The sequence below is a fragment of the Pogona vitticeps genome, chromosome 1 (assembly GCF_051106095.1).
Source record: "Pogona vitticeps strain Pit_001003342236 chromosome 1, PviZW2.1, whole genome shotgun sequence".
Lineage (NCBI taxonomy): Eukaryota > Metazoa > Chordata > Lepidosauria > Squamata > Agamidae > Pogona > Pogona vitticeps.
In genome coordinates this window covers 88,975,761-89,047,849 of record NC_135783.1, presented here as the reverse complement: position 1 = coordinate 89,047,849, position 72,089 = coordinate 88,975,761, and the positions used below count along the sequence as shown (strand labels likewise).

Genomic DNA, 72,089 nt, shown 5'->3' with positions numbered 1-72,089 from the left:
ACATCAGTACTGGGAAGTTGTGGGAAAGCAGGGGATATGCTTTATTCTTTTAAGAGTTAAGGAAGTGATGGATATGGGCCTTCATCCTGTTGTAACCAGATTTCCCCTTCAGTGTTTGTTTTATTATTTTGATTGCCTGCTACAGGTCAACGGGAAACAAGGAAAGAGTGCTGCTGATCAGCGTAAAGGCAGTATGCAAGAAGACAAAACATAAAACATTGATGATAAGGACAAGACCCACAATGATAGATCCCACTCATCTCCTTCTTTTGTAGAAAATAGAGGGGCACTTGTGAGAGGTTTTACATCAACTGTCACAGTAAGAAGCCAAGGCTAGCCTACAGTACTCGATACTGTGACTTCAGTGGTCTGTTTCAGGCAGTAAAATGTATTGTCCAGTTGGTGTCCCCTCCTCCCTCTTGATCCATTTGGGAAACTCATTCCCTTCTGGAGACAGCAACATGGAGCTACAGTAATATGATGACATGCACTAATATTACTTCCTTGCACTCTATGTAAGAAATTTGATACCTTGTGTATCATGGAATGAGATGTCATCTCTGCACTGGGAACAATTATTTGAAAGACTGGGTTTAGGTCCCTGGGTCTTGATGCTGTGAAATGCAGTTCATATTAGTGAAAGCTAATCTAGTCAATTTTTTAGTGAAAATGATGTCTCCCAATAGCTGTTCAGGTTTGCTTCTACTTCAGAGAGAGTAGCAAAGTTAAGAGATAACGTAGCTAAGGAATGAGCAAAGTTAAGAGATAGCTAAGGAAAGCAGGATCTTTGTTGATATCTCCAAATTATATCATGTTTGGTGAATCACAGTTCAGTTGACAAATATGGCTTCCAAGAAAGATGGACAAGAGAATGCTAGCTTATTTTTCCACACCAAAGCACCATTTTAAAAGGGCTTGAAGAACTGCTGGTGCTGGCAATTTCTAATTCTTCAAATCCTTCAAATATTCTGAATATCTATTCCTTCAAATATCAAAATTTCAGTCCATAAATGCACAATAAAATAAATTCCATTTGGCCTACCATTTTAAGGTAGCCAGTGTGATGTAGTGGGCAGAGTGATGGACCAGAGAGACCTGGGTTCCTATTCTTCCATACCCATGGAAAACTCCCTAAATGGAATAGCAGTGGTTAAATATATCATTTACCTTGAAACCCCTGTTAGGATCACTGTAAATCAGATGAGACTTGATGACACATAATCCATACATGATTTAAAGCTGGAATATGAAATGTTTAGCAATGCATAAGATGCAAAAGCTGAAGGCTACACATTCCACTTGTGTTGTTTATGTGCTCAAGACTAGAGGTACTATGAAAACTTATTGACTCCACATTTCTGTGTATGAAAATGGGCTAAATCAAATACTAAGCACACTGAAGTTCACTAACAATGAATATATTTCAGTTCAGAGTAAAATTTGATTTAGCCTATTTTTTGTTATCTATTTTGTTCATATTGTTCACCTATCCATTTTGAAGGAAATCAACCCCGAGTGCTCACTGGAAGGACAGATCCTGAAGCTGAGGCTCCAATACTTTGGCCATCTCATGAGAAGAGAAGACTCCCTGGAAAAGACCCTGATGTTGGGAAAGTGTGAAGGCAAGAGGAGAAGGGGACGACAGAGGACGAGATGGTTGGACAGTGTCATTGAAGCTACTAACATGAATTTGACCAATCTCCGGGAGGCAGTGGAGGACAGGAGGGCCTGGCGTGCTTTGGTCCATGGGGTCACGAAGAGTCGGACACGACTTGACGACTAAACAACAACAACATTTTGTTTATTATTTGTACTTTGACAATTCAGTTATATTTCTGATCCCATACATTTGTTAGATTATGTATATTGACTACAAATGTGTATATCTCCCAAGCCGAACTATGTATATCCAAATATTTGTAATAGAAATTGAGACTCAGCACTTTCAAACATGGTCGGAACCAATTTGTTCTCAGGTTCATATGGATATTTGTTTGTTTCCAGATCATCGGGGGGTGGGAGTGGAAAGGGGCTTCAAGTGGGGATAACAAATGGCTCTGATCTAGATGGGGAGCACTACACGGTGCCATCAATTTTAGGAATGTGGTGGGACTTCAGTATGCTCACAGTCCTACAGTTTTTCAGATGAATGACTGTCTGAATGGTTGCCTTAGGGATGACTGAGTATGTCTTGCTCCATCATGTCAAAAGCCAAAAAAGGTAGAAACACCACTAATTCCCAACATTTGTGGTTTTGCTCCAAAGACTGTCCACATTTCTAATTGTTTATATATTCCAGAACTCTCCTATGAAATCTTTCGACTAAATTGACAGAGAAAGGCCAAATAATATATTGAATGGTGCTTGCTTTTATTTACTACTGACCTTTGTTAAATAACCAGTCATGCAATATGCATTATTTGCCCTTTCTCTGTCAAATTCTCCATCAAGGCCAACTTACTATTTCTCAAATAATTTCTCCAAATAATCAAAATAGGTAGGCTACATTATTCAAACGGAAGGTCTTGATGTCTTCTCTACTTTTTGCTTAACAGTGAAAACAAACAGGTGCCTGGTGTTGACAGTACTTTTCTGGGAACACCTTAGATCAAATAAAGTTCATTCATTCATGTTACATTGATATATGAGATAATGGATGCAGTGGCTAATGTAAAAGGCATGTATTTCAAGAGGGAAATGGAACCCATTGACGTGGCCATTATAAACATCTTATTACCTTACTTGGCTTTCTTTTAGGATCTGATTTAGTTTGAGAGGACACAGAAGGAATGGCTACATGTGCAATGGAAAGTGCTGTGAAGCAAGGAAGGGCTTTTCCAAGTGAAACTTTCCCTTGATAATTTAAATGCTTATTCTCTATCTCTCCCTGACTGCTGTTTTAAAACTGTTTGTTAGAAGGATTTTTGTTCTGTTTTTCTTGCCCCCATGGCTTTATTTTGTTTTCTTGCAGTCATACATTATTGAATGGGGGTGAGCATATGAATAATTTATCCATTAACTTAAAAAAAATACAACCTGGTGAAGGCAGATGAAAACTTCCTGCCTTCTATGATATGCTGTAATCTGAAAGGTTTTTTTGCAGGAGAGTTGCTGCTGTTTTGAGAGGGCACAATGATTTTACATCACAGTCACACTGCAGTGAAAATTTTGTGAGACTAGGCCTTGGCTAGCTAGTAGAGATGTAGCTCAACCTTCTCCTCTTCTAAATTTAATAGTCCCTATATTGTTCAAATTCTTTCAATTTCCCTCAAATCTGACACAGATATTTTATCTGATGAAGACCTTTGAAACATAACTTGAATGTTTGTGCTGTTTTATAATGTCAAGTTGTTTCCAATGCATGGTATACTTAATACGATTTTGATGCGTATGAGATGTTTATGGCATGCTTTACATGTTCCATTCCTGAGGGAGTTTCCATGAGCAAGTAGGAGTTGAATCCAGGCCTCCTGAATCCTGCCCTACATTCTATGAACCACATAGCAGTGACTCACACTTTGATTTTTAGCTCAAAATTCACTTCCAGATTCACTTTCTAGTCAAAAGGCAACCTAGCTGTGGAGAAAATAAACTTGAGTGAAAAGGGGACTAGCTGAACTCATAGTTTAAAATAAATAAATAAATAAAATACAGTCATGTGGTCCTTACACAATACAAATATTGGAGCAGGTGATAACTTTATTAGACCACTAAAAATCAAATATTTATTTATTTATTTATTTATTTATTTATTTATTTATTTATTTATTCATTCATTCATTCATTCATTCATTCATTCATTCATTTATTTATTTATTTATTTATTGAATTGGTATTCCGCACCATCTGGCAACTAGGCCACTCTGGGTGGCTAACAACAGTATAAATAACAATATTAAAACATGATAAAAAATAAATTAATTAATACAAGCCAAATAGGGTAAATTAAAACAAACGGCAATAAAGATGGTAAAAGGGGTGATGGAGAGGATGACAAAAAGGATGGTAAAAGGAAGGCCGAGATCTTAATGCTCAGGGAAAGCCTGATGGAAAAGCCAAGTCTTCAATGCTCGTTTAAACCCATCCAGCGAGGGTGCCAGGCGGATCTCAATAGGCAGGTTGTTCCATAGGTGGGGGGCGATTGCCGAGAAGGCCCAGTCTCTTGTTCTTTCCCTCTGGGCCTCCTTCGGGGTCAAGACCTTCAACTGCCCTGCCTGTGAGGAATGGGTGTTATGGACAGATCTGGCTAGGAGCAGGCATTCTTATAGGTACCGAGGTCCTAAACCATTTAGGGCCTTGAATGTTATCACCATAACCTTGAAGTTGATGCGAAAATGAACTCTGGTAGCCAATGAAGGGCAGCCAGAGTGGGGGAGATGTGCTGGAATTTCTTCAACCCAGTTATTAACCTGGCTGCCAAATTTTGGACCAGTTGAGGTCTCCACATCAAGGGTAGCCCCACGTAGAGAGCACTGCAGTAGTCTATTCTTAATCTGCAAACAAGCTTTTGTGGACCAAGTTGACTTCCTAAAGTCATGCACCGATTTATTATGAATAATGCAAAAAAAGTACACATGAGAGTCCTAAAAATGCATGGCAGATGGTTGTTCAGACTTGTTTCTTACAGATCAGTTAGGAAAAACACAGGCTGTGTTGGAAGTATGGTTTTCAAAGCATTGGTTAGATATCACACCCCAAGTCCTCAAACAAAGAAACACCAGGTAATATGCAGATGCCCTCCCACATATAGTCATCTTTTGAAACTGTGAGTTTCTGTTACCCAGTGAAATAGAAACAACTCTGGCACAACCATACAAATAAAATGAATGAGTCATATTTCATGTGACAAAATTCAAAAACTGAAAACTCTGGAGTTCCATGCTTTACTGCTATTCAGGACCAAAATAATTTAATCTAAGACCTAGACAAAAAATAGCTTTTATGATCATCCATTTTAAAGTTTCAGTTATGACTTTTTATACTAATATTTTCGGGGCAGGGTCTGTGAAAAAATTATAAAAAAGAATGTATTTGCGAAGGCTTTCACAGCCGGGATCTAATGGTTGTTGTGGGTTTTTCGGGCTCTTTGGCTGTGTTCTGAAGGTTGTTCTTCCTAACGATTCGCCAGTCTCTGTGGCTGGCATCTTCAGAGGACTGGCAAAACGTTAGGAAGAACAATCTTCAGAACACGGCCAAAGAGCCCGAAAAACCCACAACAACCATATAAAAAAGAAGCTAGACCAAGAAGACAAAATTAATTTTACAGAAGCCACAAGTCACAGCTACATTGCCCTAAAAATAACTATTATCTGAAGACAAGCTGGTGTGCCTTTCCTGGAGTAGCACTGTGGGGGTTACCCTCATAAATTCTGTATATTCCTACTATTAATATCTAGTCTTGTTCATGGGGTGATGATTGAGCCACAGAACTGAACAGACATGGATATGTAGTTTGGGCTTCTTAAAAGATTGTACTGAATTGCATTTTTCATAGTTGTTGTTATAGTTTAGTCATTTAGTTGCGTCAGACTCTTCGTGACCCCAGAGCGTGCCAAGCCCTCCTGTCTTCCACTGCCTCCTGGAGTTTGGTCAAATTCATGTTGCTAGCTTCGATGACACTGTCCAACCATCTCATCCTCTGTCATCCCCTTCTCCTCTTGGCTTCACACTTTCCCAACATCAGGTTCTTTTCCAGGGAGTCTTCTTTTCTCATGAGATGGCCAAAGTATTGGAGCCTCAGCTTCAGGATCTGTCCTTCCAGTGAGCACTCAGGGTTGATTTCCTTCAGAATGAATACGTTTGTTCTCCTTGCAGTCCAGGGGACTCTCAGGAGCCTCCTCCAGCACCACAATTCAAAAGCATCAATTCGTCAGCTGTCAGCTTTCTTCATGGTCCAGCTTTCACTTCCATACATCATCATAGGTATAAAATAGATATTTTAATACAGTGTATTGCCTTAGGCATTGAAGAATCCATGTGTCTGAGAGAGAGAGAGAGAGAGAGAGAGAGAGAATAGCAGGTGTTCATACCAAAGGAAAATTGAAGTGTTACATTTTGAGACAATGATGTTTGTGTAAAATTTGCCACGGTTCAATAACATGCCCAAGTGCACAACTAAGATGCACTACAACAGCTCATCAGGTATGCAAACCTTACATGAACCAGAAAGATTCCAGCCAATGTCTTCAGCCCAAGTCATTTTTTGTACTCTCCCACATTCCTCATTTTAAAAAAAAAATATTTATTACAGTCAGGCAACCAGCTCATAAAACATATTATATGGCTAAAATATACAAAATACAAATAAAAGGGTGTACAACAGATACTTAGTTGTGTACTGGTTATAATATATGGGGAGAATCAGTGGGAGTTGCTATGCTTACACAGCAAAGAAACCTTAAGTTGGTAAAAATAAGGTGACTAACCCTCCCAGGGTGACTTTACCCACCTAAATAACAGAGGAAAGGAAGACAAAGTGCAAGACAGTAAAGTTCAAAGTGGATCATAAACACACGGGCAAGAAAGCCAAGGGCCTGAAGTTCAATCCTCTGTTTAAATTATTAGATTCTACCACGACCAGCCCAAAGAAGAAACATGATGTCCATAATCTACATCTAAATGATAAGCGATCAAAAACGGATTATAGAGTCAACAGCACAGCACCAGATGGAAGGAATGATGCAAGACAACAAGATGGAAACATCAAGCAAGCCAAGTATACACCCCAGGATGACATACACCTAATATCTGCTGACCCTGTCCCTTCTGGCTGTTGCACTCAGAGCCCGCACACCAAACGCTTCAAAGAACAACCTGTTAGCCAATGGCCTCCAAATTCCAATTCCATAATAGGCATTCCTATCCCTGTCATTATTGGGAAAAGAGGCAGGTATACAAGAAATATAAGGAGAAAGCTTAGAGGAAACAATGAGATGAGGAGGAGATTCACTGCCTGCCAGATGAGCATAGATCAGCAAAACTTCAAAGCAGTTCCAAATTTTAACGAGGCTTGGAAGCGCCAATTTAGCGGTGGCATTTATGTTCAAAACAAAATGATCTGACACAGGATTGATAGCTCTCCACAGGTACCTCCTTTAACCGCCGTGGATATAAGTGCTGTAGATGAAGCGGGATTATACAACCAGGTAGCGCATAATGCAGCACCTGGTCAAGAACCCCAACGTGTGGTATAGCTAAGGAGACTCCACAGCGCTTAACCCACGAACTTGGTATAATTCCTCATTCCTCATATTAGATTATCTGGTCTTCACTGACAGGGACTAACTAAACACGTTTACTCCTCAGTCTTTGCTGCACAGAGACATTTGTTTTATCAAGAACGTTTTAAAATTCATCTGAAGATTGGCTCCTGAGGAGCCTTTTGCTGGCTTCTTGTACTGGAAGCCTGGACATGATGATCATTCATTCCATACATTCCCACAGGCAGGCAACCAAAAGGGCCTCTCTGCAATAGAAAATGTACATTGTGAGCCTCAATGCTTCTGGCTGTTTTTTTTCTCCGGACTCAGGGGAAGGCTGGAAATACACCTCAATAGCCCCGAAACCACATGGTGAGTCTCCACAGTTATGTAGACTCTTTGCAATAGCAGCACCTGCAGCACCTTGGCAAATCTAATTGGATATTAATTTTTATTTATTTATTAAACATTCTAAAAAACTACAGAGCATTCATTTCCTTTTTTTAAAAAAATCAATAATTGTATTTCTTTTACTTTTTGTCAGGTAGTATCCATGCTTTCCTCTCCTCATCATTACTCATGGAAAACATGGAGGAGTCCTCCTTTGTCCAGATCATCATAAAATATGTTAACTTCTGTGACTTCACCCATTGCTACCTAAAATTTCAAGCAATCAGGGGGAGTGGGAGGGGTGGGAGACACTATAATATGGCACATTAGAGTTTTGATTTTGAATTCATTGGCTGAACTCCTGTTGCACAACTTTATGCTATGGCATTCAGTTTCCAATCCACTCTTCCCAAAAAGTCCTCAGATTCCCGTGGGATCATTTTCATCATGGGGGCTGCAGGATGGGAAGAGGTTTTTAATTTCAGGAAAAAAAGTTGCAGCCATCAGTAAGATCATCCTGGATGTAATTTTCAGAAATTAAAAACTCCACCCCCTCCTATGGGCCTAGTTCCACCGGACGAAAGAGTTCCCAAAGGAACCTCCTGTTGGTTGTTGTGGGTTTTTCGTGCTCTTTGGCCATGTTCTGAAGGTTCCTCTTCCTAACGTTTCGCCAGTCTCTGTGGCCGGCATCTTCAGAGGACAGCACCACCTGTTCTTGCATTTGGGAAATGAGGGAACAGAGAACTTAATTCTCAAATAAAACCCAGCCATAGCTGATGACATCATCAACCTTATGCAGTGTAAGTTGTGCATCAAGATTTCAACCATTCTTACATTTTGTTCCTACTCTGCTGCTTTAAACACTGTTGCTCAAAGGAGGGGCAAAAAGAAGTCTATTTCTAGAAGATACTGTGGAATTGAGAGAAAGAAAATCAAGCACACAGCAGAAAAAGGAAGTTAATACCCATACAATGAGACCACCAAAAGTACTTTGCTCAAGAGTGATCATGACTGGCTCAAGGCAATTTGCAGCCTGTAGTAAAACTGTGTCCCCCTACCTTTGTTCTACGTAACTAGGCAAATTATTGAAACTTACCTTCTCACAGGACAACATCTTCCATAATACCTAAAGGTAGGAGGGTACTTTAAGGAATGTGGAAGAGGAAAAAGGGAATGACCAGGGAGTTCAGAAGGAATACCCTGTCCCACAGGCATCTGTTGCTAGATATGATTACTTCAGGGTTGGACTATCATGTAAAATATCAATCCCCAGCAGTTTCCACACCTGAAATCATTTTAGTTGTTCACACAGAAATGTTTGCTTGCTTGCTTGCTTGCTTGTTTATATACCACCCATCTAGAATGTGTCTACTCTGGGCAGTTTACATATAACAGAAAAATAAGTTAAAATCCAAATTAATTAAAAAGAAGAAAGAGAGTTAAAAAAAGAAGAGGAAGATAGGCTAGGTAATGGCTGTGGGGAAGGCCTGCCTGTATAGCCATGTCTTCAAGCTAGTCTTGAAGGCCCTCAGGAAGGGAGCCAGGCAGATCTCTACAGGCAAGTTGTTCCACAGGCAAGGATCTCATTTCAAATGTCCACACCGTACCTTCTAGCTGCTAACATTTTTACTCAAACAGCCTCCTACCCTATTAACATTGTCCTTTTCCCACTACCCACCTTATTCTGTCTTCCTGCCCACAAAAAAATTAAGTTTCTAAGTGAAGGGTGGGAAGAGAATACAGTATTTTGCTTTGTGTCCATGCTGGGGATATTCTATTTGCATGCTGTTGCAAGCCTAGCTGAGTGATGCAATGGCAGCATCTTCTCCCTCATTGCTTATGCTGCACCTGGGTTTCAGTGTGGGGGCTTGACAGCCTTTCCTCCCCTAAAATTCTCACTCACACAAAGATGCCCAAGCAAGTAAACAAACACCAAACAACACACCAGGATTTTTTTTTCAACTGCACCCCCAAAAACTATACTCACTTCACAGCAGTTCCATCTTGCTTGCTTTGAAAGACCCAGAGTAACAAAGGTTCCTTTAATTCATCCAATGTCCATCTTCTCCCCCTAAAGACACACACAAAGGAAAGTCCCCTACCTCTGTTGTTCCTGCTGTCATCCAACTCTCAGCTCCCACTCCCCAACCAAACTTCCCTCTCCCTCTTCCAACTGGACCTCTTTCCTTTAAAAAAAATTTTGACAAGTGATACAGCACTGAATTGGTATGACAACTAGAAATGCTTGAAACCACAATATTCCATCCTTTGTTTCTCTCTTCCCCCCCCCCTCTACCTCCTCCCGCTTTTGCTTCTTGTATGAATGGATTTGTTTGACCCTCCTCCTGCTGCCTCTCCCTCTTTCCCCATCTTTTAACCCTCTTTTGCCAGCATCTCTCTTGTCTTGGTGATCTGATGCAGTGCTGCATTTATCAGCAGAATCATTTTTTTAAAATCCTGATATGGGCAGTTACACATGGCAGAAACTGAAGCAAAGCAATATGAGTGGAATTGTGGTAAAAGAGTAGCAGGCCCTGTCAGCCAATCAAAATGCATCAAATTCCCATGGGAAAAGACCGGAGGTCCATGTCCTTAGCTTTACGTCATGTCATGTTTGGAAAATACTGCAATTTTAACTATGGTATTAAGCATAGTATTCTCACAACATAGTGTGATCATTTGTAGGAATGTCCTCTCAGGGGAGATCACCAAAACATGGAAATGGCATGAAGGGCACGGCTGGTATTTAGTGGCTTTTTCTTTGTAAAGAAAAGAGCACGTTTTCCTTCTTTTGGGGATAAGATTAATCTGCAAATTCTGGGCGTTTGCTCAAGGCAGCTTTTAACTGAGCATGAATTTGCTCAATTAATGCTTTGCCCTCAACGCCCCTCTTGCCCTTACTTTTCAGTGCAGAGGCAGGGTGGGATGGGGAGAATGTTCCACTTGAAATCATGTTTTCTTTTAGGGAAGCTCTTCAGAACAAGAGAAACAGAGGGAGCCAGTGAAGCGACAACAGCATCTGTAGTGTCCTGGCTCTTTCTGAAGGTTACTAATCTGATCTTTTCAAAGAAAACATTCTCTCCTTTGTTTTCTTTCTAAAGATCTTATCCTGTTTAAAATTCATTCTGCTAAATCACAGCTATTTGTTACCACCACTTACCTTCTCAAGGGCATATTTTGCAAAGCAGTTTTAGAACAAATATTATTTTGTTCACCAGCAGCTAAAAGTCCTGTTTATCATCAATGTGCTAAAGTCAGTAAATGTCAGTTGAGCACCCGAAAACGGGTAAAATTAAATCAGCACTGCAGTAATATGGAATGTATGTTAAATATAAATTGTATATTGTCGACAATACATAGCCAATGTGGTATAATAACTAGAGCGATGGAGTAGAATTCAGCCAACCTAGTTCAAATCCCTGCTTGGCCATGGAAATTCACTAGGAAGATGGTGTCCACAACATTGGTGAAATTATTCCTTATATATGTCACCTATCTTGGAAAGCTGATTAGGATTGTGCTAAGTCAGATTCAATTTGATGACACACGACAACAATGTGCATGGACTACACCTAATGGGAGTCAAACTGCAATCTTTGCACATTTTTACTCAGGAGCAAGTAGAATAAGAGAACATATGACTGGGTTGCATTCAGATCTTATGAACTGAGATGATTGCTGAAATCCTGTTCATGGATCTAATTTGCATAAGGCTAATGGCATCATTAGCTATAGCAATTTTTCAGAAATAAGAATTTCAAATTCCTCACCAATGGTCTCATGGCTCCAAAGGGATCCCTTTCATCATGAAGAAGCTGTTGGGGATTGCATCTTTAACCTTAAAAATTACCACCAACATAATGGCTTTACCTGTATCAGGAATTTTCAGAAATTAAACACTTCCTCACCTTTCCATGGTCTTAATAACTTCCCCATAATGAAAGGGATCTAACAAATTATGGGACAGGATATGAACCAAGGTAGGTGATCATTTAATCCAGTTCCCACTTATCTGGAAATAAAGCTCACATAACTCAATCATTTATGCTTCTGAAGATTTATTTATTTATTTATTTATTTATTTATTTATTTATTTATTTATTTATTTATTAGATTTCTACCCCGCCTCCCTAGACAGCGTCTACTCGGGACAGCTTACGAATATCATAAATATCATAAAGTATCATAAAAACATCATGAACATTAAAAAATTGAATAAATGATATAGTGTATTCAAGATGGGAAATGATAGAAAACAAGAAGATAGAATTCAAGAATTGACAGAAGGGAAGGCCTGCCTAAAGAGACAAGTCTTTACATGGCTCTTAAAAACACCCAGCGAGGGTGCCAGGCAGATCTCTGTTGGAAAGTTGTTCCATAGTCGAGGGGCCACTGCCAAGAAGGCCCAGTTTCTTGTTCTTTCTTTCCGGACCTCTTTCGGAGTTAGGCCCCTCAACCATCCCTCCTGGTTGTGCTGAGTAATTCGTGTAGATCTAGGTGGGAGAAGGAGATCTGCTAAATATCGAGGTCCGAAACTGTTTAAGGTTTTATATGTCTTCATTAACACTTTGAAGTCAATGAGGAAATGAATGGGCAGCCAATGCAAGGCAGCCAGAGTGGGAGAGATATGCTGGTATTTTCTCACCCCAGTAAGGAGTCTGGCCGTTGCATTCTGCACCATTTGGAGCTTCTGCATCAATCTCAAAGGTAGCCCCATGTAGAGCGCATTACAGTGGTCTAATCTCGAGATTACGAGCGTGTGGATGAGAGTGGTGAGGGCCCCTCCATCAAGGTAGGGTCGCAGCTGGGCGATCCGCCACAGATGGAAATAGGCAGAGCAGGCCATGGATGCCACCTGGGTTTCCATGGTAAGTGTCGGGTCCAGATGTATCCCCAAGCTGCGGACCCCACTCTGTGCAGTGAGAGTCATTCCCCCCCAAAAGAAAGTTTCCCAAACTGTCAATGGAGGGCCCACCCACCCTCAAGACCTCTGTCTTGTCCAGGTTCAGCCTCAACCCATTCAGTTGCATCCATTGCAGTACGGTCTCCAAACATCGCTGAAGAGACAGAACAGCATCCACTGAAGTAAGTGAAAAGGAGATGTAGAGGTGTGTGTCATCAGCATACTGGTGGCACGAAGCCCCTCACTCCCGATGACCCCACCCAACGGCCTCATATAGATAATAAACAGCATTGGGGAGATGATTGACCCCTGCGGAACCCTACAATTGAGACTCCACGGGGCTGAAACATTCTCTCCAAGCTGTACTCTCTGGGGACGGTCCTCCAAGAAGGATAGGAGCCAGGCAAGTGCCAGGCCACCAATTTTTTTTTATTTTTTATTTTTTGGACTTATATACCGCCCCATAGCGCTACAAGCACTCTCCGGGCGGTTTACAATTTAATTATACAGGCTACACATTGCCCCCCCAGCAAGCTGGGTACTCATTTTACCAACCTCGGAAGGACAGAAGGCTGAGTCAACCTTGAGCTGTCTACCTGGGATTTGAACCCCAGGTCGTGAGCACAGTTTTAGCTGCAGTACAGCATTTTAACCACTGTGCCACGAGGCTCGGAGAGCCTCCCCAGGAGGATACTGTGGTTGACGATATCTAAGGCGGCTGATATATCGAGGAGGACCAACAAGGACGTGTTGCCCCTGTCAGCCTCCTTCAACAGGTCATCCAACAGTGTGACCAGTGCCGTTTCTGTGCCATGGTGCGGCCTGAAGCCTGAGTGAAACGGATCCAGGGCATTGGTTTCATCCAAAAGAGCTTGAAGCTCTCCACCGCTTTGCTGAGGAAGGAAACATTGGCGACGGGCCTATAATTGCCAATATCATCCGCCGCCAAATTTGTTTTCTTCCTAATGGGCCTCCTTGGGGGCAAGAGGAACCTTGTCCTCCTGGAGAGACCCATTAATTATCACTGTGGCCCATTTCATTGTTGTGGGCCTGGCTGCTTTGATTAGCCAGGCTGGGCAACGGTCAAGAGTGGAAGTGGTGGCCCAATAGCAATCAAGCACTTTGTCCACCAAATCTGGTGTCACAGGCTGAAAGAATTCAAGTGTCTATTCAAGTGCATTGCACTATTGTTTATTTTATATTCCTTCTCCTAAAGAAAAAGACTGAGAAAATCTTTGTGTATGCATTTTTACATTGTTGTACACCATCTTCACAATCTCTGGTAAACTATGAACAGTTTGTGCATAGTTATTAATCAATGAAACACAACTATATAACCAAAGTAACACCACAACATATAATAAAAGCAGCCAATATAAACCAAAATGAAATCACTATTGAGAGGAAATGAACAAAAAATAAAATGAAAATTCACCAAAGAGTGAAAATAAAAGGTCTGGGGAAAATTAAGGAAAAAGTCTTCACTTCAGGCATTCAAGAGAAAATTAGGCAACCATCCATCAGATATACTTTGAATTCCTGCCTTGTCCAGGAGGTTGGACTTGATGGCCTTAGAGGCTCCTTCCAACTCAATTATTCTATGATTCATTGAAGGTGAAAAGACACCCCAGATGCCCTGTGAAGATCTATATGGAGAGAATTCCATAACTGTGGCACCACTACCCTTCATTTGGCAGGAACACATTGGCAGCCTTTTGGCATATATTATTTTTATCAGATCAAAACTTCCTCTGCTAATTTAAAAACATGAATAAGGGTGAGATGGAAACTTCTCATTAAGATCAAACCAATATTCAGGGACAGGGAGAATATTAAAAAAAATCAGTGTGCAGCAAGAGAGATCTCATCTTAATCAACTCAAATTTAAGGCTGTGTTTTGTTCTCTAGCTGCCTTTTTGATGCATAAAATTCTACCCACAATACCAAGTGGCAACCTCGCTTCCCATAGCACTCCTCTGCTGTTATAGGGAAACAGAAATAATGCTACTTCATGACCCATGTTTTAGAGGTACATTCCCCCCTCATAAGTGCCATTCGGAACAACGTAAGGTTTTATAGGTTGAAACTGAGCTAGGAAACTGCTTTCCAAAGAAAGTATTTCAAAAGTGATTTTTTAAAAATATGATAGTACCTAGTGTCTATCAATAATTGGGTAGCAACAGGACCAGCTTGTGTTTCCAAATCATTGTCAAGATCAGCCCAATACTGATCACAACATATTGAGTATGTCCTGTGCTGTCCAGGCAGAACCTACTTAAAGTGACTCTAATACGGCTTTCAAGATAAGTGAGATAGTAAGGTGTGGTTTTACCAGTTCCACTCCTCCATGAGTTTCTGTGACCAAATGGGAATTTGAACCCTGTTCTCCAGAGTCCTAGTCTGTCACTCTGTCCACTACATCACACTGGGAATCTACACATCATATTAGTGAATCCTAAACTGATCATGCTTGTCCTGCTGCTCTTGACCTCAGGAATAGTAAGACTGGCCCTTATTTTAAGTAATATTGACTTCTGAAGACCAAAAAGAGAGACATTTCAGGAGACAAATCAAACCACAAATTAAATCATTCCATTTGCAAAGTTATTTTGCTGCCTTTTAACATATGGAGCTATTCACGGTTAGTCATTCATTCTGCATTTTCTGACTTTGGTTCCTGATAGGCTTTAATATATCACCTACACCCAATCTGCATTTTTCCCTTAGTAAACTGGGGGATATGTGTCCCAACCTAGCCAAAAACAATGCATCCCTTCACTATCCTTTGATATGCAATTCTTCAGCTCAAGGGAGCACAGTTTGAAGGCCTTCCCTTTTGTTAGCGCCCTGCTGAGAGTTCTTAAAAAGCAAAATAGTGAATGGGGTACAATAAGAGCCTAAAAACCCAGGAGAATTAGAGACCTTCTTAAATTTCGCTTGTGCGCCATTTTTATTGGCTCCCCCTGTGCTGAACATGCCATTCGTAATTAGCTGCAGGGCAAGGAGAAAGAGACAGAGAGGAAAGAGAGGTGTCTGAAAGTCACCATTGTGTCTTTGAAATGCACGCTGTTTCATGTGGTAAAACCCACTGCTCTCTGTTTCCACAATAATGGTATTGTTATCTGAAGTTAGGGTGGACTCCTTCAGAGGCCTGCATTAGAACTTCTTTGCTTATAACAACATGCTTGCAGCAGAGATACTTGCCAAAGCTACCATTGGGTGTTCATTTTTAAAGCTGTGAGGAGGTCTTTCTGTTCAGAAGCCAGGCCTTTGGTGCGGATAGAACTTTTAATTGCTTTATGATACGAACCAGCAGCTGTCTTCCCACAATGCAGCTGCTTAATTGGAGGCCTTGGAGCTCTCTGGAAGGAAAGAACCAATGAGGGCACCATCATCTGCTTTTATCTGATTTTGTGATGAATATCCCCTGTTGTCTTGTCATTAGCAAAGTAATTCCCTTATCAGCTGAGGCATTACTGTGTTTCAGGTTACTCCACTTTACACAGCAACAAAAAAAAAAAAGGGAAGGCGCTGTCTTTTGCAGCTTTTGTGGGAGGGAGTGCTCCTGCATTTTTTCTAAAGAGGTCTCTAGATAGTGTCCACAAAAGCTACAATTACAACAAAAGAAGATACATAATCCCTTTCAAATAATTAGAGACCTTGGGTAGCTTTCCATATCAAAGCATCTTCTCTGCTAACTATCGGTGTGGCTGCAGAGTCTCCAAAATATATGGTGATAGGAAATAATTGCTTGGCTGCAGAAAAGATTTTAAAAAAAGAGGCAATGTACGAAAGGAAAGGACCATTCAAACAAAACAATTGGAAATAAAAACTGGAAAGAAGTGTTGTGACCTTTTGGGCATTTTGTATTGTATTCATCGGAGATTACAGCATATCTTTTATCTCTTTGCCATTTTGGAGCTGGGCCCATAAGTGGACCTTTCCATTTGACCACTAAGCCAAAGTCACCTCACCATCAGTAGTGTCCTACAGGGGGTGGGGTGGATCTGGATGGCATGATTCTGTCGCTTCGGCAGCCCAGTTCATGCCAGGGTCTTTTTTCCATGCCACTGTTATCTTCTTCTCCAAAAACATGACGAATATGCCATCCTTTGGACCACAGATATACTATTCAACTTCTTATCTAAGTGTTGTCAGTGGGCACCAAGGTCACTTTCCACTGACCATTAATATTCACTTCAACAAAAGCAGCAGAAACTTTCCTAGCTTCTTTGGAGACTGCACAGTGTTGGATTTCCCCGTAGTGTTGTTGCCCATTTCATCCCACTATGACTGTTGCAAGTTTGGGGAGTAGGGGCAGAAGAATGCCCAGAATTATGTTCACATTTAATGCATTTGTTTTACCTTATGTTATTTACACTGGCTGACATCCTGTTGCTCTGTAGAGTTTCTGTAACTTCTAATGGCTAATTGATGAGATGTCAGGGCATATCCCAGCAGTGCCATCGGTTGCATGATCACACATGTGACTGGGCTGCATCCTGGTACCTTGTCGATTAGCTGCAAATAACTATGGTGAGATAACACCACCTTATGCACACATCAATAGAATTCTGGTCATTACATTAATACTAGTTCCTATTAAGGCTTTGATCATTCTTGATGTAAGGAACACAGAAGCCTAATCTTTCTCTCGTACTAAAATCTGGGGTCCTCCAAGGACTCTAGATGGTGGGAAATTCAGAACAGATAAGAATAATGATGGCACATCGAAGGGGCTTCTTCCAACAAGTCAGAGTAACAGTTGCCAACATACATAAATAAGGACAAAACTGGAAAGGTGCTGTTGCCTCACATCCTGTTTGAGCAATACCAACAGTCACCTAGTTAGCTACTGTGAGAAACAGAATATTAGGCTAGATAATTAATTTATTATTTATTTATTTAAAATATTTTACCCTGCTTTTCTCCTTGAAAAGGACCCAAGGTGGTATACAACACTGAAAGGCAATATTTAAAGTTGAAAACCATGAGGATAAGCCTCTGATCTGATCTAGTCAGGCTTGCCTTGTGTTCTGATTTTCACTTACAGTGTCTCCATTTAAAAGAAGAAGAGAATTCAGTTGCTGGCTGCTTCTGTTTTCTCTGTCAATTCTCCATCACTTCAACTTCAGCCACATATCCAGATCCTATACTACACAAGCTGCGTGCAAGCCATTTGCTGTTTTCCATGGTAAATCCACATTTTACCTTCCTAGCTCAGCCAGCCTCCCTTGGCATGGGGCCAGTGAAGGTACTTACATTCAGGGAAAGACTGAATGGAAAAGCAGAACAGGCACAGTACCAAACCAAGACATTTTGCTGCCTGAAGCAGAACACACATTGCTCTCCTCCCAGTACAGACAATTAAGTTTTTAATACACCAGACACACTACGCACCTCCTACACACCCTTTCCACAAATGATGGGGAAGACATTTGGAGTTACTACGCACAGCCTATCCAGTGTCTCTGGTGTTATGAAGGGTAACAAGAAGGACCAAACTAGTTAAGGCCAATGTCTCAAAGAAGCAGAAGGGCTGAGTTTGCCCGGTTTTGAGGGAGGAGACTGTAGCTGGCTCACTTTCCCCTAGCCTGCGTTCTCATTCAGCATCTTTCCCTAGGATTCAATACTTTCACTGGCTGGCTCCCAAGGAAGGCTGCCTGCGGGAGGAGAGTGTAATATAGAGATGTGCCACAGACAGGGTGGGTTCAGGGAGGCTCTCTGACTCCTGTTTCTTTCTGGTGTTGAGTTCAGGTGTGGCAAAATAAAAAAGGCTCCACTGTGGCTGCTTTTCCCCAGAGGGTTCAGTTCACCTCCCTGATGATTCTGGCACTGCAAGGGCTCTCCCCTCCCCTATATTCTTCCCAACAGAACTACAAAGAGGAAAGGATTTAAACCAAGCAACCAGAAGTTTCTCCTGTTAGCAACAGAGGCGCGTTGGCATAGAAGGCTGAAAAACTAGGCCTTTTTTTCCCCTGTTTCTGTGGCAACAGGACAAATAGAACCCTTCCTGGTTCTGTAAATAAATGCTGGGTTTCTGTCTTCCAACTGGCATGGGCTCAGTTACAAAAGCCAACACTTAAAAAAAAAGTCTTGCACCATTTAGACACAATTAGAAGTGAACTGGGCTATGGACAGGCAGTATGTCTTGACAGAGCCAGGAGCCAGGAAACAATCCAGGACCAGTGAATAAAGTAGAATCCAATCAGGAGTCAGACTTGAAGAGAAAAGCAGATCAAAGTAAGATGAAACATATAGGAAGATAGGCGAAATCAAGCATGAATCAACTGGAACAGGAGAATCAAATCACTGGATGGATGGAGTCTATAATTCTTTATGGAAAAGCTGCCATCTACAATTCTATGTTTCACCATGCAGGACAGCTGTCCACAGATCCCAGCAGCTCCTAAAAGAGCTGTTCATCAGGAGCCTTGAGACACAGTAATTAAACTGCAGTACTGCAGCCAAAACTCTGCTCACAGCCCAGGTTTAATTCCAGGTAGCTATCTCAAGGTTGACTTGGCCTTCTATCCTTCTGAGGTCGATAAATTGAGTACCCAGCTCTTGGAGGAAGGCAATGTGTAGCCTGCATAATTACATTATTAATTGCCCAGAGACTGCTTTAAAGCTTAAGTAATCAGCAGTAAGAGCTTTAAGCTACAACGCGCTGATATTTGGAGTCCCATCGAAATGGATGGGTCCCAAAGCATTTGGTCTGGCCAGCCCCTGGAAAGCAACCCCAGACCCTCTCTGAAACTGAATTCAGTCCTCAGGATGAAAGGAATGAACCTTTGCTGCAGTAGTTGTCATGTATGGAGGAGGCTATACACCAAAAGAGGAAAGGCTTAAAATGTCACCATTTGCATGTCCTATGCACTTGGTGAGTGAAAATGGCACTGCAGCCATCAAACATGCATGCACACTTCAATCAATAAAATTAATTCAACATTCCTAACAACCAAAGTGTTTGCTCTATGGTCCCTATAGTACTCAAGCTAAGTTTCAAGTGTCTAGGTTTCGTAGCCTTGGTGGTGGTGATGGCTAGTGACAAGGGCTGGGTGATCAGCCCCTAAGATGCTGGGGTGAAGTACACCCAGTCCACAACCACTCACACTTGCAACTATGTCCCTGACAGACAGAGAGGTATACGTCCTTGTTTGTTGTTATATTTCTCTATTTTTGCTCCAAGGAAATGAAATGGAAAAAAACTGGGAATGGCCTGATTTCAAAACTCTACCTCTTTTATATGCTGCCAGTGCAATTGGAGACGGTGACTTATGGTGACTTTTTCCCAGCCTCACCACCCTCACTTTGCCACCCACATATGTATTCTCATTCCAGGAAACAAGACGCCCTGAGATTTCCAAAGCGTGCTGGAAATCTGCACTCTTGAAGGAAGAGATAAAGCTTTAGTGGAAAGGAGTGTCTGGACATGCTCTTCTGTTCAAACTGTAGAGTCTTGCTCATGAGTTCCTGTGGTTCCATGGAATAATGTTTACACATATAGTTACAAAGTAGGCCTGTCTGTCTGTGTGGCATATTGAATGCTGAAGAGAGAAAAGCTCATCTTCTACTGGTCGTCGTTTAGTTGTTTAGTCGTGTCCGACTCTTTGTGACCCCCATGGACCAGAGCAGGCCAGGCCCTCCTGTCTTCCACTGCCTCCTGGAGGACTGTCAATTTCATGTTGGTTGCTTCGCAGACACTGTCCAGCCATCTCATCCTCTGTCGTCCCCTTCTCCTCTTGCCGTCACACTTTCCTAACATCAAGGTCTTTTCCAAGGTGTCTTCTCTTCTCATGAGATGGCCAAAGTACTGGAGCCTCAGCTTCAGGATCTGTCCTTCCAGTGAGCACTCAGGGTTGATTTCCTTTAGAATTGATAGGTTTGTTCTCCTTGCAGTTGAGAGGACTCTCAATAGCCTCCTCCAGCACCACAATTCAAAAGCATCAATTCTATTGGTAGACAGAAACAAATTTTTGACCGTATACTTAAATTCATGTGGCAGTATCTGCTTGCTCTTGTGATTGGCTGGTTGGCTGGCTGACATGTCCAGATGACTTCTTCAGTGTGTTGTGCTGCACTGCATGGGCCATGAATGTTTCTCATCCAAGATTAGACACAATTTGGAGGTTTCAGAACAAAGATGAAAAGCTTCCAAACATGGCTGATGTGTGTTCCCCATTTATGTGCAAACCTCTTCTGCTGTTAATTCTCCCCAGTATTGGTGATAAGACATGATTTAGAGCAAGGGTCTCAAACATGCGGCCCGGGGGCCATTTGCGGCCCACCGGATGATAGTTTGTGGCCCCCACCTTGCCTGCCCCCCTAAAGTGCCCATGCATCCTCTGCTGTCAAGAGTCAAAAAAAAGCCTCACCTCGCTCACCGGCTCCCTCCCAAGACAGCGGCACTTGCACCCTCCATCTGGAATTGCAGCCTGCCAGCCCACCTGCCTGTCTGCTGGCTGGCAGGCTGCAGTTCTGGATGGAGGGTGCAAGAGGTGTTGTCTTGGGGGAGAGCCGGTGAGCAAGGCATGCTGCCAGCCCTTTTCCCTGAGCGCCTGAGCCACCACCAAGCGATGCCTGAGAGCGGAGCTTGCTCCCAGCCTGTCCTCAAAGAGCGCCTCCAAGCCGCCAACAGCAGCTGCCACTGCCGCCTCTTCCAGGAAAGCGGCTCTCTGGCTCTCTTTCTCTCTCGGCACCCCCAGCACCAGCCTGGCCAGCAGCCGCCTCAGCACCCAGCAGTGCTTCCTCCTCCTCCTCCTCCTCCTCTTCATCCTGCTTAAGCCACCTTGGCTCCGGAGGCTGCCTGGGCTCACCTCGCAAAGTTTACTCCCCTGTCGTGGTGGGGGTAGCTGCTGCTGCTGAGTGCACCTTTTTTTGAGGGGGACCCTCAGAGGAAGGTTGCCAGACCTCTGTGTGTGTTTTTTGTGTGTGCGCGCGCGTGGGCACACCTGTGTGGGGGTGCCCTGTTTTGTTTAATTTCGTGGGTACTGATGGGGGATTTTCTCCTTTAGCAAGGTGATTCTGTGAGGGTTTTTTTTTAAAAAAAATATGTCGTGCCCTCTTCCCCCCCCCCCAGCTAGGCAGTCGCCGGTGCTTCCTCCCTTCTCCACTGCTTCGTCCTGCTGCTGGTGGTAGTGAAGAAGGAGCCAGAGGGGGTCGTGGCCGGCGACAAGGGCTCGCGCTCTTCCTCCTCCTTCTCGGAGCCCCAGCCGGGCTAAGGAAACTCCTGGGCAGCTTCCTCGGGCTCTTGCTCCGCTTGGTGGAAAAATCTGACGTGGCCCAGCCTCACCCAGACTCTGCCTCCAGCGGCCCCCAGGTAAATTGAGTTTGAGACCCCCTAGAACCATGCTGTATAGAATTGAGCTCTGATGTGCAGGCCATGAACTGGCTGCATGAGACGGAGCTGTTTTAACATTGGAGCTTACACCTGAGAGGACATTCTGGGCCCCTTTAACCTTTAATTTAGCTTTTCCCCATCCTTACAGCCCTGGTCACGTCCAAAATGAACCCCAGACCATCACCAATTTGGAATTTATCATCAAAGCAGAAAGATTTTGCCCACTCTATTCAGCATAAGCAATTGGAAAAGGAAATAAGAATGCCTTATGCATCCTCTTGAGCATCCCCTGGACTGCAAGGAGAACAAACCTATCCATTCTAAAGGAAATCAACCCTGAGTGCTCACTGGAAGGACAGATCCTGAAGCTGAGGCTCCAATACTTTGGCCATCTCATGAGAAGAGAAGACTCCCTGGAAAAGACTCTGATATTAGGAAAGTGTAAAGACAAGAGGAGAAGGGCATGACAGAGGACGAGATGGTTGGACAGTGTCATCGAAGCTACCAACATGAATTTGACCAAACTCCGGGAGGCAGTGGAGGACAGGAGGGCCTGCCGTGCTCTGGTCCATGGGGTCACAAAGAGTTGGACACGACTAAACAACAACATGTGTCCTCATATCTCTCGGATGAATTCAAAGGAAAAGAGATATACAGTATTTATCCCCCACTTTATAGAACAGTGTCAGAAGCAGCTGAAGCAACTCTCAGAGTATTTACGCTAGTGCATGTAGGTATCACGGTACAGTATCTGTTATTAAACAGTATTCATGCTATCTAGACAAAGTTGTGAAGACCTGATTTATGAGTAAGTAATATTTTCATTGAGTAATCATAAGCTAACTTCTGTGTGACCTTATATGAACAATAGTATAGTTTTGTAAGATACTGTTGTATGTATGTATGTATGTATGTATGTATGTATGTATGTATGTATGTATGTATGTATGTATGTATGTATGTATGTATGTATGTATGTATGTATGTATGTATGTGGGCATGTGTGCACACAGGCATGCACACACACATCTCCTTTGTCCAAGAATCTAGAACTGCATCTTCACTTACTACATCCACTCTATGTAAGATTGCACTGAAAGAGAGAGAGGGTGGTATGCCCAAGGTCACTCAGTGTGTTTTATAGCTGGATGGAAACTGGTATAAAGCTAAAGCCATTCCCAGATGAACACTGTACTCCTTAATTGACACAGACTACAAAGATCTCTGGAGGTATGCATGGATGAGCTCTCTTGCTGCATTTCATTGTTTCATTTTGTGTTGCATCAGTCAGATCAGTATCACAGCAATTAACAACTCTTTATTGATTTGTCTTGCATGAAACATTAAGTATTAGAAGACAAACAATCTGTACTCAACTGTGGGACATTCCCACAGCTAATGAGAAAACCCTGCCCCAGGCACATCATTTCATAGACACAGGAACCATAACTGCAGCATCAGCTCTCAGTGGTTCATGATGACCTGGTAAAGTGTCCAATGTTATCCTCTGGATGACCCAGAACCCCCACTTTTACCCATTAACTTGTGCTACTTGAGTACACCATTATCATCTGCACCAGCTGATTCAGAACATGAGCCCAGGCCAAAGAAAATTTAAAGGGCAATTTACAGTATACTGTCGGCAATGTGATGAAATGTGAATGGAAGGCATCCATAACAGCACAGGGCCATCAAAAGTGGAGCAGTTTGGTTGTGAGCTGGCCACAGTGAAGAATTCACACAGAGCCAGGGCTTGAATCCATGCTGATTTTGACCTGAGCACATCCAGACTAGCTCTGGATAGGAGGAGGAGGAGCTTTATGGAGACCAGCCAATGAAGCCTCCTTGAACCAGGATGTTGATATTTGCTGACTCTTACGAAAGCTTCTGGAAGAGGATTGGAGGATGGTTTGACATGCTCTTCCTAAGTACAGGCAGTCTTTGCCTTGCTCTGCTTTGCCTTCCACTGCACAGAAGCTTGGTCCAGTGTTACCATGTGTTAAACTCTGTGTGCATCCATGCAGCTCAGCTGATATAGGCATGTACATTCAACCCCACAGCCAAATAAAAATATATGTCTGAGAATTCACCGTGCTGAAAGCAAGTTGAGACAGGATTCTCTGGTATCTGAACTGCACTGCTTAGAAAAATGACTTTTCTTTTAATGAATTATGTCCCAAGATCGGCATAGATGAGGATCAGAGTGGAGAGATACATTATCTGATGAAATAATGCTGATGATGTAAAAGTAATACATATTATCTTCTTGTTGGCACACCCATGGTAGTAGAAGAGCAACTATAATTTCTGCAGCAAGATAATATGAATTTGGGAATCTTCTGTCAAGTGTCACTAGACTCTGATGTATTTCTGAGTTGCAATACTGTGAACATGTAATAGACTTCACTGCTTCTGTTTAAGTAAGGATGCAGATTACAGTAAGGTTCAGAGGCTTTGTCTACACAGGAGCAACTCTGATTCTGTTGAATGGCAATGCAAAGTTAGCAAACACCAAACGATGTATGCCTTTATGTACATCAACAGATCAGCTTTCAATTACATTTTTAAAACCCCATGGCATATTTTGCACATTGAACTGAATACAGTAAATCTATAACAGCCTCAGAAAAATAATGCTGCATACATATAGATTGGGCAGGATCTTCATGAGTGAACAGGAGTGCAACACCAAGTGGGCATTGTGCCTAGCTAGCATTTTCATAAGCCAGAGATGGGGTTCTACATGATCAAGGGGGAACTGAATACCTAGTTCTGCAAATGGCATTTGAAAAAACAACCTGGTATGCAACAGACCATTCTGGGTGTGGCAAAATCAAAGAGGGTTTGCCCATTGTCTGTACTGCTCTTTTAAACTTCTACATATTTTAATATCATGTGATATTTTGCATTCTTTTTTAAGGATATCTAATAATGTCCTTTCAGGAAAAGTCAGCTAATAAATCATCTTCGCTGTCACCAGTCCTTCACTTCTTCCTTCACTGGCTCCTTCACAGTGGCTGGGACCACTCACCAAAGAAGACATTTATCACTTCCTTAACCTAGCCAGGCAGAATCATCCTGCTCTGCGTAATGAGTGAAGAAGGACTGAAGTGAAGCATTCATGCCGTAGGCTGCACTTGTTGAACCAATTTGTTAACCTCGGCAGCTGAATCCCATTCACCAGTACAGGACAAGACAGGTCTCTGAATGCCTCCATTAGCTACTCCAGTCATAGCATTCAAGATGCAGCAGCAGATAGGAGCAATTTTATCTTAGAGCACCTTGCAAACATGACACAGCACATCTCCAAATGTTTCTTCACATCATCAGCTGGGTCAGATTGCAACAGGCGCTAAACCACTCTTTTCAGCTGAGCAGGAGCTTAAGAATGAACCAGCATCACAGATGAGCCTTTTCTTTGGAGCCAGCAAGGCAACCAATAATCAGCTCTTATCCTTCAGTCCAATCTTCAGAGAGTTGCGTTCTGGTCAACTCCCTTTCTGTAGCATTGTCCTCATCTCTTGTAACCAAACTCCACATGAAGGCACTTAAGTGCAACTACACAGAAAGGGAAATGTACATTCACTCACTGTGAAGTCACACCAGGGAATTTGGGACTATTTGATTGAAGAGGCCACATTTAAATTGAACTGCTTGCAGTTTGACTTGTAGCCGTATAGGTGGTGTTATTCAAAGAACTGCATTAATAGTTTGTACATGAGACAGGCTTCTTCCTGTTTTGATTGTCCAATACAGGACTTGGTCTTGTTAAAAATATAATATAATATAATATAATATAATATAATATAATATAATATAATATAATATAATATAATATAATATAATATAATATAATATAATATAATATAATATAATATAATATAATAAATAATCTTATTGAGTTGCTCTCTCCTATAGATATAATGCTCAAAGGTAAAGAAGAGGAACTTATATTTGAGGCAATTACATGGGACTGTATGGGGCTAGGTGGAGTATTTAGTCAAGTAACCTCTTGACTAAAATACATTCTGGTTGCTGAGAGTTTTTAGGACTGAATCAGAATACAATGATTGAAATCCAGTCATAAGTAGCAGCTGGAGTAGATCCTTTGAATCAATGAGGATTTGATGAGTCAAACTCCCCCTAAATTCAATTGATTCAGTTACTTACTGCAACTTCCTATTGGATTTCAAATAGTGTTCATAAGATGACAGTAATCTTGACAAGTTAACTGTGCTTTGGTGTATACTTTTCTTCAGCTAAAAATAAATTGCTTTTTCATTGTACCACTTCTTCCAGTGTAGTATTTCCTACCTTTGGTTCAGCACCTGAGTCTTGTAGTTACTATCTGAAGAGCCATGATATGCCCCTTAATTATGGGTGTGTTTGGGGTGGAGCGCCTGTTACAAGCTAGCAACAACACTGGCAGACATAAATGTTTGTGTGCAGAGAATTTCCATAGAATGGCAGCTCTCAGTTCACACTGCATGTAAGAGCACATGGGACTTTGCAAACAGACTGAGCTGGGTTTCCAAGAAGCAGCCATATACCTCACTCTCTGCTCACAGTTGCCTGGGTAACAAAACTGTTACCAAAGGGGAGCACAAGGAGGACCTACCTGAGGGTATCTTGCTTATTGGAAGCAGTAAGTTCTTATTCATTGTGATACATTCATACAATGGCATGATAATTCAGAATTGTTCCAATACCAAGAATGGGCATCCTGCTGTCCTAAGGATTCATTCTTTGGCTGACTTTCAAAAGCCCTCTGCAAGTGATTCGTTGAGACCTCTATCAAAGGGGGACTGGACTTTAACCAGCAGTTCCCTGGTCAAGGGAAGAACAGAAGGAGGTGACAGAGAGACCAAGAGAAGGAATGGCTTTGCCAGTTTTGCTCTCATCCCAGCCAGTGATCGGAGATACCCACCAAGGGATTTCCTCAAGGCAATATGCCCAGAGACAGAGAACAGGGTTCCCAGTTCTCACTCCTGTCCTTTTGAATTATGACCAGCCATCTTAACTTGTAGAAGTGTTATTAGCTGGTCATATTTTGCTGGAGGTATTTCCCCACTTGTAAAATGTTAATATTCAAAAAGATATCCCCACAGGCTATCATGTGGCTAAATGAGAAATCTGAACAGCAATATGGTCTAGAGACAGCCAGAGATTGATTCAAACACTAACAGAAACATGTTTTCACATACTAACTCTTCTGCAGCCATGCTTTCTACCTTTAGGTAAAGGTAAAAGTTCCCCTTGACAATTTTTGTCCAGTCGTGTTCGACTCTAGGGGGCGGTGCTCATCCCCGTTTCCAAGCCATAGAGCCAGCGTTTGTCTGAAGACAATCTTCCGTGGTCACATGGCCAGTGCGACTTAGACACGGAACGCTGTTACCTTCCCACCGAGGTGGTCCCTATTTATCTACTTGCATTTGCATGTTTTTGAACCGCTAGGTTGGCGGGAGCTGGGACAAGCGACGGGCGCTCACTCCGTCATGTGGATTCGATCTCACGACTGCTGGTATTCTGACCCTGCAGCACAGGTTTCTGCGGTTTAGCCCGCAGTGCCACCACGTCCCTTTCTACCTTTAACTGGGAAAATTCTGATACTCTCCAATGTGATTAGACCTTTGACACATGAAAAGTACTTTCTTCCATGAACAGTGATGCAAGATAATTCTCCAGCACCTCAAATCTTGTAGAATTTCCCTTACTAAGTTGAATAAATCTGCTGTGAATTTTATTGTTTCACCAAGGGCCAGTTCATGTTGCTTTTCCCAAAATTGCATTCCTTGGCATTTTTGAAGTTCCTGCGAGGAGGACGTACAGCACACCTACCTCTTATTAAGGGCTGATCCTTTTGAATGAAATATGGAAAATATTAGATTTCTCCAAAACAAAGTTTTGCCTTGTGATCCAGACCCCTGCCCAATGTGAGGATAATATATTACAAACTGTGATTTGGAAGCTGAAGTGACAGACCGCTGCAGCTCAAGTTCTCAAAGCTCGTACAGCCACAGGTGGGAGTGCGGAAAGTGTGGAAAGCAACACATATGGACTGCAGGCAGCCTTCTTGGCCCTGCACAGCTAATGACTGACTCCCAATAAAATGCTGTCTGTCTGCTGGACATCTCTTGGCCAGATAATTGGAAACAGGACTTGGGCCTTCCGTTCCTTCACTTTAATATTTAGAGCCAGTTGCATTACAATCAATGCAATCTGGACTACATTCTTATGCATATGTATTTCTGGGATGGCCTAGTGAAGTCAAATCAATGGGATTTACATCTGAGTTAAACATCTATAAATCTGGATATATTTACAGTGAAAGGTTGACAAAATGATTGGATTTAATAACCTAGGAAACAAGCAATCCAAGCATACAATGTATCTCCATTCCGATAAAACACAGTTCTAATGAGTTTTAAAGGATTAGGGCAGAGTTTGAAGTATAAAACTCAGAAAACTCCCCTTCCATTCCTTGGAAATGTTCAAGCCAAAATATAATTATGGATAAAACATTCGCTTGTGTGTACTAATGCAAAACTAATTCAGTTGCATATGAAATCAGTAGATGTAAGATGGCATAACACAACACACTGAGAAGATCTGTTTGAAAACATAGATCATAAGCATGTAAGCAATGTCACAAGATTTTTTCTGTTTTGAGAGAGGGGGAAAGTGTATAATGAGTGCCTTAATATGACGGATTACCTTTTATGTTGCAATTAAATCCAATACTATTTTTGTACCATTACTCTTTAATGGGCAAAAAGGAATTATATAAATGTTATAGAAATGTTTTTGTGTCCTTGGAAACATGATTGTTCTATAAATCAAAGTGTACTGCCTTGCTTTATTCAAAATGTGAATTTGGGAGGGGGCAGAAGGTTTTAAAAATATAATGTTATTGTGAAATATAAACCTACAAAGGATAAAAATAATATGGGCATCATCTTTCACAGTCATCAAAGACAGATCATGCATCTGTTTTTGCATTTCAGGATCTGAAGAATATGTTTGGGGTGTAAGCAGAGATATAGAATCATAAAAATTGTAAAGCTGGAGGAGATCCAAAGGGCTATCAAGCCCAGCCTCTGAGGAAGCAGGAAATCTACAGCTAAAACTATGAGATTTGTTACACTGAGAAAGCTGGGACTAGTGTAAGAGGCAAAACAGACTTTAGGAAAGCTGATCTGAATTACTGGGTCATATTCCATGCTCAGAAACACTTCGTGAGAAGGGAATTCATAATGGTCAGGAGTTTCTTAAGGATGAGATACTTAAGACAGAATCACAAATAATTCCTATGAGAAGGAAAAGTGGAAGATATCAAAAGAAATCAGAATGCTGCAGAAGGAGCTTTCAGATGAACCAAGGCTTAAACAGAGCATGAATAAGGAATGGAGGGAGATGCAACTTATTAAAGAAAGGTACAGACAAGTAGTCTGTAATTGCAGACAGAAGATTCTGAAAGCTCATGTTCAAAATTAGCTTGTGCTTGCAAGATAAGTTAAAAGTAATAAAAATATTTTGTTTTCTTCCAGCTATTGTCAAAGCAAGAGGAAGAATCAATAGGTCCACGACGTTGAGGGGATAGAGAAATACTAATGGTGTGAGAGTGAAGGCAGAACTACTGAACATTATCTTCTCCCAAAAAGAAATAAAGCACTGCTCCACCTAAGGCAGATAGAATAAAAAGAAGGGAGGAGGGTGCTGCCCTAGATAGGTAAAGCGGTAGTATAGGAATATTTAGCAACCTTACAGAAATTCATGTCTCCTGGATGAACTGCATTCCAAGTTATTAAAAACCTTGCAGCTGTAATGTTGGAAACTCTGTCTACAGTCTTTGAAAAGTCTTAGAGAACCAAGCTGTATTCCTTAAGAATGAAGGTTACTAAATGTTATTCTCCCCCCCCCCCCCCCGTTTAAAAAGCAGAAGAAAGAAAATCCAAAAATTCATCTTTGTTCTGTATGGGTATATATGTATGCATTGTAGTGACTTGTGTTTCAATTGATTGGGAACTATTTTGAATTGCCTATGGGAGGGAAGGAAGGAAGGAAGGACAAATAATCATCTTCCATAGTCATACTGGAAGAACGGCCAAACTTGTTTTTTTAGGATACTGCCAAAAACAAGCAGCTGTGTGCTCAATGTTCTCAGCTGAAGGCCACCAAAATGCATCAGCACAGGTGCTTTGCACACCATTATGGCACTTACAACTCTGTCACATTTCCAGATATGTGACTTGTCTCTACTATTTTCAGTGATACATGTTCATGTCATTGTAAGATATTTAAATTCTGTTCCCCATAATCTTTATTACACTTGAACAATGTAAGAACTCACTTTCCCCAGAATTGCCTTTAAATCACTTCATAAGGTTGGTTTGCTTGTGCACTACCTACTAGAAATCACATCTGCCAATGAGGAAATAATTCCCTGTGCTCTTAAGCTGTGGAGGAAAATGACAAGGCTGGAGGCATTAAAAAGAAAATTAGACAACCACCTGTCACGTATACATTAACTCAATTTCCTGCATTGAGCAAGGGGTTGGACTTGATGGCCTCAATGGCCTCTTCCAATTCCATTATTCTATGAGTCTATGTATATTTCAGTGCAATCAAGCAAGAGAGGATTGTATTTGTTTCATGAGTTTCCAAGACACCAAGGGAGCTTAGTGAAGGACAGACCGCAATATACAGTTTTCAGATTTCTGCAGCATGAGGGAACAATTTCCAGCTGTCAAGGTTTTCTTCTTTGTTTTCATTAACTGATGGCTTTATATCACCTGATACCTCATCCTAGCTTTCTCATCCATCATTTCACCTCTGTAATATATTTGAGGGTAGCCCCCTGGAGCCTTCCCAGATATTCTTTAAGAGTAGAAAGGCTGGAGGCTCTGAGACGTTTGGCATGCATCAAAGAGAAATATATGGAGTAGAGATCATTTTTATGCGGGGCCCAGTTGTCATGCCAGGTGGCTTATAGAAAACAATATCCTTGACCCATTTCAGTGTGCAACTACCACAGCTTTTACATGTCTGTTACTCATCCCATCGAGATCCTCAAGAATGACAAACAAAAGGACTACTAATAACGAACAAATCTGTTTTGTATCAGTCCCAACCTCTTGGAATTGGCATTTCCCAGATTAACATAATCCCATGCCAAACACCCCAACTGGCATGGATATTATCATCTCTGCTCTCTCGGCTGTTAAACATTCAAAGCCTTCCTCATGTCCTTGGATTAGAGTTGGAAATTCCTTCGGATAGCACTCTCTTCCCCTCGGTATTTCCGTGGAAAATACCATAGGATTACTGTCTGCTTTGAAAAATGGGGAAAAAGAAAAGAAAAGAAATCTGTATTTTCAATTTATCTCTATTCAGTCATTAAGGGGACCTTGGGCTTTAAGAGCAGACATGCTTAACAAGAGGCAAAACTGCTCCTTCAGCAGCATTCCTGCAGCTAATGAGTTGAAGGAGGAACCTGTTTAGAGGAACACAGAGCCTAGCTTCAGATCCCAAGCATTAAAGTCTCTAGCTTGCACACCACAAACTCAACCCACGGACAAGTTAGGGTTTTTATATACTGTATAAAGGATTTGCAAGCTCTTTCTCCCCACTTCTCTTGATGGCAGCAAGCCTGGACATTTTTGTCTCCGATCCATCATAAACATCAAGCCTTCCAACTACCCACATTCTCTCTCTTTGAAAGCTGGTGGGTACTTTTTGGCAAAGAGCTGACTAACACTGCTGCCAAAATGAAGGCACATGGAGCATGATCTATTGAGGTTATTCTTACCTAACCAGAACCAAAGAACAGCATATTGTGGGTCTTTTTTTTTTCTACAGAAGCAGAGTAGGAGACACCCCACTATTTTTTTAATGGACTGTGAAGGGAATAAAGGGTATATTCTGCTTCTTCTTAAGACAATTCCTCCTTCCTCTTCTCATCTTTGCTGTTTCTTGTGCTACTGAGTCTGGGTTAAATCCTTATTCTTTTCCATTCAGAATGGAAGTTTTCGTACCAAGTTTGGCATAGCAGGACTTTTCCTGCACTCACTGCACAGTTCCAAATAACATTTTTCAAAACTGTTAGTGGACTTCTAGCCATTTCCATTCTATAATTCTAAAGTGAGATAGCTTTCACATGTTCTTTGAGGGCAGAAAAATGCCTTCTGGACCCAATTTCTCCACCTGACCTGGCCCTCCATGTCAATTCTCATAGGAGAACTTTTCATAGCCACTGTTGGAGGCTGTTTTTGGTGAAACAAGACATGGCAACTTGAAAAGGTAAAGTAAGCTGAAGAGATTTGAGAGCATATACAGCAGTCATGAAGGAAGCACTCAGAGGTTGCTGTCAATTTCTCCACTGAATTCTGGATATCCCCAAAAAGTCTTTGATTGGATCCTGTAACTACACAGAATAAAAGGATGGTAAAAAGTGGCAACAATTTTTCAATCTACCTTGGCCCAAACTAGATGCTTTTTCTTTGCTTGCCTTCATCATCCAGTAATAATTCTTCCTATAACTACCAAGGGAGCATACTATCTGAACAGGAAAGAAATAAAAAAAAGATAGAAATTAAAAACAAGGTAAAAACAATATAATGAAGAACTATAGGGAAGAGATGCAAATATGAAAAATTCATTTGAAGAACAGTCCTGTGATAAAGAGCCTGCAATTTTAGAAAGTGAAATGAAAACTGCTTTCAAAGCATTTGGAAGAAATAATCACCAAGAACAGAAACCAATATGTATGTAAAGCTACAGAGACTGAATCTGTAAAAATCCTCACAAGAATATGGCAATAAATATAGAAAACAAAACAATGGCCTACAAACTAGAAACATTCAATATACATTCCACTTCCCAAGAAAAGAGTTGCAAAGGAATTCAGTAACTATAGAACCATTGCTTTAATTTCTCACACAACCAAAGTGATCTTCAAGATATCACTGCAAAGGCATGGTGCAAGAAATGCTCGACATTCAGGCTAGATTCTGCAAAGGTAATAGTACTAGAGATCATATTGAAAATACACATATTGAAAAGAATTTCAGAAGATCAGTCTGTACTATATGGTCTACAGGCCTCATGAAAGGGTATGGACTGTTAAAAATGGCTGTGCCTCAACACCTGACTATCGTGATGCATAACCTACAATGTCAAAAAGAAGCAATTGTTAGGACAGAATATAGAGAACAAAAGAGTTTCCCATAAGCAACGGTGTCAGACCTGGATGCATTTTATCTACCTTTCAGTTCAATCTATATCCAAAACATATATTGCAGAAAGTGGGACTAGATTCAGAGTAAGATGAAGTGTGAACTGGTGAAAAGGAACTTTAATAATTAACCAGCAATTGCCTGAAATGCCTCCTAGTGAAGCTGAAAGAAGGAAGTGCAAAAGCAGGACTACAGAACATTAAGAAGACAAAATCATGGCTGCAGAACTACATATTTATTTATTTATTTTATTTATACCCCGCCTATCTGGCCCACCGGACCACATAACTTTAATGTTGACAATGAAGAAATCAAAATTGTTAGAGATATCCTATACCTTGTTTCAATCACCAAAGCAAATGGAAACTGAGAATCAGAATGGCAGGTATGAAAGAACTAAACAAAACAATCAAGTGTAAAGATGTGACACTGGAGACCAAGGCCAAGAGGATCAACAGGATTGTATTTCCAATTACCCATGTACGGATGTGAAAGCTGGATAATAAAGAAAGATGACAGGGGGAAATCAATTCATTTGAAACATGTTGCTGGACTTTATCTGTCTCCTGAGAAACCTATATGTGGGACAGGAAGCAACAGTTAGAACTGGTCATGGAACAACTGAGTGGTTCAAAATTGGGAAAGGAGTACGGCAAGGCTGTATATTGTCCCCCAGCTTATTTAACTTATATGCAGAACACATCATGCGGAAGGCTGGACTGGAAGAAACCCAAGCCGGAATTAAGATTGCCGGAAGAAATATCAACAACCTCCGATATGCAGATGATACCACTCTGATGGCAGAAAGTGAGGAGGAATTAAAGAACCTTGTAATGAGGGTGAAAGAGGAGAGTGCAAAAAACGGTCTGAAACTCAACATCAAAAAAACTAAGATCATGGCCACTGGTCCCATCACCTCCTGGGAAATAGAAGGGGAAGATATGGAGGCAGTGTCAAATTTTATCTTCCTGGGCTCCATGATCACTGCAGATGGAGACAGCAGCCCTGAAATTAAAAGGCGCCTTCTTCTTGGGAGGAAAGCGATGACAAATCTTGACAGCATCTTGAAAAGCAGAGACATCACCTTGCCAACAAAAGTCCGAATAGTCAAAGCTATGGTTTTTCCTGTAGTGTTGTATGGAAGTGAGAGCTGGACCATAAAGAAAGCAGACCGCCGACGAATTGATGCCTTTGAATTGTGGTGCTGGAGGAGGCTCCTGAGAATCCCCTGGACTGCAAGGAGAACAAACCTATCAGTTCTGCAGGAAATCAACCCTGAGTGCTCACTGGAAGGACAGATCCTGAAGCTGAGGCTCCAGTACTTTGGCCATCTCATGAGAAGAAAAGAGTCCTTGGAAAAAACTTTGATGTTAGGAAGGTGTGATGGCAAGAGGAGAAGGGGACGACCGAGGATGAGATGGCTGGACAGTGTCTGCGAAGCAACCAACATGAACCTGACACAACTCCGGGAGGCAGTAGAAGACAGGAGGGCCTGGCGTGCTCTGGTCCATGGGGTCACGAAGAGTCGGACACGACTAAACGACTAAACACACACGCTGGAAGAGGTCTTTGTGGATACCCTGAAGCACCTGGAAAACAATTAAGTGGTGTTTTGCTTTGGTTTTAAATCCAGTCAAGTCTGATCTGTCTCCAGAGGCAAAAATGGTAAAACTGAGACTGTTGTACTTTGGGCACATTATGAGAAGTCAAGATTTGTTGTAAAAGACAGTAATATTAGGAAAATATGAAGGCAGCAAGAGGAGGACCAAATATGAGGTAGATTGATTCCATAAAGAAAACACAGCCTTGAGTTGGCAAGAGCAGGACTGTTAATGACAGGACATTTCAGAGGTCACATATTCATAATGTCACCATAAATTGGAAGTTACAGGATGGCACATAGGATGGCACAACAAGAACAACAAATCTTCCCTCCACGATTTCTTAGTGTTGCTTCCATCTTCTTTTTCCTTCTTTCCTTCCTTCAATAACTGGGTGAATAAGTGCATGTCACACATTGGGCATAGTTCCTAACCTTTAAAAAGAAGGAAATTAACCAAACCATACATTACCTTAAAGTTGCAACTTGCAATACCTTTCTGAATTCTTGTTAATATACCACAGGCATATGGAATAAGAGAGTGTATTGACCAGGCATGCAACCAAAATGAACCTCAGTACCTCAGTCGTTAGCTAAGATATTTCACACAAGCTTTATACAGACATCGATAAGATTTTGGCAATTATATTTTAGCAAAAAGTGATAAACCAGATGACGGACATGAAGACCTAAGACACAGGAAAGGCAGGGTACTTCTTAATGCTTTTCTTGAAAAAGTGGTGGTGGGGATATGCTTGCATAATTGGAGTTTCTCTCCTGTGCTTAGAGGATGGCGTTGCTATCTCCATTTATTTTCCAAGACAACCTCTACAACATTCATGCTCAAAAAGTAGATTATAAGGGACTCTCTTTCTCTTCTTATATATATGCCTGCATTTTTTTACAGAACTTGCTTTGTCTCCAGGCTCTGTTTAGTTATTTCCACAATTATATTATTTAGAAATTGCACGAGTACACTTTAAAAAAAAAATACTGAAGTGGCCGGAAGCAGTTTTTAGCAGCAGCACTTGTTTGGTACTCTCTCTTTCATCTTTGATAGGTACAGGAGATGTTAATGCAAGAAGTGTCTTTACTCCTGATGCTACTCTCCGAGACCTGTTTAGTGTTCCCTATAAACAGGAGTTGGGAACGGCAGCAACTGCTAGTAGTATTATACGAATGCCCTTCTATTTCCACCCTCCCACCTCCAGCTTCTCTTTTTTTCCTCAATGTTTTCACCTTTGCAACTTTCCATTTTGTGTTGAAATGCCACTTCTCTTCTTGACCAGAGAGAACTGAATGGATTCACCAGGCTTCTTCTCCTGCACAAAGCTGAAGAACCAGCAATACTGTATCAGCATTGACTTGGGAAACTAACTTGGGTTGGGTTCCTTCAGCACCAAAGGATTTCAGACTGGAAACATTTTAAAATGGCTCCATCCTTCTTCTGTTTATGATTCTGTTCACTTACTTGTTTGCTGGGGTTGTTCCACTTTTACCTGGCCATTATTTTACCTGGAACATGCTCTACAGAAATTCAGCAACAAAGGAACAAAGAAAGAAATTGATATGAATGAGAAATCTAACAATTAAACACATTTCTAGGAAAATAGGGCAAAACAAGTGAAAAAGAAAAACATTTTTTAAAAAAAAAACCCGTACAGTATTTACAAGTGCTTGCCAGAAGCTTTAAAAAGGGAAACAAAAAAGGTACGGAAACCCCAAAACAAAAGGAGCATCTCCCCAGGATGCATAGCAACCAGATCCTATCTTCTGTATTGGTCTTCTCACACCCAGTTGTGAAATATTGCAAACACCTGTCAAATGCCTACCTATGCAGTTGTGTCATGTTTATCCCCTTGGGCAATTCTTATTACCAGAGACCTGTTCTGACAGCTAAGCAAGCAAGGATTTGCTGCAAGAGTGGGAAAGGCAGAACTTATAAACAACTAAAGCCAGCATGAACCCTAGTCATTGCAAATCATTTAAAAAAGTCTGATCAGACTACAGGTACTTGTGGATTTTTGATTGATCTAGTGATTATTGCCACAGCAACTGACTCAATATTTTTGAGCTGTGTTGTATTGCCTGCTGTCCATGTTCATACATGTATCATACAAAGTCACACGTGTCCGTATCTACCCAACAAATGCAAAAATAGATCTTTAAAAGAGAAATAACATGTATCTGCATATTGTAAATGTCATACTGCATTTCATACAAGTAAAAAAATTAGCTTACACATAAATATGAAAAATGAAGAGCACAAACGTCCTTTTACAAAACGGAGGGACAGAGAATCTGACTTTCCAGATGGTGCTGAAGTGAAAGTCCCTTCAATCCTTGACAACATGGTCAATGGTGGGGGGTGATGGGAGCTGGAATCCAGCAACATTTATTTATTTATTTATTTATTTATTTATTTATTTATTTATTTATTTATTTATTTATTTATTTATTTATTTATTTATTTATTTATTTGACTCATATACCGCCCCATAGTGCTACAAGCACTCTCCGGGCGGTTTACAATTTTTAATTATACAGGCTACACATTGCAGGGCCACATGCTCTTGATCTGTCCCATAACTATATTTTAAAAAGAGAAGAATTCCTGGTTAGTATACAAAATCCACCAAGTCTGGTGTAGTGAACAGAGTGATGGATTAAAAGACCAGCTTCAAATTCCCACTCAGCCATGTAAACTCACTGGAGGCATGTGAAACCTGTAAATATTTCTTACCTTGAAAGCCCTGTTAAGGTCATTATAAGTTAATTTCAGCATGTTGGCATATAACACACACATACACACAACACTCCCAGCACTTGTCCAGAAGGCTATTCTTAATCGGAGGTGGAGGTGCCAAATAAGAAACAGAAAGGACACTACAAAGAAAGGGTTCAGGATCCTGTCTGCATAGTGGGAATGATATCATCAGCAGTGCTGCTAATTAATAAGTCCCTCCTTCAATTTCAAGTTGTGTGTCTCACACACAATCCAGGAGAACATCTCCATTCCTCTTATGCCTAGCTGTTAATAATAAATAATAATCTTAGAACTGCAGAGCTGGAAGGAGCCCTATGGGTCATCGAGTCCAACCCCTGTCAAGGAGGCACAGGGGTAGGGGGGGGGAATCAAACTCCCAATCTCTGGCTCTGCAGTCAGATGCCTAAACCACTGAGCTATCTAGCAGCCCCTCCTGGGGTTGGTGGAGTGGGTGGGGCAGAGGGAAGACATATTAGATGTATTGAACAAAGTGCTATTGTCATTGACAGATGAGAACTACATGTCTATAAAAGCATTAATAGCTCAGTATCAGCCTTAGTTGAAGTATCAATGCATAGATATAAAAATGGAAATTTAAGCTGTATTCTCTCTCTTTTCTACCACTTGAGCTCACTCAGTTCCTCTCGGGCTCTGTTTCTGCTGTATTTATATGTACAGTGTCTACAAAAGAGAAAGAACACAGCAGAATAAAGATATGTTAGCCTCTGTGTGTTGTTTTACAGATACTTACCTGTTAAGTGGACTGTTTAAACTATTATTTCAGCAACTGGATGTACACTGGCTTTCTGTTGTTTTTATCTGGATGGAAATAAAGATATTACTGATGAGATTATACTTGGAGTAAAGAGGCCATTCTTTGTGGATGTCAACAAGCTATAAGCAGAGAAGAAGCTTAAAAAAGAGGAGGACGTGGAAGCACATCCACGCCAATGAAGCTGCTTAGACTCGGGTTGAGTATTATCTTCTAGCTTCATGTTCACCTCTCTCCATATTCTGAGTTGCTCATTATGAACCTGAGGAAAAGCTCCCAGTAGGTAGCTCCCACTAATCATGTACCATCATGTCAATTATTACTCATGCTGAACCTTTTCTGGGTGTCCTAGGGAGAGTACTCAAAAATGGTTTGCCATTCCCTTCTTCTAGGGACACCCTGGGACTGTGCAGTTGTCCAAAGCCATACAGGCTGGCTCTACTCACAGGAGGCACACTGGGGCTTCCAAGTTTGGCTCCGCAGCCAGATACCTAACTCATTGAACTTATCCAGCCAGCTAGATAGCATTAACATGGATTTTTAATGATCATGTTGCAGGACAGGTACCTTTTGCATGACATCAACTGCCTCTTCCCACCTTGGACCAGGGCTTTTTACAACATGTCTAAAAAGTACTATGTCAGTATTAATCATTACTTTTTTAAAAAAGTCATGGTACACTTTCTATTCTTCTATAAACATTTTATCCATTAAAAAGCCTGAAAAATAGAGCAGGGACCCAAATTGCCTTAAATCATCCATAAGGACCTTTAAGCAGAATGAGATTCCTTATGCAAAGAAAAAGAAAGGAAGGGAGAAAAAAGGCATCACTAATTGTAAGATTAGTTAAAAACTTAAAGAAACAGTGTAGGTAACATATTACAAGCTATGTCATTACTTCCAAAACATTCCTTCCAAACTCTGCCTTGGACAAAGACAAGTCTTTTGTGTTGGAGGAAGCTACATAGAAAATTAATTGGTCAGAAAATGATATGAATATGAATGACTACAGTACTTGGATCGAATAAATTACTGTGCTGATAGGATGCAAACAAGGGTTAGCATGGGGAATTGCACTGTGTAGATCACACTGGCAATTATTTTAACAAAGAAACAATAGGAGGCTTGTTCCCCGGCTAATCTTCTAAACACATTCATATAGGCTTCCAGCCCATGATAATTAAGACATTATATTTGCTATTCTGAATCAGTTTGCTGTGATTGCCATAACACATCAGGTATCTAGTACATTTTGCCTTTTCAGGTCTTGGTTTGGTATGATTTTAGGCAACTCCCACAGCTGTTGCTACTCCATGGCTGCTGGCTCCTTGTATTCTACCACTTTATCAGACGGGCATAACCGCCTTGCCATCTGTAAACAATATGAGGGCCTCACTGGGCCGAAATTCACAGCATGGGTGGCACCATGACACAGTGGTGTGGCATCATGTCCTTTAAAAGTGCTGTGATACTGTGCTTAAAGTGTGGCCGTAAGACTCAGAAGACCCAAGTTCAAATCCACACTTGGTCACAAGGAAAAAGAAGAATGTGAGGAATCTTCATCATTTGAAAGGAAGTTTGAGGACCAGAAGGATATTTAAACATAACTGAACAAGCTGAAGTTGTCACTTTCCAAAGAATGTGCAAAGCAAAGATGTCCATAGCCCTCAGATCACCTCCTCTCTGGTGTTTTGAAGTAGAATTCAAGAACTGCCTCTGGTTGTGTACAGTAATTTCTCTTGGGACCAAGGTAATCATTGCTTGGATTTTTCAACCTGACAAATCTTAGAATCTCTAATGAGTTTGTGGCAAATGTCAATGCAACAGAACAGAAATTACAAGAAGAAATAGAACAAGGAGTTCCACATTAATTAATCAATTTTTATTTATTTAATGTATCTGTATGACGTCTTTCTCCTAAAATATCCAAGGCACTTTACAGTATTAAAAGAAACAAAGTTAAAGGTTAAATAATTACAATATTAAAAAGCATTAAGCAGTTATATTAGAACTCATAAATAAAAGCAACATTAAAAACAAAAGTAAAACAATGATTTAAAATAAAACCTTTTTTTAAAAAAAAAAAAACCCGTTGGTCAACCACTCATTTAAAGGAAAGTCTGCCTGAAGAGACAGGCCTTTGTCTGCTTGTGGAAGGACAGCAAAGATGGGAAGAAGTTCCAAAATCTGGGAGCAGCAAGAGAGAAGGCTCTCTCCCTTGTCCCCATCAGATGCACTTGTGAGTGTGGTGGAACCCAGAGGACGGCCTCTCCTGATAATCTTAAAGCCTGGGCAGGCTCATAGAGGTAGAAGTGGCCTTTTAGATAGCTTGAGCCCAAGCCGTTTAGGGCTCTGTAGGTTAAAGCACTTTGAATTATGACTGGAAATGGATCGGCAGCCAGTGGAGCTTGTTGTAGCAGGGGAGTTATATGTTCCCTGTAACCAGCCCCAATTAGCAATCTGGCTGCAGCACGCTGAACCCACTTGAGTTTTTCAACACTTTCCAAAGGCATAGAGCCCATTACAGTAATCCAGTTGAAATGCAACTAAAGCATGTGTCACCTCAGCCAGATCCGACCTCTCCGGGAACAGACACAGCTGGTGCACTAGTTTTAGCTGTGCTAAGGCACTCCTGGCCATCTCCAGGATTTGAGTCAAGAATTTAAGAAACATAGCGAAGGCAACTGCAGTATCCCTATCAACATCTCTGCTTTTCTCAAGTACAAAAAGAAAAAAGAAGGATGAGAATAGACCAGGAAGTCTTTGGAATTGTCCGAGGAGATATAATTGTCTGACTGCACTCTAAGACGGTAATTTGGACTCAATGAACAGTTTACTTTCAGTCTTTGAAATTCAATAACTTTTTCTGTCTACATCCTAGCAAACTTGCTTTACTCAAAACTGTGTCTCAGAACAATCTTGCCTGCTCTTCCTCCCCTGCTTCTCATTGTGTATAAACACAGATGCGGATATGTTAATCTTCTGATCTCTGTACAAAACTTGATGTTACTGCAATAGCAGGTAAACATCCGCCCCCTGTGTATGCCTCATAACACGCAGTAGCCCTATTTGTCAACAGGTTCGTGTTGTCCAGAGCCATGAACTTCCCTGTTCCCAAACAGTATACAAATTCTACCTACAATCAAGAGGACACAGAAAAAATTCTAATATTTCGAATGGTTCATATTTGTTGCCACCTAGTGGCCAAAAGCCAGAATGACGTGCCAATGACAGACTGGGAAGGAAGAAACCTGCCACTTTCAGTTTCTCAGTTTACTAGCCCTAGGTTCGGTTTGTCATGTCTGAGAATTTCCCAGTCTTAAATGTCATTCATCCCAAATGTTTGAAACTGGTTTTAAGTCTGCATGAAATAAACAAATTAATGTACATTTTCATAAGTGCTTTGCCTAATATATGCACAATGTGGGCAGTTGTGACAAATATACACAATTTTTGTGAGCAGGTTTGCTAATATGAAGTGGCTGCCATCAGCAATATATGCACTATAATGTACTTTCCCCTAACACTTCTCTAATATAAGCATGCTTGTTTGCATTTTTTATTACACCCCTCCACAACAAAATTTGGTCAAATGCAAATTTTGAAGGATAACTGAGTTTTGGTTCACCTAAAGGTTTGAAAGCCCACAATAGGTAATTTCAAGATGAAATGTTAATTTATCAGTTTTCTTCCCCATTCATGACTGAGCATCTTAAAACTGAGTGTCTCATGAATTCCACCTCCATCCTCAAAAACAGATGTCAGAATAAGGCATGAGTGAATAAGCCTGTGCTGCAGGGTCAGAAGACCAGCAGTCGTAAGATTGAATCCATGCGACGGAGTGAGCACCCGTCGCTTGTCCCAGCTCCTGCCAACCTAGCGGTTCGAAAGCATGCAAATGCGAGTAGATAAATAGGGACCACCTTGGTGGGAAGGTAACAGCGTTCCGTGTCTGAGTTGCACTGGCCATGTGACCATGGAAGATTGTCTTCGGGCAAAACGCTGGCTCTATGGCTTGGAAACGGGGATGAACACCACCCCCTAGAGTCGAACATGACTGGACAAAAATTGTCAAGGGGAACCTTTACCTTTACCTTTTTATAGGAATACAGTGCCTAGGCTCACTGATATTTGGATAATGCTGGAGCACTGAAGATGCCAGAGGTAAATGGGAAGAGGGAGCAGGGGGACAAGCACTTGGGCCATTCATGCTACTTGGGACCAGAAAAGGAGGGAAATCCCAGCCTTTTTAGTTCATTAGCTTTTTTGTTGCATACATGCACTCACACATCTATTATTTGGCTACAAAGTAAAACCATTATATCATAGTAGCCACTAGGAATAGGATTATAGATTTCTTAGACTAAAAATCCCATAATTCTCTATGCTGGAAATTCTACCTGGTACTGTGGTACACCAACACCTTACAGATATCTCAATACGGTTCATCTCGGAAAAATGGCCCCAGCCTAAGTCTATGTTTGGCCTAGCTCCATTCCATCTCCCTCTTCTTATCCTTGTGCTAGCTGGGACCTTTCTTTTTGAACAGGAAGCTAAGTGGAGCTAGTCCTAGCTCAGTCTCAAAGCCTTCCAGTTGACACCTTTCCCCATGGACGTCCCATTTAAGTGTCTGTCAAATGTCTGACAGGTAGAACTGCCAGAATAGAGAATGACAGGATTTTTAGTTCAAGAAATCAAAATTCCCAATCCCAATTGTTCAAGAAGAGACCACTAAAAAAGCTACCACCTATGTGACATTACATAAATGCACCTGTACACCTCTATGTTATACAGTTGTATAGTGTAGAATCATTCTAAAGATTCATGTATAGCAGGTGAATTATCCAACAACTCCAAAAAACCATAGCTCGAAGCATTTAGGCTTTCCCCACTGAACTAGAATATTAGCATCTTCTCAACATTTTTCTCTTTTGAATCACAGCAGCATCCAATTTTTACAGCATTCTAGTTTTCCAGTAAGTTACTGCAAGAAATGTATTCTTGTCCTTGCGGAAATTGGAAAAATAAAAGAGGACAGCAATATGGGTCTTGTACCTAAGGGAAATATAAATAGAGGCAAAACTGCTTCAAGGTTGTGCATATCTTTCTCACTTTTTTTAATCAAATGATGAATTGTCTATGTATTATATATACAAATGAGCTTCATGAATCTTAGAACTGGAATGAGTTTATGAAAACATTGATTAAACTTTCTTATGACAAGGGCATTTGCTGTCATCTAAAAACTAGGACAGTGATGAAGAATTTTGTGGCCCAAGGGCAGGGCTAAGTAGAATAACAAAAACTGGAACTTCTTAAGCACTAAACCAAAACCAGATCCCTATACAGATGTTTGCCCCCATGGGCAAAATCACAGGAGGTAGAATGTGGGAATAAGTCCACTGGCCCTGATATATATTCATGGAAATCTTGTCCACTGAAAAGGAGTCCCAGGGTCACTAAGTCCAACCCCTATAAGAAAGCAGGAAGAAAGTGGAAAGTCCACACCTAATAGCATCTCTGACAGATGGTCATCCATTTTGTTTTTAAACATTTAAGAAAGGAGAGTCCACTGACTTGAGGCTGTCCATTTCACTGTTAAAACCTTCTTACTGTCAAGAAGTTGTTCCTAACAAACGAAATCTTGTTTCTCATCATTTGAATCTATTACTCCAGGTTCTATGCTCTGGAGCTGCAGAAAACACGTTGACCACACTTTTAAAACAAAAGCTTCTGGAAGGCGCTGCAAAATAAACACTTTTTTTTTCACTTTCTTTGCCCCTCCAAGGAACTGAGGAATTAATTTGCCTGTATCCGGACGTGTCTGTCTTATTAAGCCACTTCATGACACTGGCAAATTAACAGCAGCCTGCTGTGGACCAAATAGGGTCCTTTGAGGTCCACATGCCATTCGGATGCAAGGATTTGCACCAGACGGCATACCAGACCTCCGACTGACCCTATTTAGCTTGATCCACCCCACTTGCCCATGTAGACAAGCCCTAAGTTAATAGTGACCAAATAGGACAATACAAGCTCCCTGCTATCTCAGAATACTTCATTGGTTTTCCATGTACCACATGATAGCAAAAGGATAACAGGTGAAGGCTGAAACAGAGAAAGGAAAAGTAAGATGTCGGCTTCTCATTTTAACAGTTTTGACTGAATTACAGCATAGTTTCTGCAAATAAGTTTAGTATTCATTTTATCATTATTTTCTCCTATGTTGGTATGAATAAAGGACACCCCACAAGACTAAATTAAGTCAAAGAGTTGCTTTGGGTAATTGACCATAAATTTGATACAAGTCACAATTGTTTGCTGACAATTAAATAAGAAAAAAAATCCTAGAAATAGAAGGGTTTTGTCTGAACTGTTAAAAAAGAATATCAAAAGAAATCCTAAAATCCTTACTACAAGCAAATAAGAGACTGCTGTTCATTGGTATACACTTCTATCAAACAAGAGTTCTAATTCTCCAATTATGCTTATAAACATAATTGGGGAATTAGAAATGAATGAATGAATCTCGTAACATTTTGATATTTCCTGCCTAGAATTGGCAGATCATCAGCATTCCATTCTCTGAGATTCAGGGGCAAAAACCTGAGACCAGAAGGCAAGCCCGTCTGATGTCAGAGGGGTGGGTCAGGAAACGGTCAGGCCAAAACTAATTCTGGCAAGCTGATTGTGGAGATGGGCATGACAGGTATCCAGGAACAAAAAATGGCTTTAGACCTCAGCTCCAGGAACAAACAAACAAACTGGTTTCTTCTGCAGATGTGAAACGGTATCCAACAGCTGTGACAGTTTCTGGCATTCCTATTTGGGCTGACATATTTGTACAGCCTTACCTACATACAGAACACGTGAATCATGGGGATTTTTTCCAAGCCCAACACCGATGTGTGGACTTGGGGAACGCTCACCATGAGGCCACAGATATTTATTTTTCTCGGCCCTGTTTTGCTGTTGCCGGTGCTTATTCAAGAAGCCATGATTCTGAAGATTAATGCACACCAACTGTCTCCTTGGACTTCTCACATCATGACTTCCATCTTTGGAGTGTTAACGCTGAACAAGCAAAACACACATATAAGCCCCTTTACCATGATCCATTGAGCCATCTAGGAATGAATTAAGTTAGTCATCTAGGCTTTAAAATGATCTCGAATTCAAAAATCTCACATTCTGCTGCTTCAGCACTGCTTACCTGGAGACATGTCTGTCTTCTGGCCTAAAGACCCAAGCATAGCAGTTCTTTGAGACTTGAATTGGTGCCCTTAAACCTGGCAACCACATACATGCAGAATGCCATATTTTCACCTCCTTCCATTTAGATTGCATATGCCACAATTTGAAAGTAGTAACAGAAGATGACCTTGGATCTAAAAACAAAGGTACAGGTATGTTTGAATCAACTATTATTTGCATCATGGACAATAAAATTCAGAAGTTAAGAAAAATAGCTGTGTGCACACACTTGCAAATATACACAGTGAGTTTTTTTTCTTTCTAAATCAGGGGAAGATTCTTTCATATGCTAACATTCAGGTGCCAAAGGGGCAAAACCAAAAGAACTAGATATGCTTCCAAACCCAGGATGCCAATGAATAATCTACAGAAGCTGCAAACACTGTCCTACCGAAATGCTTACCCTTGTATCTCACCCTCCTCTGTAGATCTGTGTTCATGCTCTTCCATGAGCTGTCTGTTTCATTTCTAAAAGCTGAATAATTTGGGGATTTGTAACTCAACTTTTAAAAAGCCCAGATTAGTATTTGCTTATTTAGAATCAAACCTGGGAGGTCCAAAACATTGTGTGGAGTGGCACGATGTTTTGCTAGGTCATTAAAATGTGAAATCTTGCAGAATTAAAGATAATGGCCCGAATAAGAGTTTGGGTTTTCCTGTTTCACCGTAATTGGCCGTCTCAAAGAATTAATTATACGTTCTGAGAAAGAAACAATAATTTTTGTTGTGTAAGTCATACTTGGATAGGCTTGTCCTGCAGCAGAAATGTTGTTGCAGATTTTCAAATTGTTAAGAATTTGAACATGGTAGTATGGGAGGCTGAAGAGTATCACTCTCTTAAGAAATACATTATGCTGTACAATCAACACAAGCATTGTAGTGCTGCCAGGTCAAGAGTTTCCTGGGATCATGGGGCCAAAACCCAAGGTCTAGGTGAAGGTCACTGGGATATCCTATGGGTGGGACTCTTGTGATATCATAGACAACATCATTTGCAAAATAGTGTGTGCAGTGCCAGTGCTGGGAAGTAAAGAAGTATAAGTAACATACCCATAAATGAATAACTATTTAGGAGTGCAAGATTATAAGGAACTTATTTTTAAAAGTGAGGCTGTCAGGGTTCAGTAGAAGAGGCACCAGGACCCAGTCCAGAGCAAGATCACAGGAACAAGGTAGAGCCAACCCCATAGCTCAAGCAGAAACCAACCAGCTGGGGGTTTGAATCCAAACAGCACCTGGATAGAAGAATGATGCAAATCATGGTCAGACAGTCCAGGGGTCAAAGCCAGGAGGAGCCATATCAAGGCAGCAGGGTTTAGGGATGGAGGAAAGGCAAGGAAGGAACAAGGAGGCTGACAGACAAAGCAGCCAGACAAGCCAGGAATATTAGCACAGCCAGAGACCTTCTTGCTGAAGCAAGGGCCTGCAGGAAAAGCCTGTTCTTAGATAGCCCAGTCCTCAGCTTCCCCAGGTGGCAGTCCTGATGAGCTGGGCAACAGCTGCAGAGAAAGGGCCCAGTCCTGCAGTCCTTAGAGCAGTTCTCCCCAGAGGGATGGGGGCGATCCTGCATGCACTAAAATTGCTGGGTTCCAGCAAGGCCCCAGTCCTGACAGAGGCCATGGTAACATCAGCAAAATATCCTCCTGTTTTCTCGCATCTTTTACTCTCTGAGCAATCGCACGTTGCAATTATGTGACATATATCCTGGGGTTTGCGTTTTCATGTGCTTTTGAATTACCGCAATATTTCCCTAAATTTGATGTGCTATGACTGGCTACTCTTCAGTACTGGAATACAGTGGACCCTCAACTTCCGGAATTAATCCGTATTGGAACAGTGGCTGCAGGTCGAAAAGTCTGTAGGTTGAGGCTCCATTGACCTACAATGCATTGAAAACCAATTAATCCATAACCGGCCGTTTTTGTTCCATTTTGGTTTTTTTCCCAGTCTGTAGGTTGATTCTCCGGCTGCAAGTCGAACCTAAATTTTGCGGCCAGAGAAGTCTGTAACTTGAAAAGTCTGTAAGTGGAGCCGTCTGTAAGTCGAGGGTCCACTGTAATTCCCTCTGGGAAGGAAGCGCCACCTGGTGGAAGGATCTGCAAATAAGTGAAACGCAGAGGCCAATAACATTTTTTCAACACACTGATACTCTGCTCACTAAAAAAAAAAAATTAAAAATCAAAGGGACATACAGGCAAATAACATCACTAGTAGAAGCAACACAAGGCAGCTTGCCAGCAAAAGTATTGGTACAGCTGTACAGACAGGCCCCCACTGCACTTGTTGCACAATGGATCCCACAAAAAAAATGTAGAAGACATAAGACATAAGAAATTTATTTGTCATTGCACTCACAAGTGGGTGCAACGAAATGAGAAACCTCTTGTGGGAGGGATTTGAGAGATAGCATGGAGATTGGGAGATAGCGTGGAGGCAGACCAAAAGATCTGATAATGGTTGTGCATCATTTGACCACCAAAAATTAATAATGATGATGATCAAAATCAATGCAGAAGAATTGGGAAACATTTTGCTGGTGTGACCGTGCCCTGATGCAAATAAGAGTTGCTTTTTCGATGTAACCAACAGTACATTCTACTTATTTTCAGAAGTAAGGAAATGTTATCCTAGAAAAAAACTGTCTGTCTTTGACCTCTAAAGACTTCTTCCTTTCTATTGACAATGTTAGCTGTAGCATCCTGTTTGGCACACAGTGTCACAGAAGAGAGGAATTCAAATGCCACAGTAAAACTGTCATAGTTGCCACAACCTAAGATCAAATGTGAAGTTGCACCATCATTCATAAATATGTTAGGACAGAAAACTTCCCTCCTTCTAATACTCGGACAAATCACAGATGGAAAGACAGGACTTGTTCAGCAGTGGCTATGAAGGGATCTATGCTTGCAAAACATGATTTCTGTTCTAAATGATAGTCCAAAACAAATGGCACTACCTCAAGATCCAGTTCACACAATTCAAATTCTTAGATGAATGCTGCATTGGGGGTCATTCATCTGAGATGCTCGCAGCAAAAGCAAATTTTACGGAGTGAGCCCCCGTCGCTTGTCCCAGCTCCCGCCAACCTAGCGGTTTGAAAGCATGCAAAAATGCAAGTAGATAAATAGGTACCATCTCAGTGGAAAGGTAAACGGCGTTCCATGTCTGGTCACGCTGGCCACGTGACCACAGAGAATTGTCTTCGGACAAACACTAGCTCTATGGGTTGGAAACGGAAATAAGCACTGCCCCCTAGAGTCGGATATGACTGGACAAAATTGTCAAGGGGAAACTATAGTATCACCTGGAGCTCTAGTGCATAAGTGACTAAAAGACGATGGGTGCACCTGAAGCCTGGGTAAAGAGACTTTCCTAAAGCTAAGGGAATTAACCCAATGACCTAGGATCATCCACCTTCCATTTATGGTGCGGCCAGGGGCAAAGCCTCAGACTTCAAAAATAAATCCCCAGATTTGATTGCCAGGGCCAAAGCCAGAGACTTGCAGCCCTTGCACTGGGAAATAGTTTTAGGGGCAACAAGAAATATAGATATTGTATTTCCTCTCATTACCGTTGTTGGGGCTGTTGTTACATTCTCAAACAGCAGCATCTAAAGATTTCGGAAATATGGGAATAAGCAATTCTCATGGCATCCAGGGAGAGACTTGTTTCAGATATGGTTTGGAACCATCTTGGGCCTCTAATGAATTATCTGACCATGGTATCTGACTACATGACCAGATTATGAGATGGATATTTCAGTTACTGGTGATTGTTCTGTTTTCACTTAATTTGCCTTCAGCAACAATCTCTTTTGAACAACTGCTAGGGGTGTGGAAGGCGTCTAGCCACTTAGCCAGAGTCCCCCCCTCCACCTCTTCCTAGTTTCAGAGTCCATATTTAGCTGTGATACAAAATTGTGCTATTTTTTCTCTTTAGATAAAAGTCCCCAACAATATTTTGGGTGTTTTGTATTAGCACCAGGGAAGTTCCATTCATACTCTTTCCGTGGCTAAATATTTGGCCTAAGATATGAATGGAGAAAAGTCACGGAATGAATTCTCCAGTTAGAAATGCACTCCACCCTTCTTACAACACCAGGTCTGTTGAGCCAAATGGTTTCCTTTGAGAAATGGCCTGATAATAGAACTTAATTAGAAAAAGGTGTGAAAGGCCTGCAGGCTACCCAGCATTCAAAGAAAGAAGAGCTGGCAAGCAAACAGGCAGGAAAACACAGAATGGGTTTAATTTATCCATCAATAAATATATAAGAATAACACAGAGAGAATTTGCACAAGATAAATGACAACAGCAGGGCTGAAATATGACAGACACACTTAACTGAGGTAAATCTGCATGATCCTGACAACAAATTAGATCAGGGCCTTTTTCTGCTGTGGTTGTCTCGAGTCTGGAGAACTTAGGGGACTAAAGGCAATGAAGGGGGGGGGTTCTTCATCATAAGGTTTAAGGACATACTGACTCAGACACCATCATGACAGGAAAACAGAAAGGTGCCTTAAACGGAATTGATGAATCCATCCATCTAGTCCAATGTTGTCAACCTTAATTTTTTCCATGGTTTTCAAGAACTTCCTACATGGATTTTCCCTAGCTCCACCTGGTGGGACGGAACCTGGGACTTTCTTCAGGCAAAGTATGTGTTACACCACTGAGCTACGTATTTGTACTAATCGCAGAGTAAGGCTTATTGAATTCGGTAGTAATTGTCGGGGAGTCAACGTGTATAAGATTGCACTGTAAATGATACCTTGATCACCTCTCTTGTCTGATGTCCCAAAAGCAATGCATTTTCTCTTTCTAGTTAGAGAGTTTATAGTCTGTTTACCTACCGAGATTAATTAAAAGGACCAAGCCTCAAAAAAGAAGAAACACTAAATCAAGAGCTCTTTAAAATGCTTCCAATATTCACAGCATAAATATGAAAATGCTTTTAGACTACCAAAACTGTCATCTAGAACAGAGCAGAAGAGCTTCTCTGTGTACCAAAGCAGCTTTCCACCCAAAAAAAACACAAAGAAACAACAACAAAAAACACACATCTCAGATCAGGGCCTGGAAAGTCATATCTAAGAAAAATGATTTAAATGACACACGGAAACATGTCTATGATTGAGCAATGGGAGAAACCAGAGCTTCAGCCTGCTCAGTTATAAATTACATCAGTACGGTGTATTATTAATCCATTCTTCTTAAAACTAACATTCCCCCATTCCCTCCCATCTAGACAAGGCACAAGTATATGGAGGAATATACAGTAGATTTGTGTGAAATGTTTGCTTATTTCATGTAGAACAAAAGTAGTGTTGGAGGAGCAAAATATTCCCTTCAAAACTCTGCAAGCCCAAATCAGATCTGGTTAAACAATGACATTACTGGGTGCAAAAAATATCCAAATAAGAGTAATGACAATGAACTGAAGGAAGTGTTGCTCAAGTTAAGAATCAGTACATGCTGGTAATTACCTGATAGGTAGAACACAGATTTTTCAAGACTACAGTGACAACTCTGTTGGAGATAACTGAGGATGGAACTCAGGTTGTGCTGAAGAAGGTACATGGAGAGGTGGGGGGGGGACTTCCTACGGTTTCCTAGACCTACTCTAATCTATGCTGACCTCCCTTCAACCTAAACTAATATTCTTAGTGTTGACGATGCCACTTCTTTTTCATGTTTCTCTCTTGATCCTATCTGGGAGAGGACAGGGGTAAACATTTGCCTTTGTTCTTGTGAGATGGGGGAGAAGTCACAGTTCCCTTCCTCTCCACTTTAGTTAGAGAGAATTAAAATTCTTTTTCTCTTTCCTATCTTGATGGGGGGGGGGGTTATAAACGCTAACTTTCTTATTTTCCTAGATTAAGCAAAGTAAATGTGATTTCTTTCAAAAGACAGACGTATGTTCTTCTAACAATTCCAATTTTCAGAGATTAAGTCCACAAGTTAACTTAGCTCTCATTTTTCCCTGTTTGCTCTGCTTGCAACTTTCACAAATAAAAAGTACCTAATAATCAGAAGAAGACTACAGCAAAGGGTGACTGTGTGGATCATAAGTATGGTTTTTTTAAAAAAAAAAAAAAAAAGAAATGGGTGTGCCTCAGCACTTGATTGTCCTCATGCTAACCTGTATCATGGCCAAGAAGCTTCTGTTAGGAAAGAATACGGAGAGGTAAAATGGTGAAATGGTTTTCTATAGGCAAAAATGTTAGACAAGAATGCATTTTATCCCCTTACCTTTTCAGTATTGATGTAGAACATGCCATATGGAAAACTAGGTGAAGTTCAGATGGAGGAGGAGAAAAACTGGTGGAAGAAACATCAATAATTTAAGATGAGGAGATTGTACTGGCAGAAAGTTGCAGCAACTTGAACTGACTTTTAAGGAAAGTGAACAAAGAAAGTTCCAAAGAAAGACTGCAGTTGATTAAGAAGACCAAAATCATGACTACAGAAAAACCACACAACTTTCATGCTGACAATGAAGAAATTGAAACAGTGAAAGATTCTGTATATCTTGGTTCAATCATCAATCCAAATGGAGACTGCAGCCAAGAAATCAGAAGGTGACTGATATTCAGAAGGGCAGCAACAAAGGAATTAAAAAAGTTCATCAAAGGTAAGGATGTGTCACTGGAGTCCAAGACCAAGATTATCCACACTCTTGTATTTCCTATCACCATGTGTGCACGTGAAAGCCAGATAATAAAGAAAGCTGACAGGAACAAAAAAAGTGATTCATTTGAAATATGGTGCTAGAGGAGAGCTTTGCAGATACTTAGAATTGCCAGAAAAATCAACAAATTTGTCCTAGATTTAATCAAGTCTGAATTATCTCTGGAGGCCAAAATGATGAAACTGAGGCTGTCCTGCTTTGGGCATGACATGAGAAGATTATCTTGAAAAGACAATAATGTTGGAAAAGATTGAAGGCAGCAGGAAAAGAGGAAGAGCAATTTACAAGATAGATTGATTCTGTAAGGGAAGTCACCAGCTTGAGTTTACAAGAGCTGAGCAGGGCTGTTGAAGACGGTGCATTTTGGAGATTGCTCATTCATAGGATCACCATATGTTAGAGGCAACCTGATGGCACATAATAATGACAACAATAATCACTGTGTTCCATGAAGTTGATTCCAACTTATAGCAACTCTTTCCAGTGTTTTCTATGTAAAAAAATACACAGAAGTGGTTTACCATTCCCTTCTTCTGAGGGCACTGTGGGACAGTGCAGCTTGCCCATGACTACACAGGCTGACTTTTCTAGCAGGAGGCAAAGTGGGGATTCAGACTTCCAATTTTTGGCTCTGCAGCCAGATACCTAAATCACTTAGCAATGCAGCCAAATAAAAGCACCTACAAGCTATATAAATAACAAGTGATCAAGAAATTTAAGCATTGTCTTGATGGGATCAAGTCATGATCTCTCTAGTTCACTGTGTTTCAGGTATCAACATGTTATTCAATGGTTCCCAACCTTGGGTAATCAAGATGTTACCAGAATCCTTCATTACTGGCTGAGCTGGTCAGGGTTTCCAGAAGGTGAAGTTGAGTAACACCTGGATTAACCCAAGGTTGGGAACCACTGTGCTATATGTTTGTAGAACCTCCCAAGTCAAATATGATAATTCCTTTCCCTAGACATTTAAATTCAATACCTGTTTCTTACAGCAATATCACTTCATGAGAAAGGTTCAGTTAGCTTTCACATCTATTAATAGCTTTGTGTTATATCTTTTCAAAGCATAGGACCAGGTATAGTTATAGTAAATTGCTATTTGTGCATCTGCACTTAAATGCTTGTGTTTTGAAATAAGAGCTTTGAACTTTTTGGTAAAGTTCCATCTTGATGAATACATTGTAGATTAGAGTGTGTGGCTGAATATACATGATGAATTGAGGTCTATTGAACAATCTTTTTGAACAACTCTTGCCTAATCAATTAGAACTTTTGTGCTGAGAATCTTGTCTTGTTTCTTCCTGTTTTCCAATTTTTTTAAAAAAAAATAGCTTTAGCACCTCTGAAAGTGGGGAAGATTCATTTATCATGATTTGTCCTCAAACAAAAGCCAAATTTGCTCCATCTCCATCTGTTCGCCAAATGAAAATGTGGTGTGCTTCAGCAGCACCTTGATCCCAAGAATTCATTCTCAAATCAGTGTGGATAAGATTTATTACTAAGTAGTTCATTTCCTGCTGACATTTAAGGAATCCCTCTTTAAACACATGTGTGCAGGTCTGAGGTCAGTGGTTCCATCATTCTTCTCACTGCATAGCATTCTTCTCCTGACTGATTATTGCTGAAGAGTCCTAAAAACCAAACAATGAATCGCAAGTTCCATATCTAAGTGTTCATATCAACATTGAGGGTGATGCACACATATGCATGAACATGTACACATGCATATTGTGTGCAAATATTTACATAAAGAAAATATGTTGTTTAATAACAGATAACAGATGTACTAAATTTCTTTTATCCCAGGCTTCTCTAAAACCACTTGACAAACTTTATTTGCTGTTCAGAAGACATGCAGAATCCAATCCAAATTTCTGGCAAATGAGAGATGTTGCAGACTGCTTTTAGAAAAGTCTCTACTTAGATCGGTATTTCAGCCTCTTGTGTCTGTACAATGTTGTCATGTAGCCTGCATCATATATGTTCAAATCAACACCACCACACTCACTCCTCTGTTATGAAAGAAGCCCCACATACAGACTGGAAAAAGCAATTAGTGACAACGCATTAAATGCATGTCTTTTTAGAAGGCAGGTCAGTCATCAGAAACATATGGCTCTGGGGTGTCATTTTAATGGTTAATACCTGCCACTCATAACTCTATACTGAGACAAAAATATGTTTACATTTTGGAAACAAGGCTTAGAATTCTCTTGCTCAAGTCCTACTGAGAAAACTATGACCCAAAGGACTGTGTTAAAATAGCAACAATAGCACAGTTTAGAATTACTTTTTTGGACTGCAACTAGACTATAAGGAGCTATAGTCTAGAAAATCACACTTCCAGTTTTTGAGGTGCAAAATACTTGGGGTAATAATACTGCATGAATTACTACATGAAATCAGGGTCTGAGAAAGAATGAAAGGAGGAAGAACTATGAGGTAGTTAGTAGCTACGCTGAGAAAGGTCTGAATTTATGAAAACACTGGAAATCTAGGGTGTTTTCATGGAACTTGTTAAAGCCAACACACACACACACACCACACACACACACACAGAGGTTAAACTATAAACTAAAGAGAAGTAAAGAAAAAGATTTCAGCTGTATGATAAGGGCTCATAATACTGCATCTCATTCTTACCTTTTTAAACTTCCTTTTGGTTTACAAATCCTGTTTGCATTCTGATGGCCAACATTGGCCATGTTAAATGGCAACCCCAAAACTTTGTCAAGGGGTTTGTCATTCGGTGGTAGCACGCTCTAGGTACAGGAGGGTGGAAAGAGCACCACAGCTGCCTGATATACTGGTGGAATTCTTTAGAAACTGTTGGGAAACTACAGCTATTTTGTAAAACAGCCTTGAAATACAAAAATTTTAAACAATCAACTCCATTTAAAGATAGCATTATTTTTAAATTGTACATATCCTACCACAAGTGGTCTATTCCATGCATTTAGGTCTACTGCCATACAAAGAGCTGTACCTCAATGATAGTACAGCCTGGGCCTGGGCTGCTGCCTCTTCCTCCACCACCACTTGGCTGGGCCATGCTCAGTCCTTGGCCACATGGGGGTGGCCCTCTTTCTCCACCAGCGGGTGGCTCCTGGGAAGCCATCGAAGAGCGGCAGGTAGCTCACCCGCCGGGGGAACCCGACACCACCTCCCACTCTGGCACTGGCTCCAGCAGCTACTTGCCGGGGCAGCCACATCAGGGCTCAGCATCAGGGCTCCCGTGGGCCTCGCCGTTGAAGCACCACAACAGCTGCTGCACGGAGGGCAAGAGGCTCCACCAGGCCCGGTTGGCCAAGGCGGAGGTGTGGCCGAAGGAAGCTGCGTGGCCAGGCGAGTGCCACTGCCGCCCAATGGGCTCCTCTGGAAATGGGGACGGGACGTGGGATGGCAGTGGCCTGGTGCCGGGAGGCTGAGCCTGGTCTGGGCTGCCATCATGGCCGTGCCCTTCCCCCTCTGCCGTGATCCACCTCTCCAGGCACTAGAAGGAGAGGATCCTCCCGGCTGAGGTGCTCCGGCCACTTGCCCTGGCCTCAACCTCCACCATGGCTGGCCCCGCCGCCACATCAGCTGCTGTACGCTGCCGGCTGGGGCCCATCACCATCCGCCATCCACCATGGCTCAGTCGCAGACAGGCCGGAGAACAGGGTGGAAAGGGGGCGATCAGGCAACCAGGGACCCTTCCGGGCAGAAGAGGAGGAAGAGGAAGGAAGGGGGTTAGGTTCCCGTCCTCTTTCCCCCCAGGATTTTCATTTTTACCCCATTTGGGGTAATTTATCCCTGTTCCCTGACCACTGACATAGAGAGAAGACCTTGACTCAGTCTTCTGCACATGTGATCTATCTGATCAGCTATCTACTGTGCATTTAATTTATTATTAACAAGGTAAGATACTAGACTTTGTATATGGTGCAGGGCATTATTAATAATAATAATTATATACCACCAAGTTAGTTCTTTCCAGGGTTTCCTACACATAGAATACTCAAAAATGTTTATCTGGGAGTGCTCTGGAAGTGTGCAGCTTGCCCAAGGCTACACAGGTTGGCTCTTCTCCTGGGTTGCATATTGTGGGATTGAAATCCCAAGCTCTGGTTCCACAGCAAGATACCTATCTAATTCCCTGACCTATCCAGCTAGCCCAGTAGGATATTATTGCACTATATAATTTGTTTGAGTGCTGTTCTTTGTCCATAATATAATTCACTTTATATTGCATTATTGGATAAAGGGACCCCTGCAGGATCACCATGATATATTATATCATTAAAATATCATTAGAGAAAAGGACCACCAGCTGAAACTGCTCTCAGGCCTGATCTGTCTGTTATTCACTGTCAAAACATGCAGTCCTGAATTAGGGATCAATGGTCTGATTTAGCAAGACTACTTGCTATGTCTAATGTTCAGTATATTTTTATTGGCATGACTTGATCTCTTTAAAGGAATGTAGTCTAATTATAACTCACATATATTATCACAATATTGCTAGTGCTTTACAACACAAAACAAACTTTGCTCTGAGAGAGACGTAGTTCTGAAATCAATTTTGAATTATGCAACTTGGAATTTTCCTGGAGAAACTTTCCTGTGCACAAATGAGGAACTGCAGCTGGCGGTACTGGAACCTTTACAGCTGTGGTACTTCTACGCAAGAAATTTATTCCTTTGGCTGAGCTTGTCTATTTCTCTAATAAATAAGGGGAGGAATTAACACATGATGCACATGAAGAAGCCACAGTGTGGACATCTCTTTAAAGTACAGTTGATAAAGCACTGGCTGTCCTGTTGTTTTGGCCTACAATTCCCATCAGACCCCCAAAATAGCATAGCTACTTGTAAGAGGCTGTGGAAAGTGGAGTCCCATATCTAGAGTACCAAGGTTTCTCAGCCTACCATAACTTGTTCCCCACGGTGTTTGCTTTCCTTCCTTTCAGCAAGCCAACTGTTATACAGAAACTCTTTATATATCTCTTTCCATCACTCTGCAGCTTCTCCTGATTTTAAAAAGAGCTTTTAACTGAAGTGTCGGAAGCTTGGAAAGCTGCCAGCTACCACAATGGTGATTATACAATAAAAGCCATTACATTTGCATACATCCTGAACCACCTGATAAACAAAGTAAGCGCAAGAATCTTGAGCCTCCCCCCCCTCCCAAATTTCTCTATCTACTCGAGATAACAGGCTTTACAGGTTTTCAGAACACATTTCTTCTGAGATATGCTATCTGACATCCTTTGAGTTCTCAGGAATTAAATCTGGAAACCTCCACAGAAAAACCACATTTTCTGATACTCAATGCAGCCACAATTCTTTCTGAGTAGACATAGACATAATTCATTGTAGGAGATGCATAGAATTGAGCAACCCTGGCAACTGGGGCTGGTAGTGCTGGAAATATGCTGTTGCTACCCACATCTGTTTTGCCCGATGGATAAAACAGAGCTTGAAGTTACATTTTTGGACTGCAACTGCCAGAATCCCTTAGACAACATGGCTCCTGGCGATGGTCAATGGAGGGATTATAGGAGCAGTAGTCCACCAAAGTAACTTTTCTTAGCTCTGGGAGAAAGCAATACATTTTTCCAAGTCCAGTGTCCATTACTGGAATTTATAAGCGACATGTAACTTCTTGGATAGCATACTGTATTTGTACAGTAAATGTCACCTTCTGTCCTTCTGATGTTATTTTGTATCATGTTGTTATGACCGGTGTCATATGTTATTTCTGCCTGATTTTCCCCTCACATGGTTCATCTGCTGGATTTTCAGGAATACATACAAGATTGTGAATGAAACTGTGACGGGTTGTCCTCTCTTTTTTGCAGGTGCAATGGAAATTTCCAATAATCCTTGAACATTTTGAGGTCCAGAATATTAGGGGGACCCACAAATGTTTGCCCAATGGAATATCTCACATTCACCCACTCTTACATTCCACTGATTTCCTACCTTCTCCTGAAATTATCCACAAATCTTCAATAACAACTCCTTTGGGATATCCTGATGATATTCATCGTCAAATAAAGTCTTACAATACTGCCTTTTGTGATATTATTGTAACAGGTCATCCATGACAATAGCAGATGTTTAATTTTATTGTGAGGCCCACAATGAAAATGAAAATTAAATAGAAAAAGCAGGAACACATAAAGCAGTATTTGAGTCAGGCTCTTGGTCCATCTAACCCAAGATTGTCACTCTGACGGGTTCTCCAAAATTTCTGGTAAGCTTTTTTTCCTGCTCTACCCGGAGATCCCAGGATTCCTGCCATAGCAGTAACAAGGCCCAACCTGCTAAGTTTTCAAAATTGGATTATATGGGATGTGTTCATGGTGTGTTCAATTATTCTATACAGTTAAGGAAACTCTGAAGTATTCCATACATTTTAGTAGCAGTTTTCCTTCTGATAAATTAGCAATATTTTTCTCCAACAAAGATTTGTCAGTAAGTTCCACCATGTCTGTCTTTACTGTGCTGAGCGGAACGAACCAACACCAGACACTTAAGTAACTGAATCTGCAGTTTTAGGAGATGGCGGTACTAGATGTTGATCTACTTAATTCCCTCCCTTTTATCCTTCCACTGACAGCTAAAGCCCCATCTCCTCAGGCAGGCTTTTAACAGTCACAGTTGAATCCCTGAATGCCTTCTTAGAGTCAGATAGCTTTTTATGTTCACCTGCTTTTAATTATTCAATTGTATTTTAATTAGCATATTGTTTAATTGTGGCTTTTTATGTTTAACTTATTATGATTTTAACTCTGTTCCTTTTAATATTGTGAACCGCCTTGGGTCGCCTTATTGGGAGATAGGCGGCATATAAATTGAATAAATAAATAATGAAAGTTTAAAAAAGAAACTGTGGAATTTCTTTTCAGCTGCTCTCATAATGCTGTTCTACACAATGTCCTGAGCTGGGTGGAAAATTGCAACCCCATGTTACCAGGAGTGGAGCATTAGAACACCCCCACCCAGCCTGATTGTAACCTGCTTTACACTCACCCAGTAGCCTTCTGCCATGAATTTTTTGGGACATTCCTTTATAATTTTTCTGGACTGTCCACAAGGTACCAGTGGATGCCTGATGAAGTAGATTTTATTCCATGAAAGCTCACCCTAATTGTTTGAATCTTTTATTTGTCTAATTCCTGAATGCTCTGGGGGATTATCCGTCTGATATGGTCGGCGCTCCTGTCGAAGCTCAGGTCACCCTATGGAATAAGGAGATGACCCGGGCCGTTGACACGATTGCGCCTAAGCGCCCTCTCCCTGCTCGCCGAGCCCAGACAGCCCCTTGGTATACTTCTGAACTGCGGGCGATGAAGCGAGAGGGGAGACGGCTGGAGCGCAGGTGGAGGAAATCCCGCTGGGAGTCCGACCGAACACGACTTAGAGCCCATTATCGGGCCTATTTCGTGGCAATACGGCTGGCGAAACGGCAATATTTCTCCAGCCGTATTGCTTCCTCAGAATGTCGCCCAGCCGAGCTGTTTCGGGTGGTCCAGGATCTTCTTCAACCGGGAAATCCGGTGGAGGTCCTGGACTGCTCATCAGCTCGCTGTGATGAGTTTGCCATCCATTTTGAGGAAAAAATCGCTCAGATTCGCAGTGGGTTGGACTCCACAGTTACTGCAGAATCAGAGGATGTGTCCAGCGCACCGTGCTTTGGTCAGGTATTAATGGATGAGTTTCAATTGTTGAGACCTGAGGATGTGGACAGGGTGCTTGGATCTGTCCGTTCTACCACAACTCCGCTCGACCCTTGCCCATCCTGGCTAATTAGAAGATCATCCAGGGGGGTTCGCACCTGGGTCCAGGAGGCCGTGAACGCCTCTTTGAGAGAGGGAGTGGTCCCTACCACCTTGAAAGAGGCAGTAATTCGACCACTCCTTAAAAAGCCAAACCTGGACCCAAGGCTGGTGGCTAACTACCGACCAGTAGCGAACCTCCCTTATTTGGGCAAAGTGTTGGAGCGGGTTGTGGCTGGGCAACTCCAGGCGCTGCTGGATGAAACGGATTTTCTGGATCCATTTCAATCGGGTTTCAGGCCGGGTTTTGGTACAGAGACTGCCTTGGTCGCCCTGTATGATGACCTTTGCCGGGAGAGAGACAGGGGGAGTGTGACCCTGTTGATACTCCTGGACCTCTCAGCGGCTTTCGACACCATCGACCATGGTGTCCTTCTGGATAGGCTGGCTGGGTTGGGAGTTGGGGGCACTGTTTTACGGTGGTTCCGCTCCTTCCTGGCTGACCGTGTCCAGAGGGTGGTGCTGGGGGACAGTTGCTCTGCCCCATGGCATTCATGTCATGGGGTTCCTCAGGGCTCGATACTGTCCCCCATGCTGTTTAACATCTACATGAAACCGCTGGGAGAGGTCATCAGGAGGTTTGGGCTGAGGAGTCAGCAATATGCTGACGACACTCAGCTCTACCTCTCGTTTTCCACCAATCCAGGTGAGGCGGTTTCTGTGCTGAACTCGTGTCTGGACCTGATAATGGACTGGATGAGGGTCAATAAATTGAAACTCAATCCAGACAAGACGGAAGTGCTGTTAGTGGGTGCTTCGCCAGACAGGCTGGAGGGCCATCTCCCTGCCCTGAATGGGGTTACACTCCCCCTAAGGGACAGGGTCCGCAGCTTGGGGGTGCTCCTGGACCCCAGTCTAACACTGGAAGCCCAGGTGGACTCGGTGGCCAGGGGCGGCTTCCTCCAGCTGCGGAAACTATACCAGCTACGGCCCTACCTGGACGAGCGGAGTCTCATGACAGTTACACATGCACTGGTAACATCCCGTATAGATTACTGCAATGCGCTTTACGTGGGGCTGCCTTTGAAGACGGTCCGGCGACTGCAACTGGTTCAGAATCGAGCGGCGCGGCTGGTGAGTGGTGTGGCCGCCAGGGACCATATCAAGCCGATTCTGTACAAGTTACATTGGCTACCAGTTGCTGCCCGGGCCCAATTCAAAGTGCTTGTTTTGACATATAAAGCCCTAAACGGCTTGGGCCCTGGATACCTGAAGGACCGCCTCCTTCCATATGAGCCTACCCGGCAGTTAAGATCTAGCCAGGGGGCCCTTTTGAAAGAGCCATCCCTCAAGGAGGTAAGAGGGATGGCTTGTAGACAAAGGGCCTTCTCGGCAGCTGCCCCCAGACTATGGAATGCCCTCCCGACTGAGATTCGTCTGGCGCCGACACTGATGACATTTCGGCGCCAGGTCAAAACCTTCCTGTTCCAGAAGGCTTTTAACTGAAATAATATTAACTGTGGGTCTGATGGCAATTTTATATATATTTTAATTGTATTTTAATTGTACATGTTTTTTATTGTATTTTAAATGCTGTAAGCCGCCCAGAGACCTTTGGGTAGTGTGGGCGGCATATAAATTAAATAAATAAATAAATAAATAAATAATAAAGGTATCTCCTGCATTTCTACATGATAATGTTACTCCAGCTTGGGTCATATTGTGGCTACGACACTGGAGTGACTGCATTAATAGAGAAACAAATAGCACCACCTACTGATGCAGCAACAATATGATCCAGCATCCAGAAGCACTGTGAACTTTGGAGGCGGAGGTTGCACAACACAGCATCTCAAAATGTTTATAGTCTATACGCCATCTAAAAAAGTAGTTAATTCTGTTGTTCCAAGGAAGCTTGAAGCCAAACTCTGAACATAAGAAAAAGGATAATAAAACAAAGCAAGGAAAGTTGATCACAACAGAAGGAATAAGAAAGACATCTGCAATGAGGACAGACCAATGCCTTATCAACTACTTGTGAAATATAATTATCAGTCAGAAGAATATCAAATCCAGTGTCCTGCAGAACGTTAATATATTTATTGGCTGATTAGAATGAAGGGACCCATTGCAGGGGAAAAATCATTGTTAAATCATATTTATTCAGGCTTTGGAACCAAGAAATGCAAAATGTCAAATGCCATTAACGAGTACAAGGCCAGGAAAATCTGACTCCCAGGATTAACTTTCTCTGTTATGCCAAGATATCGCAATACACACTTCAAATGTTCTGGACATTCTGAGACATCAAAGTCCAAACACAGCGAGGTGAACTGAGGATGGAGTTGATACGGCTCATTACTGTTCTTTCCTATTCCTATTTTATTTTTAGTTTGCTGGAGGGAAGCGAATGTGTAAAATTTTCCTTTGAGGAAAGGTTTCCAGACGGTTTTAGAGACTGAACAAGTGTCGATGAGAATACATCTGTTGCCTTCCTTTAAACATTTACCTCAACATTTGTTTTTAAAGCCAAACCTTTATAAAGGGAAGTACTTCTCCATGTACTGCATAATTAGAATTCGGATTGGCACTTCATTACCTGAAGGAGTATCTCTCCTTTAGATTGTCTGCTTGGGACACCCAGTCTATCCAGGCTTCATGATTGGGAGTAGCCACCCCTAAAGAGGTCTAGAAAACTACCACCAGGAACTGGGCTTTCTCGGTGGCAGCTGCAACAGTATGAAAGCCAGTTCCTGTTAATATATACCAGGCTCCTTCTCTTCTGACCTCCAGAAAATGTCTAAAATTTGAACTTTTCAAAGAGATTGTTACGAAGAGATCAGTCCTTCTAGTGAGCCACAGTATCCACAAAGCTCTTTTCCATCATTAATTTTGAAAGAATTATTTTCTCTCTCTCTCTCTCCCTCTCCCTTTTTTTTTAATTTACTGTCTAGCTTTCATACCTTTGCTCTGCCCCCACTTGGATGAACATCTTAATGTGGAGAGAATGTTTGGGTGTTTCAGGGAAGCTGAGATAGATACCATCAAGAGGTGGTACCATTATAAGCCAGGACTCTGCCAAGGTCACCCAAGATGGAATGGTAAAACACCAGACTAAGACACAACCATTTAGGAATTAATGGCCACATCAGCAGAAGACAAGTGATATTTACAGTAATGATCAGGATGAAGAAATTTTAGAAAGACAGCCACTAGGCAGCAGCAGTAGTGAAAGGTGGCACCAGTAGATCTATCCTAGATAATGGCAGCAGCACTCATTCTAACTCTTCTTAGAGCTATGCTGAAGGTGATGATGGTAACCCACTTACACATTTTTCATACCTTGAACATTCTATGATGAGAGTTGAACATCTTGTATGGATTTAGAGGAGGACTGGACAAATTCACTGAAGATAAGGCCACAATCATGACCAGTCTGTATATTCTCAGTAACAGAGGTAACATGGCTTTATGTATCACTTGCTAGGAAAGAGAAGGATATTGTTGCACCTGTTCCTGTTTGTGGGTTTGCCACAGGCATCTGGTTGACCACTGTGAGTATGTCTACAATAGCTGCAGCATTTTGTTTCCACTTCAGTTGCCATAGCTGCACTCTATGGAATGCTGGGAATTGTCATTTGGTGAGAGACTTTGAATTTTCTTCTCTGGTGTATTCCACTAAACTTGTACAAAGAATTCTAAGTATCTCCCCAAACTATGGATACCAGACAGAGTTCTAACTCCTGTCCTCTGAAGATGCCAGTGACAGAGACTGGTGAAACAGTAGGAAGAAAAAACCCCAGAACACGGCCAAACAGCCCAAAAAACCTACAACAACCTATGGATACCATCATTTGATAGGATGAAGCCATGGCGGTTGAAATGGAGCAAAACCGTCATAACTTTGTAATGTAGATCAATTGGCCTTTGGTCTGATCTCTGAGCACTTTTTGTGTGTTCTCATGCTACCCTTAGAGATGGGAGTAGTCACTTGCTACTCCTAGCTCAGGGGAATAATGGTATAGATTCGCCAGTACCTAGCTCTGGTTAATGCAGTGGAAAAGAGAATTGCAATTTCTTATTCTGCTTAATTTGGCCACTCTGCCCACAGAGGTCCACTACTGGATCCTATCCAGTAAGTTGTTTCAATATTTGAAAAATTGCCTTCAAAACACTTCTGAATTTTGGTCCAGAGGTTCTGACAGGCATGTCAAAATATGTCATGCCCTCTTTTTTTCTTTTGCTAAATATGCATCAAATCAAATATAATTCCTATATTTTATCCTTTTTTATCAAGCCATGTGTACAAACCTTTTGTGCTATATGACTCTTCCAAGTTAAACACCATGCATCAGGCAACATTATGTGGTGCTGCAGGGAAAGCTTGCAGTCCAATCTTTTTTTATTGTTTTTCTGTCTGCTACTCTCTCTGCCGACTCTCTTTTCAGCTCAGACTGCAAGATGTTTTGCAGCCCCAAAACCATGATCCTGGTATCCATACTTAACAAACGCCACAGACACAATTTACACCAACAGAGGCATTCACATATATCATAATTATGCAAAATAAACAACCAAGTAAAATACCTTGCTTTCCAACAAACAAACAAAAAAACACTTCTCAGGTAAAAAAAAAAATCTTCATGTCCCTTTGCACTGGGTAGTCAGTTTTTTTTTTTAAAAAAAATTCATTTGAAACATGTTTAACTTCAATTCAAAAACCAATTTTCCCCCAGGTATTACCAAGCCCTGAGTAAGGAAAGCAGAATCTGAAACCAAATTCTACAGAAAGTTCAATTTCTTCAGTAAGTTGGGGGAGGGTTGGCAGTTGTGTGGTGGCTCTTGAGTCACTACAGTTGGTTGGTGCTTCCTCTTGCACAAGGTGTACTTTATAAAACTCCCAAAGACCTGAAAAGAATTCTTGTGGTAAGGATGCTAGAACAGACTGTGTGAGATTCAAATTCCAGAAAGACTGAAGTTAGGAAAATATGTTTCCTTTGTAAGTTAAGAAGATTTTATAAAAGCTCATTTCAGGAAAGCAAACATCAACAGCAAGAGAGATTCAAATACAGAGAAAAATGTCAAATATACCAAATATATACTATTATCCCAGGCTTGTGAAAGCAAAGATCAGCTCATTTTCTTGAAATTGAGCAAAATATACCCTATTCTAGGCATTATAGCTTCTCTGTACAATGGAGCCAGACTAAAGAAGGCATGCCGTCTGTTTGAATTATGCACTCAAAAGCTTACTTGCCCATAGATATTACTACAGTATCTTTCACAAAATGTGCTTATCCCCAGGAAATTTCCACAAAGCAGGCATGTTTTCAAATCTCTTGCCTAGCTCATTGGCCAAAATACACCCTTCCCATTAGGTAGAACAAGGCACCCTGTTCAGGTTGCAGAGCACCGGGAATAGTTAATTGCTCCCCACCACCATCACGCCACGGGGGAGGGGCTCACTGCCACTCTCAAAGGCTTGGTTGACTGCTACCTAAGTGCAATGAATGCTGCAGCTGGGAAGTGGGTAACTTGGTTCTTGTTCAGATAAATCCTTGGTGGTCTCCAGAGAGCTCAACATTGGTGACATTTACTTTTTCTGAGGCCAGCTCCTCTGATCTCTAGTCTTCATAGCCAGTGGCCAAGTTGGCTTGAGTATTCTGGAGTTTGCTGTCCAAAAAGGCAATTTTGAGAGTGGCAGTGAGGTCCCGCCTGGCATGGTGGTGGTGGGTGCTTTTACACAGAGTAATGGTTCAGTAGAAGAACAGCTGGCATGCGACTCTCCAAGACTGGCTAGGTCCCAAATGCCTACTCCTAAAGAGATCTTCACAACAAGACATTGCAGGTTGGGTGACTTAGGATATTACCTGACCTGTGATGGCTCAGTCACACTACCCACAATGCTTGACTCAGTGAAGGACCCCTCCCGGATAGAAATTTATCTCCAGGCAGCAATATGGAGAGTAGTGCCAGGTTCTTTGTGTGGCTAGCCATGTGCTGCTCCATGGGCATGGGCCTTGTGTACAAACATTCTGACATGCTCCTTGCTCAGCTTTTGCCCATGCCATAGTTTTTACAGCATTTTATTAGCTGCTTTGGTTAATAGAGAATTCTGTGAGGTACTTGTCACCACAATATCTTTTCCAAATTTGTAGTTCATCATTGTAATATATTACTTTTTTGCAAATATTGTATTTTCTCTTTCCTGAAATGACTATTCCAGGTATTGGTCAAGCAATACCTGGAATAGTCATCTACAAAGGTTAGAACATTTCCCTGTTTTAGAAGGAGTCTGAATAGATGCTTGGGAATGGAAAGCTTTGTTTTGTTCCTCTTCATACACATCTGTCTCTGCAACTGATGCATGACTTTCTTTTCATGCATTTATTCAGATCCTTCCTTTCTAGGTCCAGTGTGTCATTTCTGTTCAAATCACCTGTGTGGTTGTTCAAGAGAGTTTGCACTTGAGCAACATCTCACCACGTTTGTTTGCTCATTGTACACCCTAGTTCCTTCTTAAATGTTCTTATGTACAATTCTCCATCCCGGGTTATTGTATACAAGTGCTGCTGAAATGCACTTCAAAGCCCAATCCTGTGAAAACAGAAACACTTTCACATTCCTTTTGAAATACTGTTTTAACTGACTTGCTTCCAACTTCTGTACTGAAATGCAAAACTCAGTTTCCAGAGCATTCAATGCCTATAATGTTTCCACCCACCTGGAACGTGCACATTTCTACTTTTATATGGGTTCAGACTTTTGAAGAATATTTCACTTGAGCTTATATGTAGATTAGCCCCGCTATCAATAAGGTAGATTCAGAGTTATTTTGCATTGCTTTGAAGCTCTTCTCGACTTCAGGACATTTGTGCTTAAAATAGTATTGATGATTTCTTGTTTGTATCTCTCCTGGTCTCCTCATAAGTTGCTCTGGAAAATCACCCATTGGCTGGGCAATATTTTTGACATGATGCCATCCAAGGGAGTTGTAGCAATTCTTATGGGAATCAACTCTATCCCAACTAGCAAGTCTAGCTCAGCGTCATGCAAGAACCTCTCCAATGGCAAAACAGAGTGAATTCCATGTAATAGTTTTCCAGCTTTAAATAGCCTATAATCTATTATCTAAATTCACTGGTCAGAGGCAACAGCAAAAGGACATATGGGAGCCATAAGCCATATGTGGCCATGGGTTCTTCATCCCTCTTGTAAATCCTGTTGCATATCATCCCAAACTTACCCTTCCCTTTTGAAATCCAACAGGATTCCTCCAAACAGCTTTTACTTGAAGTTTTTTGCCTTCCTTAGCTAACAATGGGATGCAGTGATGAGCTTGATTACCTGAACTCTAGCGAAAATAGCCTTTTTCCTATTTTCTCAATAAATAACAGCAGTACAATAAGCAGATCTTCTTAAGTGGGTGATGGAGCCAAAAATGCCTACACTGAGATGAACTGACGTCACAAAGGTTAATAGATTCCACCACTCTGCTCCAGATTTGTCCTGTGCAGGCAGCTGAAGGGAATCAGCTTCATCCTTCAAATGTGTTGGCTGAAAGATTGAGATCACCTGACTTCACAGCTAGAAACAATGGTGAAGACAGAGAAACTAATCCTGAAGATATAGGAGCCATTTCACAACTTTACAGGTCTGCATGGCTCTATGGGGGTTTTTTTTTTTGTTGTTGTTGTTGTTTTTTGCTGAAGTAGCTGCATAAGAGATGTACTTGCAGGCCTTCACCCATTCAAGAACACTTGTTAAAGACCTTTAAGTAGCCACAACTCCCTACATGTTATTTCTCCAAAGTGTATAGGTTTACTGCAAAAATTCCAGTAGACACAGTTTGTCCAGTAAGTATAAAGTGGCTCTAAAAGTCTGTTTCCATCCGATATGACATGAGAAAGAAACCACAGGAGCACATGTTTTTTTCTGCTCATACTTGGCTTGTGACTAGATCCAGAAACACACACCCCTACAAGGGAAAAAAATTGCTATCAGAACCCCCTTAATCCATGAGCTACCTCTGGGCTGTTGCTCTGATGTTGGGAGCCCAGATTTTATGAAAGGCTTTCAGGGCTGGTTTTACCATAAGGCACAGTAAAGCTGCTGCCTGTGCTAAAGGCACAGAGCATTGGGGGAGATGACAAAGTATGGAAGTACTGAGCTATCTAAGCCATAAAGCCTTAATCTGTACTAGAGATGGGCACAAACTACTTTGTGCCCCTTCATCTTAAATTGCCTGCCCTGGCTCCTCATCTGAGTGGCCAGCTAGTTGCTAGAGGAGAAGGGCCATCTGGACTTTTCCCTGGACTAGAAAATCATGCAACAGGGAGGGATGAAGCAGCACACACCAGCTGGTGAGTGGAGGTGCTGGCAAGTGGGGTGGGAGAAAGGAACGTGCAGACAACTTAGGACAAAGAGGCAGAAAGTACTTTGTGCCCATCTCTAATCTGTACCCCTAAAGCTAGCCCGATGCCATCCAGTGGAAGATAATATGCCTTCATCAGTGTCAAAATAAGATTCCTCAACCATACTATACATTTTGTTGTTCACCTCAAGCAGAAAAATGTTATAAGTGGCTTCAGAGAACTTTACTATGCAGCATGGATGCTTCTTAGGTCAGAACTGGGTAAACTTTACTTGGTCAGGATTATTACTGGCACACTCTCTCCGTCAGCATGGCATTTTAGGAATTGGAGTCAAACAAGTAACTTTTCCAAGCTCTGGCCTTAAAAGATAGATTTGGATCACTTGAAAATATAAAGGCATCTTCTTAGGATAACATAGCACATTTAAAATGCTTCAAATGTGAGCTTGAAATTATTTCTTGTCATGGAACAGCTTGCAGTTACAGCGCCATCATCTGCATTGACATCTGGCCACATAAAAGTTTCCATTCAACACATAGTCCCAACAGCTTGGCTGTAACATTCGCTTAAGGTGACAACATTGGAAATACAAAGAGATCATTTCAGTTTTTGTGGCTCTGTGCAAAACCACTAGTTCTGATGAATAACCTGGCTCCTAGTTATTTCTATTTTTCTTTTCATTAGAAGAATAGCTTTGCAGGAAAAACTAATGAGAAATGGTGCCTGGGGATGTGGTTGGGAACTGAAAAGCAAATTGTTGATGTAAGAAATATTTTCTGCACTTCATAAAACACATATAAAGGGGAAAGAGAAACCTGGTGTTTTGAAAGTAATGGGCGAGCTTTCTTACAGCTTGGTTCAGATAAGCACTCTGAGTCCTAGAAGCCAGCACATAGTTCTTGGAGCAGATCTATTAGCCTGGACGCCCCATGGAAACAAGCTTCCCAGCCAAAAATCTACTGCTCTTTTGTTTCCACTCCCTGAAGAAACAGTAACCCTTAACCTGCTTAATTCACTGCTGTCCCCACTGAAAGCAATATGACTGCTCCAACATAAGAGATTCAGGAACTGCAACCTTAAAAGTGATGCCGTAACATGGACAAATATATGACTCAGATAGGTGCTAAACCTTCTGTTCACCTATCATTTCTCCCTTTGCTTACTTATTATACTTTCAAATAACCTAAGTTCTCTGCATGGTTTGAAAGCACACGGATTAACAAAAATAAAAAATCACAGTAGAATAGCCAGAGGCACAATTAAATAGTGCAAGACAAACCAAGCAGCTCGGGGTAAAATAAGTGAAGCACATGCTCTTGGTCTCCAATGATACATTGTCACACTTGTGTTAGGCATTTAAGAAGAAGAAATGTAATTAACAATTGGTTAGTGCAGGTGGAGTTATTTAGTCACTGCTTACATGACAGGGATGTGGTGGCGCTGTGGGCTAAACCGCAGAAGCCTGTGCTGCATGGTCAGAAGACCAGCAGTCGTAAGATCGAATCCACGCAACGGAGTGAGCGCCCATCACTTGTCCCAGCTCCCGCCAACCTAGAGGTCCGAAAGCATGCAAATGCAAGTAGATCAATAGGGGCCACCTCGGTGGGAAGGTAACAGCATTCCATGTCTAAGTCGCACTGGCCATGTGAACACGGAAGATTGTCTTCGGACAAACGCTGGCTCTGTGGCTTGGAAACGGGGATGAGCACCGCCCCCTAGAGTCGAACACGACTGGACAAAAATTGTCAAGGGGAACCTTTACCTTACATGACAGGGATGGCACAGCCATGTGGAATTAACTACCATGAGGAGAACCACTAATTTTATTGATTGGTAGTATTGTATAAATTAAGAGGCTGGTTAGTATGCCCTTCACAGTTCTATTTGACTGTCATGCTTACGTTCTGTCTGTTTGACTGCTGAATGGCTATGTTTATGTTCCTGTGAGCACTATGTAAATATTCCAGTAAGTAAATATCCTCTGCATCTATTCATGGTGTCTTCCTGTGTGCCTTACTATGCTGGAACCTCTGGTCCAAACCTTCATAAGGAGAAAATCTTCTGCTGTGAGTTTAAACTGCTAACAACTTGATGGTCTTTTCGAATTCCTCCATAGCTATTCTTCAGTGTCTCAGCATTCCTCTGACTTCTTGGCTGCAGTCTCCATTTGGAATGTTTATTAAATTGAGGCATATAAATTCTCTAACAATCTCAGTTTCTTCCTTGTCACCATCAAAGCTATAAAGTTACACAGTAGTTCTGTAGAGTGGATAATATGAAGTATGATGTATGATCTGATTTTTTAAAAACATTTTGCATGAACTTGCTTATATAGAAGCTCATCAGGAATATTTTTATTTGTTGGTCAATCTTCAACTTCAAGCCTAAGTCATGGTTCCTCCCATCCTCATTGCAGGCAGGACAAAGCCCAGGAATAGCCATTTTGGGTTTTGTTTTTTTTTTAAAGGCAGTCGGGAAACTGTCTGGCAATTCCAGTTTGTTCTTTTTATTTTGGAGACAGAGACCTTAGAAAGCCCTACCATGGCTACCACTGCTACTCCTAGAAGCCTCCAAGAGTGGAAATTGGCAGTTTGCGAAGGCATGCATTTTTAAACAAATGGCTGGAAAAATGTTTGTGGGGGGAGGCACATGTAGCCCACAGGCGAAGTGGATCAGTTGGAAGCTCACATCTTTCTCTCTGTTCTATACAGAACAGAACTAAATTCCAATAAGACCTGATCTTGTCACACTTCCAGAATGTGTACGCAGTCATCTAAAGTATCTACCATCCTTAATGTTCCTTCTTATGTTGTAGGTGTAACATACTGCCGAAGGGCAGGTTTGGAGTACATTTGTTTCAGATGACTTGTAATTGAATTCTTCCCAGTATGTTCACCAATACACTCCAAAACCACTGCAGCCCCTCTGCCATGAATCCCAAAACCAAGACCTGGAGGGCTGTAAAACCCCGCAAAATCAGTTACCTACAGGGGAGGAGGTCAAACAAGGGTACAGGGAAAAGTTCCACTGCAAATTACAGCAGAACTTTGGATTTAGTCCTTTGATATTTACAGAATGTAAACTGCCTATTCTCAAGAAAGTACTGCTTTAAATAAGTGTATTAAAATCACAACTGTACAACTAATCAGCATGTAACAGTGAATTATCACAGCACATATGAAATCAATGCACAGCCACAGCATCTGAGAAAAGGGGGAAAGGGTGTCAAACATTATTACAGCTATTGGATACAGTATCCATCACAAAGTGTCCTTAAATTGATCAACGTGGAAAATTTGGGTGAAGATATCAACCACTGGCTATGTTTATCAATGTAAGCAATCAGTTTTCACCACAATTCCTTGAAAATATTTCAATGACTCTACAAATAAACACCCTAATTCTCCTCAATTTGTTAATTTATGCCTTGTTTCCCCTCCCATTGTTACTAGTGTTAAGGCACATATTGTGCAAAATGTGATGTGTGTGTATAGTCTATCCTTCTGCCTGTCTGTCTCTCCCTCTCCCTTCTTTCCTATCTTCCTCTGTTCTCCCATCTTATATCAATGTCTGTGGTCTTAGAAATATAGGGCTGCAAAAATGCTAATTGGGAAAACAGGAAATGATGTCAGTTGGAGGTATTAGCACAATGGTTTCCAAATCATCCTCATCTTCATCTTAGAACTGCAGAACTGGAAGAGGCCCTAGGGATCATTGAGTCCCCATCAAGAAAGCACAGTGGGGAATGGAACTCCCAACTTCTGGCTCCAGAATGGGATCCTGGATCTCCAGTAG

The 72,089-nt window shown here is 41.5% G+C and overlaps 1 long non-coding RNA gene across 5 annotated transcripts; it reads right to left on the bottom strand.

Annotated features, from left to right (window-relative positions):
• Positions 1 to 35,089: 35,089 nt before the first annotated feature.
• Positions 35,090 to 71,048, bottom strand: LOC110079203 (uncharacterized). 5 transcript variants are annotated; one of them, XR_013540642.1, is made up of 4 exons: positions 66,644 to 71,048; positions 45,422 to 45,596; positions 38,188 to 38,255; positions 35,090 to 36,196 (listed from the first exon to the last, which is right to left on the bottom strand). It is a non-coding gene; the product is annotated as an uncharacterized LOC110079203 (long non-coding RNA). The 5 variants fall into 5 exon arrangements; XR_012086300.2 differs by lacking the exons at positions 35,090 to 36,196; positions 38,188 to 38,255 and adding an exon at positions 44,343 to 45,282 and having other exon boundaries at positions 66,644 to 71,046; XR_012086302.2 differs by lacking the exons at positions 35,090 to 36,196; positions 38,188 to 38,255 and adding an exon at positions 44,343 to 45,282 and having other exon boundaries at positions 67,267 to 71,045.
• Between the last annotated feature and the right edge of the window lie 1,041 nt (positions 71,049 to 72,089).